At 44.3% G+C, this 70,259-nt stretch overlaps 4 protein-coding genes, 1 long non-coding RNA gene and 2 pseudogenes across 5 annotated transcripts; 4 read left to right on the plus strand and 3 right to left on the minus strand.

Annotated features, from left to right (window-relative positions):
- Positions 1-22,602: 22,602 nt before the first annotated feature.
- On the plus strand, positions 22,603-23,718 carry LOC125546483 (uncharacterized). Its single transcript, XM_048710735.2, has 3 exons — positions 22,603-22,785; positions 23,114-23,379; positions 23,517-23,718. Exons 1-3 carry the CDS (start codon positions 22,603-22,605, stop codon positions 23,716-23,718), a joined length of 651 nt encoding a protein of 216 aa, XP_048566692.2.
- An 860-nt stretch (positions 23,719-24,578) lies between these two features.
- LOC125546481 (protein FAR1-RELATED SEQUENCE 5-like) lies at positions 24,579-27,160 on the minus strand (annotated as a pseudogene).
- Positions 27,161-28,429: 1,269 nt separating this feature from the next.
- Positions 28,430-29,066, minus strand: LOC125542390 (uncharacterized). Its single transcript, XR_007297907.2, has 3 exons — positions 28,878-29,066; positions 28,667-28,779; positions 28,430-28,560 (listed from the first exon to the last, which is right to left on the minus strand). It is a non-coding gene; the product is annotated as an uncharacterized LOC125542390 (long non-coding RNA).
- A 1,017-nt stretch (positions 29,067-30,083) lies between these two features.
- LOC125547640 (putative cyclin-dependent kinase F-2) lies at positions 30,084-31,148 on the minus strand. The gene has a single exon (XM_048711453.2). The coding sequence runs from the start codon at positions 31,146-31,148 to the stop codon at positions 30,084-30,086; it is 1,065 nt and encodes a 354-aa protein (XP_048567410.1).
- A 6,497-nt stretch (positions 31,149-37,645) lies between these two features.
- On the plus strand, positions 37,646-38,110 carry LOC147977848 (uncharacterized). The gene has a single exon (XM_087514563.1). It carries the CDS (start codon positions 37,646-37,648, stop codon positions 38,108-38,110), a length of 465 nt encoding a protein of 154 aa, XP_087370689.1.
- A 1,551-nt stretch (positions 38,111-39,661) lies between these two features.
- LOC125546480 (putative E3 ubiquitin-protein ligase SINA-like 6) lies at positions 39,662-41,324 on the plus strand (annotated as a pseudogene).
- A 15,062-nt stretch (positions 41,325-56,386) lies between these two features.
- LOC125547638 (putative L-type lectin-domain containing receptor kinase S.5) lies at positions 56,387-58,938 on the plus strand. The gene is made up of 2 exons (XM_087545986.1): positions 56,387-57,822; positions 57,904-58,938. The coding sequence occupies exons 1-2, from the start codon at positions 56,472-56,474 to the stop codon at positions 58,722-58,724; spliced, it is 2,172 nt and encodes a 723-aa protein (XP_087402112.1). The 5' UTR covers positions 56,387-56,471; the 3' UTR covers positions 58,725-58,938.
- Positions 58,939-70,259: the final 11,321 nt, after the last annotated feature.

Raw genomic sequence — 70,259 nt, forward strand, 5'->3', positions numbered from 1 at the left:
AACTTAAATTTATCATGAACTTAGTCCTGGTAGTATTTTGCAAATCATGTTGTAGATCAATAGCTCGCGTTATTGCTTCCCTGTGTTTATTTTGATATGTTCCTAGAGAAAATTGTGTTGAAAGATGTTAGTAGCAATGATGCGGATTGGATCCGTGATCTAAGGTTTATCCTCATTGCCGCACATAAGAATTATGTCCTTGATGCACCGCTAGGTAACAGACCTATTGCAGGAGCAGATGCAGACGTTATGAACGTTTAGCTCAATATGATGACTACTTGATAGTTTAGTGCACCATGCTTAACGGCTTAGAATCGGGACTTCAAAGACGTTTTGAACGTCATAGAGCATGTGAGATGTTCCAGAAGTTGAAGTTAATATTTCAAGCAAATACCCGAGTTGAGAGATATGAAGTCTCCAACAAGTTCTATAGCTAAAAGATGGAGGAGAATCGCTCAACTAGTGAGCATGTGCTCAGATTGTCTGGGTACTACAATCGCTTGAATCAAGTGGGAGTTGATCTGCCAGATAAGATAGTGATTGACAGAATTCTCTAGTCACCATCACCAAGTTAGTAGAACTTCGTGATGAACTATAATATGCAAGGGATAACGGAAACGATTCCCAAGCTCTTCATGATGCTGAAATCAACGAAGGTAGAAATCAAGAAAAACATCAAGTGTTGATGGTTGACAAAACCACTAGTTTCAAGAAAAGGGCAAAGGGAAGAAGGGGAACTTCAAGAAGAACGGCAAGCGAGTTGCTGCTCAAGTGAAGAAGCCCAAGTCTGGACCTAAGCCTGAGACTAAGTGCTTCTGCTGCAAAGGGACTGGTCACTGGAAGCGGAACTACCCCAAGTATTTGGCGGATAAGAAGGATGGCAAAGTGAACAAAGGTATATTGGATATACATGTTATTGATGTGTACTTTCCTAGTGTTTATAGCAACCCCTCGGTATTTGATACTAGTTTAGTTGCTAAGAATAGTAACTCGAAACAGGAGTTGCAGAATAAACAGAGACTTGTTAAGGGTGAAGTGACAATGTGTGTTGGAAGTAGTTCCAAGATTGATATGATCATCATCGCACACTCCCCTATACTTTCGGGATTAGTGTTGAACCTAAATAAGTGTTATTTGGTTTTTGCATTGAGCATGAATATCATTTGATCATGTTTATTGCAACACAGTTATTCATTAAAGTCAGAGAATAATTGTTGTTCTGTTTACATGAATAAAACCTTCGATGGTCATACACCCAATGAAACAAGTTCATTGGATCTCGATCGTAGTGATACACATATTCATAATATTGAAACCAAAAGATGCAAAGTTAATAATGATAGCGCAAGTTATTTGTGGCACTACCGTTTAGGTCATATTGGTGTAAAGCGCATGAAGAAACTCCATGCTGATGGGCTTTTGGAATCACTTGATTATGACTCACTTGATGCTTGCGAACCATGCATTATGGACAAGATGACTAAAACGCCGTTCTCCGAAACAATGAAGCAAGCAACAGATTTGTTGGAAATCATATATACTGATGTATGTGGTCCGATGAATATTAAGGCTTGCAGCATGTATCATTATTTTCTGACCTTCACAAATGATTTGAGCAGATATGGGGATATCTACTTGATGAAACATAAGTCTGAAACATTTGAACAGTTCAAAGAATTTCAGAGTGAAGTGGAAAATCATCATGACAAGAAGATAAGGTTTCCACGATCTGATCGCGGAGACGAATATTGGAGTTACGAGTTTGGTCTTCAATTAAAACAATGTGGAATAGTTTCACAAATTCATGCCACCTGGAACACCACAGCTTAATGGTGTGTCCAAATGTCATAACCGTACTTTATTGGATATAGTACAATCTATGATGTTTCTTACCGATTTACCACTATCGTTTTGGGGTCATGCATTAGAGACAGCTGCATTCACGTTAAATAGGGCACCATCAAAATCCGTTGAGATGACGCCTTATGAACTGTGGTTTGGCAAGAAACCAAAGTTGCCGTTTCTTAAAGTTTGGGGTTGCGATGCTTATATGAAAAGTTTCATCCTCATAAGCTCAAACCCAAACCGGAGAAATATGTCTTCATAGGGTACCCAAAGGAGACAGTTGGGTACACCTTCTATCACAGATCCGAAGGCAAGACATTCGTTGCTAAGAATGGATCCTTTCTAGAGAAGGAGTTTCTCTCGAAAGAAGTGAGTGGGAGGAAAGTAGAACTTGATGAGGTAACTGTACCTGCTCCATAATTGGAAAGTAGTTCATCACATAAATCTATTCCTGTGACTCCTGCACCAATTAGTGAGGAAGATAATGATGATGATCATATAACTTCGGATCAAGTTACTACCAAACCTCGTAGGTCAACCAGAGTGAGATCCGCACCAGAGTGGTACGGTAATCCTATTCTGGAGGTCATGTTACTTGACCATGACGAACCTACAAACTATGAGGAAGCGATGATGAGCCCAGATTCCGATAAATGGCTTGAGGCCATGAAATCTGAGATAGGATCCATGTATGAGAACAAAGTGTGGACTTTGGTGGACTTGCCCGATGATCGGCAAGCCATTGATAATAAATAGATCTTCAAGAGGAAGACGGACACTGATAGTAGTGTTACTATCTACAAAGCTAGAATTGTCGCAAAAGTTTTTGACAAGTTCAAGGTGTTGACTATGATGAGAGTTTCTCACTCGTATCTATACTTAAGTCTGTCCAAATCATGTTAGCAATTGCCACATTTTATGAAATCTGGCAAATGGATAAACAAAATTGCATTCCATAATGGATTTCTTAAAAAAGAGTTGTATATGATGCAACCAGAAGGTTTTGTCAATCCTGAAGGTGCTAAATATGTAAGCTCCAGCGATCCATCTATGGACTGGTGCAAACATCTCGGAGTTGGAATACACGCTTTGATAAGTTGATCAAAACATATAGTTTTATACAGACTTGCGGTGAAGCCTGTATTTACTAGAAAGTGAGTGGGAGCACTACAGCATTTCTGATAAGTATATGTGAATGACATATTGTTGATCAGAGATAATGTAGAATTATTCTGCAAAGCATAAAGGAGTGTTTAAAAGGAGTTTTTCAAAGAAAGACCTCGGTAAAGCTGCTTACATATTGAGCATCAAGATCTATAGAGATAGATCAAGATGCTTGATAAGTTTTTTCAATAAGTAAAAACCTTGACAAGATTTTGAAGTAGTTCAGAATGGAGCAGTCAAAGAAAGAGTTCTTGCCTGTGTTACAAGGTGTGAAGTTGAGTAAGACTCAAAGCACGACCACGGCAGAAGATAGAAAGAGAATGAAAGTCATTCCCTATGCCTTGGCCATAGGTTCTATAAAGTATGTCATGCTGTGTACCAGATCTATTTGTATGCCCTACACTGATTTTGGCAAGGGAGTACAATAGTGATATAGGAGTAGATCACTGGACAGCGGTCAAAATTATCCTTAGTGGAATAAGGATATGTTTCTCGATTATGGAGGTGAAAAAAAAAAGGTTCGTCGTAAAGAGTTACGTCGATGCAAGTTTTGACACAGATCTGGATGACTCTAAGTCTCGATCTAGATACATATTGAAAGTGGGAGCAATTAGCTAGAGTAGCTCCATGCTCCGAGCAGAGCATTGTTGACATAGAAATTTGCAAAATACATGTGGATCTGAATGTGGCAGACCCTTTGACTAAACTTCTCTCACAAGCAAAACATGATCACACCTTAGTACTCTTTGGGTGTTAATCACATAGCGATGTGAACTAGATTACTGAATCTAGTAAACCCTTTGGGTGTTGGTCACATGGCAATGTGAACTATGGATGTTAATCACATGATGATGTGAACTATCGATGTTAATCACATGGTGATGTGATCTAGATTATTAACTCTAGTGCAAGTGGGAGACTGAAGGAAATATGCCCTAGAGGCAATAATAAAGTTATTATTTATTTCCTTATTTAATGATAAATGTTTATTATTCATGCTAGAATTGTATTAATCGGAAACATAATACATGTGTGAATACATAGACAAACAGAGTGTCACTAGTATGCCTCTACTTGACTAGCTCGTTAATCAAAGATGGTTATGTTTCCTAACCATGGACAAAGAGTTGTCATTTGATTAACGGGATCACATCATTAGTTGAATGATCTGATTGACATGACCCATTCCATTAGCTTAGCACCCGATCGTTTAGTATGTTGCTATTGCTTTCTTCATGACTTATACATGTTCCTATGACTATGAGATTATGCAACTCCCGTTTGCTGGAGGAACACTTTGTGTGCTACCAAACGTCACAACGTAACTGGGTGATTATAAAGGAGCTCTACAGGTGTCTCCAAAGGTACATGTTGGGTTGGCGTATTTCGAGATTAGGATTTGTCACTCCGATTGTCGGAGAGGTATCTCTGGGCCCTCTCGATAATGCACATCACTGAAGCCTTGCAACCATTGCAACTAATGAGTTAGTTGCGGGATGATGTATTACGGAACGAGTAAAGAGACTTGACGGTAACGAGATTGAACTAGGTATGGGATACCGACGATCGAATCTCGGGCAAGTAACATATTGATGACGAAGGGAACATCGTATGTTGTTATGCGGTCTGACCGATAAAAGATCTTCGTAGAATATGTAGGAGCCAATATGAGTATCCAGGTTCCGCTATTGGTTATTGACCGGAGACGTGTCTCGGTCATGTCTACATTGTTCTCGAACTCGTAGGGTCCGCACGCTTAAGGTTACTATGACAGTTATATTATGAGTTTATGCATTTTGATGTACCGAAGTTTGTTCGGAGTCCCGGGTGTGATCACGGACATGACGAGGAGTCTCGAAATGGTCGAGACATAAAGATTGATATATTGGAAGCCTATATTTGGATATCGGAAGCGTTCCGGGTGAAATCGGGATTTTACCGGATTACCGGGAGGTTACCGAAACCCCCCGGGAGGTATATGGGCCTTAGTGGGCCTTAGTGGAAGAGAGGAGAGGTGTCCAGAGATGGGCCGCGCGCCCCTCCCCCCCCTTGGTCCGAATAGGACAAGGAGAGAGGGTCGGCCCCCCTTCCTCCTCTCTCTCCTCTTTCCCCCCCTCCGCGAATCCTATTCCAACTAGGAAAGGGGGGGAGTCCTACTCCCGGAGGGAGTAGGACTCCTCCTGGCGCGCCTCTTCTTGGCCGGCCGGCCCCCCCTTTTGATCCTTTATATACGGAGGCAAGGGGCACCCCTAAGGACACAAGTTGATCCACGTGATCATATTCTTAGCCGTGTGCGGTGCCCCCTTCCACCATAGTCCTCGATAATATTATAGCGGTGCTTAGGCGAAGCCCTGCGACGGTAGTACATCAAGATCGTCACCACTCCGTCGTGCTGACGGAACTCTTCCCCGACACTTTGCTGGATCGGAGTCCGGGGATCGTCATCGAGCTGAACGTGTGCTAGAACTCGGAGGTGCCGTAGTTTCGGTGCTTGATCGGTCGGGCCGTGGAGACGTACGACTACATCAACCAAGTTAATGCTTCCGTTGTCGATCTACAAGGGTACGTAGATCACACTCTTCCCCTCTCGTTGCTATGCATCATCATGATCTTGCATGTGCGTAGGAATTTTTTTGAAATTACTACGAAACCCTACAGGGGGCACCTCTAGACACACAAGTTGATCTTCGTGATCATTCCTTAGGCGTGTGCGGTGCCCCCCTCCACCATATTCCACCTCGGTCATATTGTAGCGGTGCTTAGTCGAAGCCCTGCAACGGTAGAACATCAAGATCGTCACCACGCCGTCGCGCTGAAGGAACTCTTCCCCGACACTTTGCTGGATCGGAGTCCGGGGATCGTCATCGAGCTGAACGTGTGCTAAAACTCGGAGGTGCCGTAGTTTTGGTGCTTGGATCGGTCGGATCGGGAAGACATACGACTACTTCCTCTACGTTGCGTCAACGCTTCCGCTTCGGTCTACGAGGGTACGTAGACAACACTCTCCCCTCTCGTTGCTATGCATCACCATGATCTTGCGTGTGCGTAGGAATTTTTTTGAAATTACTACGTTCCTCAACAGTGGCATCCGAGCCAGGTTTTATGTGTTGATGTTATATGCACGACTAGAACACAAGTGAGTTGTGGGCGATATAAGTCATACTGCTTACCAGCATGTCATACTTTGGTTCGGCGGTATTGTTGGATGAAGCGGCCCGGACCGACATTACGCGTACGCTTACGCGAGACTGGTTCTACCGACGTGCTTTGCACACAGGTGGCTGGCGGGTGTCAGTTTCTCCAACTTTAGTTGAACCGAGTGTGGCTACGCCCGGTCCTTGCGAAGGTTAAAACAGCACCAACTTGACAAACTATCGTTGTGGTTTTGATGCATAGGTAAGATTGGTTCTTGCTTAAGCCTGTAGCAGCCACGTAAAACTTGCAACAAACAAAGTAGAGGACGTCTAACTTTTTTTTGCAGGGCATGTTGTGATGTGATATGGTCAAGGCATGATGCTAAATTTTATTGTATGAGATGATCATGTTTTGTAACCGAGTTATCGGCAACTGGCAGGAGCCATATGGTTGTCGCGTTATTGTATGCATTGCAATCGCCCTGTAATGCTTTACTTTATCACTAAGCGGTAGCAATAGTCGTAGAAGCATAAGATTGGCGAGACGACAACGATGCTACGATGGAGATCAAGGTGTCGCGCCGGTGACGATGGTGATCATGACGATGCTTCGGAGATGGAGATCACAAGCACAAGATGATGATGGCCATATCATATCACCTATATTGATTGCATGTGATGTTTATCTTTTATGCATCTTATCTTGCTTTGATTGATGGTAGCATTATAAGATGATCTCTCACTAAATTTCAAGATAAAAGTGTTCTCCCTGAGTATGCACCGTTGCCAAAGTTCGTCGTGCCCAGACACCACGTGATGATCGGGTGTGATAAGCTCTACGTCCATCTACAACGGGTGCAAGCCAGTTTTGCACACGCAGAATACTCAGGTTAAACTTGACGAGCCTGGCATATGCAGATATGGCCTCGGAACACTGAGACCGAAAGGTCGAGCGTGAATCATATAGTAGATATGATCAACATAGTGATGTTCACCATTGAAAACTACTCCATTTCACGTGATGATCGGTTATGGTTTAGTTGATTTGGATCACGTGATCACTTAGAGGATTAGAGGGATGTCTTTCTAAGTGGGAGTTCTTAAGTAATATGATTAATTGAACTTAAATTTATCATGAACTTAGTACCTGATAGTATCTTGCTTGTTTATGTTTGATTGTATATAGATGGCCCGTGCTGTTGTTCCGTTAAATTTTAATGCGTTCCTTGAGAAAGCAAAGTTGAAAGATGATGGTAGCAATTACACGAACTGGGTCCGTAACTTGAGGATTATCCTCATTGCTGCACAGAAGAATTACGTCCTGGAAGCACTGCTGGGTGCCAGGCCTGCTGCTGATGCAACTGACGACGTTAAGAACATCTGGCAGAGCAAAGCTGATGACTACTCGATAGTTCAATGTGCCATGCTTTACGGCTTAGAATCGTGTCTTCAACGACGTTTTGAATGTCATGGAGCATATGAGATGTTCCAGGAGTTGGAGTTAATATTTCAAGCAAATGCCCGAATTGAGAGATATGAAGTCTCCAATAAGTTCTACAGCTGCAAGATGGAGGAGAATAGTTCTGTCAGTGAGCATATACTCAGAATGTCTGGGTATAACAATCACTTGATTCAACTAGGAGTTAATCTCCCGGATGACTGCGTCATTGACAGAATTCTCCAATCACTTCCACCTAGCTACAAGAGCTTCGTGATGAACTATAATATGCAAGGGATGGATAAGACAATTCCCGAGCTCTTCGCAATGCTGAAAGCTGCGGAGGTAGAAATCAAGAAGGAGCATCAAGTGTTGATGGTCAACAAGACCACTAGTTTCAAGAAAAAGGGCAAAGGGAAGAAGAAGGGGAACTTCAAGAAGTACAGCAAGCAAGTTGCTGCTCAAGAGAAGAAACCCAAGTCTGGACCTAAGCCTGAAACTGAGTGCTTCTACTGCAAGCAGACTGGACACTGGAAGCGGAACTGCCCCAAGTATTTGGCGGATAAGAAGGATGGCAAGGTGAACAAAGGTATATGTGATATACATGTTATTGATGTGTACCTTACTAGAGCTCGCAGTAGCACCTGGGTATTTGATACTGGTTCTGTTGCTAATATTTGCAACTCGAAACAGTGACTATGGATTAAGCGAACACTGGCGAAGGACGAGGTGACGATGCGCGTGCGAAATGGTTCCAAAGTCGATGTGATCGCGGTCGGCACGGTACCTCTACATCTACCATCGGTATTAGTATTAGACCTAAATAATTGTTATTTGGTGCCAGCGTTGAGCATGAACATTATATCTGGATCTTGTTTGATGCGAGACGGTTATTCATTTAAATCAGAGAATAATGGTTGTTCTATTTATATGAGTAATATCTTTTATGGTCATGCACCCTTGAAGAGTGGTCTATTTTTGATGAATCTCGATAGTAGTGATACACATGTTCATAATGTTGAAACCAAAAGATGCAGAGTTGATAATGATAGCGCAACTTATTTGTGGCACTGCCGTTTAGGTCATATCGGTGTAAAGCGCATGAAGAAACTCCATACTGATCGACTTTTGGAACCACTTCATTATGAATCACTTGGTACTTGCGAACCGTGCCTCATGGGCAAGATGACTAAAACACCGTTCTCCGGTACTATGGAGAGAGCAACAGATTTGTTGGAAATCATACATACAGATGTATGTGGTCCGATGAATATTGAAGCTCGTGGCGGATATCGTTATTTTCTCACCTTCACAGATGATTTAAGCAGATATGGGTATATCTACTTAATGAAGCATAAGTCTGAAACATTTGAAAAGTTCAAAGAATTTCAGAGTGAAGTGGAAAATCATCGTAACACGAAAATAAAGTTTCTACGATCTGATCGTGGAGGAGAATATTTGAGTTACGAGTTTGGTCTACATTTGAAACAATGCGGAATAGTTTCGCAACTCACGCCACCCGGAACACCACAACGTAATGGTGTGTCCGAACGTCGTAATCGTACTTTACTTGATATGGTGCGATCTATGATTTCTCTTACAGTTACAGCTATCGTTTTGGGGTTATGCTTTGGAGACGGCCGCATTCACGTTAAATAGGGCACCATCAAGATCCGTTGAGACGACGCCTTATGAACTGTGGTTTGGCAAGAAACCAAAGTTGTCGTTTCTGAAAGTTTGGGGCTGCGATGCTTATGTGAAAAAACATCAACCTGATAAGCTCGAACCCAAATCGGAGAAATGTGTCTTCATAGGATACCCAAAGGAGACTGTTGGGTACACCTTCTATCACAGATCCGAAGGCAAGACATTTGTTGCTAAGAATGGATCCTTTCTAGAGAAGGAGTTTCTCTCGAAAGAAGTGAGTGGGAGGAAAGTAGAACTTGATGAGGTAACTGTACCTGCTCCCTTATTGGAAAGTAGTACATCGCAGAAACCGGTTTCTGTGACACCTACACCAATTAGTGAGGAAGCTAATGATAATGATCATGAAACTTCAGAACAAGTTGCTACTGAACCTCGTAGATCAACCAGAGTAAGATCAGCACCAGAGTGGTACGGTAATCCTATTCTGGAAGTCATGCTACTAGATCATGATGAACCTACGAACTATGAAGAAGCGATGGTGAGCCCAGATTCCGCAAAATGGCTTGAAGCCATGAAATCTGAGATGGGATCCATGTATGAAAACAAAGTATGGACTTTGGTTGACTTGCCTGATAATCGGCAAGCAATTGAGAATAAATGGATCTTCAAGAAGAAGACTGACGCTGACGGTAATGTTACTGTCTACAAAGCTCGACTTGTCGCAAAAGGTTTTCGACAAGTTCAAGGGATTGACTACGATGAGACCTTCTCACCCATAGCGATGCTTAAGTCTGTCCGAATCATGTTAGCAATTGCCGCATTTTATAATTATGAAATTTGGCAAATGGATGTTAAAACTGCATTCCTGAATGGATTTCTGGAACAAGAGTTGTATATGATGCAGCCGGAAGGTTTTGTCGATCCAAAAGGATCTAACAAAGTGTGCAAGCTCCAGCGTTCCATTTATGGACTGGTGCAAGCCTCTCGGAGTTGGAATAAACGCTTTGATAGTGTGATCAAAGCATTTAGGTTTGTACAGACTTTTGGAGAAGCCTGTATTTACAAGAAAGTGAGTGGGAGCTCTGTAGCATTTCTGATATTATATGTGGATGACATATTACTAATCGGAAATGATATAGAATTTCTGGATAGCATAAAAGGATACTTGAATAAGAGTTTTTCAATGAAAGACCTCGGTGAAGCTGCTTACATATTGGGCATTAAGATCTATAGAGATAGATCAAGACGCTTAATTGGACTTTCACAAAGCACACACCTTGACAAAGTTTGAAGAAGTTCAAAATGGATCAAGCAAAGAAAGGATTCTTGCCTGTGTTACAAGGTGTGAAATTGAGTAAGACTCAATGTCCGACCACTGCAGAAGATAGAGAGAAAATGAAAGATGTTCCCTATGCTTCAGCCATAGGCTCTATCATGTATGCAATGCTGTGTACCAGACCTGATGTGTGTCTTGCTATAAGTCTAGCAGGAAGGTACCAAAGTAATCCAGGAGTGGATCACTGGACAGCGGTCAAGAACATCCTAAAATACCTGATAAGGACTAAGGATATGTTTCTCGTATATGGAGGTGACAAAGGGCTCATCGTAAATGGTTACGTTGATGCAAGCTTTGACACTGATCCGGACGATTCTAAATCGCAAACCGGATACGTGTTTACATTAAATGGTGGAGATGTCAGTTGGTGCAGTTCTAAACAAAGCGTTGTGGCGGGATCTACATGTGAAGCGGAGTACATAGCTGCTTCGGAAGCAGCAAACGAAGGAGTCTGGATGAAGGAGTTCATATCCGATCTAGGTGTCATACCTAGTGCATCGGGTCTAATGAAAATCTTTTGTGACAATACTGGTGCAATTGCCTTGGCAAAGGAATCCAGATTTCACAAGAGAACCAGCCACATCAAGAGACGCTTCAATTCCATCCAGGATCTAGTCCAGGTGGGAGACATAGAGATTTGCAAGATACATACGGATCTGAATATAGCAGACCCGTTGACTAATCCCCTTCCACGAGCAAAACATGATCATCACCAAGGCTCCATGGGTGTTAGAACCATTACTGTGTAATCTAGATTATTGACTCTAGTGCAAGTGGGAGACTGAAGGAAATATGCCCTAGAGGCAATAATAAAGTTATTATTTATTTCCTTATATCATGATAGATTGTTTATTATTCATGCTAGAATTGTATTAACCGGAAACATAATACTTGTGTGAATACATAGAAAAACTAAACGTCACTAGTATGCCTCTACTTGACTAGCTCGTTAATCAAAGATGGTTATGTTTCCTAACCATAGATATGTGTTGTCATTTGATTAAAGGGATCACATCATTAGGAGAATGATGTGATTGACATGACCCATTCCATTAGCTTAGCACCCGATCGTTTAGTATGTTGCTATTGCTTTCTTCATGACTTATACATGTTCCTATGACTATGAGATTATGCAACTCCCGTTTATCGGAGGAACACTTTGTGTGCTACCAAACGTCACAACGTAACTAGGTGATTATAAAGGTACTCTACAGGTGTCTCCAAAGGTACATGTTGGGTTGGCGTATTTCAAGATTAGGATTTGTCACTCCGATTGTCGGAGAGGTATCTCTGGGCCCTCTCGGTAATGCACATCACTTAAGCCTTGCAAGCAATGCAACTAATAAGTTAGTTGCGGAATGATGTATTACGGAACGAGTAAAGAGACTTGATGGTAACGAGATTGAACTAGGTATTGAGATACCGACGATCGAATCTCAGGCAAGTAACATACCGATGACAAAGGGAACAACGTATGTTGTTATGCGGTCTGACCGATAAAGATCTTCGTAGAATATGTAGGAGCCAATATGAGCATCCAGGTTCCGCTATTGGTTATTGACCGGAGACGTGTCTCGGTCATGTCTACATTGTTCTCGAACCCGTAGGGTCCGCACGCTTAACGTTACAATGACAGTTATTATGAGTTTATATATTTTGATGTACCAAAGTTTGTTCGGAGTCCCGAATGTGATCACAGACATGACGAGGAGTCTCGAAATGGTCGAGACATAAAGATTGATATATTGGAAGCCTATATTTGGATATCGGAAGTGTTCCGGGTGAAATCAGGATTTTACCAGAGTACCGGGAGGTTACCAGAACCCCCCGGGAGGTAAATGGGCCTTAGTGGGATTTAGTGGAAGAGAGGAGAGGTGGCCAGGGCTGGGCCACGCGCCCCTCCCCCCATAGTCCAAATAGGACAAGGAGAGGGGGGCGGCGCCCCCCCCCCTTCCTTCTCTCTCTCCTCTTTCCCCCTCCTGAATCCTATTCCAACTAGGAAAGGGGGAATCCTACTCTCGGTGGGAGTAGGACTCCTCTTGGCGTGCCCTCCTCCTGGCCGGCCGCACCCCCCCTCGCTCCTTTATATACGGGGGCAGGGGGCACCTCTAGACACACAAGTTGATCTTCGTGATCGTTCCTTAGCCATGTGCAGTGCCCCCCTCCACCATATTCCACCTCGGTCATATTGTAGCGGTGCTTAGTCGAAGCCCTGCGATGGTAGAACATCAAGATCGTCACCACGCCGTCATGCTGACGAAACTCTTCCCCGATACTTTGCTGGATCAGAGTCCGGGGATCGTCATCGAGTTGAACGTGTGCTAAAACTCGGAGGTGCCGTAGTTTCGGTTCTTGGATCGGTCGGATCGGGAAGACGTACGACTACTTCCTCTACGTTGCGTCAACGCTTCCGCTTCGGCCTACGAGGGTACGTAGACAACACTCTCCTCTCTCGGTGCTATGCATCACCATGATCTTGCGTGTGCGTAGGAATTTTTTTGAAATTACTACGTTCCCCAACATTGTCCCCTAGCTTCGCCGCCAAGGTGGCGAGCGTGTCGTGCTCACTATCACCATGAGTATCGATGGGGACAAAGGGGATGCCGAAATTCACAGCAAGAAGGGCGATGAAAGCGAACCGATGACCTGGATACGGGTGAACGAAAAGGATGATGGGGTGGATGGTCATAATGGTGATTGAGCCAAGGTATACTATGGTTGTTTGGGTGCTAGCTTGACAGCAGTTTACTAGTTGAAGGGTGTGAGACTTCATACATAAAATCTTGGGGGTCAGCCTGCCCAGTGGCCTCAAAGAAGCAGAAGATCGTCTCGCTCAGGTCGAACTGGAGATAAACTGCAAGAGTTTGTAGAGTGGACCATATGCAGGTACGTACTTTAAGTGGTATAAGATGTTAGGAGGATTGTGCAGCCCAGTAGCATCTAGTAGAAACATGGTTGTCATTTATTATTCTAAAGAAATATCCATGTGTGCATCGCCGTAGTTTGAACATATTCTGGGTCATACTCGGTGCAAACCAAAATTCTAGTACTATCATGTGGGAGACGCCATGCTCATTTGCTAACTTTATTCATATATGATGCATACATTTCCATTTGTTGATGGTCAGTCGCCTAGAAACGTGATTCATGGCATTTGATTTCGTCGAAAAAGAAGGTCGGGTGTACAACTCCGAGGTGGAGGTTGATGGGTGCCAGTGGCTCGGCATAGGAGGGGCCCATCACACAAGCATTATTTGACAAGGCGACACACGACAATTTCATCGAGCATGAGCGACAGTACTGATGGTTAGGCTGACGCAGGAGGGACAGTAGCGGGCAAACAAAGACGTTGGTGGAAATCCACTCATGCTAATTATTTTTCCAAGAAACTGATATGTGGGTAGGCCCATACATTTCAAACTTACATATGAGGTGAATTACGACTATCTGGCTCCGCATACATTAACGGAAATGTTAACGCCCACACGTGTGGGCATTCACCACCCCGACCACACGCAAGCATCACCGTTGGCAGGTGTGTGCACGAATCTTGGAACAAACCAGGTGGTTTTTTGTGCCACGTAGGATGAGGCGCGTGTGCGGTGTGCGAGTAGGTTCGCCCGCACGTTGGTTGCCACCCCGCGGTCAGCGGTTGCCATCTGAGTCATGCGGTGGAACTGCAATGCGCCCGCACGCCACGCTTCGACTGCGGTTGACGTCGCACGCCTCTGCCCCCTCCCCCTCACGCTCCCATTTACTCTTCTGCACCGCAGTTACTGGCAGAACCCACTCGCATTTCCAACTATCGAAGGAGAAGGAGAGGGGAGAAGGCGACAGTGAAGGCGGAAGAATCGACGGTACTCGGGACCGTCGGTGGTGCTCGCCGGAACGGAGCGGCTCGCCGGAGCGCCTGCGGGTTGAAGGTACTGCTCGATGCACCCCTCGCAATCCCTTTCTGCATTTCCTCCCCTTCCCTCCCTGTTCGATTCCTCGATCGAGATTTGTAGAGATTCAGGCGATTCGTCGATGCGTCGGCATTCCCGCCGGCGCCGAAGTCGTCTGCTAGACGTTTTTGGTTGCATTGGCCAGTTTCGTCGCGGCCGCGGTGGCGGCATCGTCGGCGTGGTTCTGCTTGTTCGGAGGCACGCACTAGTTTTTGCATATGGATTGAGCAGGTGTCTTCCGGGTAGTTTTTTATGTGCGTTGGTTTGATTTTGTGTTTTGCAGTGAGTTCGTGGGAGAATTTCGAGGGTGAATTTGAAGTCGAAGTAGTTGCCATTGAACCCTAGATCTAGTTAGTTTGGTTTTTGAAAATGCAGAATGAGGCGAACTTGATAGTTACATTAACTATCATGATTGCGCGACCACTTACTCCCTGAACATATTTGATAGTTGCCACAAACGTGTTTCCCCTTGCGGCAACAAATTACTGAAAACGACTGTGTTAGTTGCCACATGTTAGCTTTCGCACATGGCAACTAATTTTGCTGAAGTAATGCGATACTTGCCACACACACGCTCTTCCATGTGGCAACTAATTCTGCTAAACTAATGTGATATTTACCAAACACACGCTCTTTTTCTGTTTGGCAACTAAGATTGCTGAATTCCTGTCTTAGGTGCCACAACCATTCTATTTTCATTGCGGTAGTGTGTTTTCTGAATGTTATGTGACAGCAACCACGGTGTGACAGTTGCCACAATTGGTAGTCAGTGGGCATTCAAGAGCCAAGTGCCATTGCGGCCAGTGTGTTTTCTGAATGTTATGTGACAGCAACCACGGTGTGACAGTTACCACAATCGGTAGTCAGTGGGCATTCAAGAGCCAAGTGCACTGGATGGCAACCACTGCGCACTTAAAGTGTGCTTGTTGCCATCTAGGTAGTATATTCATATGGCAAATAGAGTATGAACACACTGCCTGTTGCCATTCTGCATATAAGACAGTGTGGCAAATAGAGTGTGAACAGACTGCCTGCTGCCATTTCTGCATATAAGACAGTGTGGCAAACTGTCTGCACAATGTGGCAACCGAATTTGCATATCAAATGTTTCAGATGCCATACGTATGCGTTGCATGCGGCAAGTGTTTTTGCTGACCCCCTTGCATTTACATTTTCCACCATGACAATTTGGTATGTTCCCATCTCAGCAGAATGGCTCATGGCGATCGTCAAAACGATGATGATGATTTCATGGATCCACCACAGCGTAATCGGGCAACTGGGCGGAGAAAAGAGGGTGATGAGGTAAATGTTCACACACACACACCCCTTCTTCCTGATGTATGTTAATGGTTGACACCTTTGAGCCCGCAATCGTCTGGCACAAACTAAAATTTCATTACATTGCAAAATGCGGCAACAACTGATATCCTGTTTTTGTTTGTAAAAACATGGCAACAACTGATCACTTTATGTCTGTTTTTTTGCAGAAGAAGAAACGTATTCGCAACAGAGCCTCCCAAGAACGACTGACTGCGTTGACTAACAAATTTAGCGACAATCAAAAGGGGGCTGCTGCTGAGATGGGTATGCAGTCTATGATGGTTGTCTGGTGCACGAACCTTGTCAACCCTGTATGCGATTGGCTTGGTGAGATCTACGACCCCGCTTCCAGAGAATTCGTGATTCCGGGACACGGAAGACTACCGCTGAATGAGGAATCCGTGTTCTGCACGTTGGGTGTGCCCCGTGGACATATCAAAGTCCCGTACGAGGTCAACAACGAGATCGAGGAAGCGCTGTTCCCCCGTTTGTTTCCTGGGTTGGAATCCATGCCGAACACGACTGCAGTGGAAGATTCGTTGGAGGCCATGACGACGCACGGAGATGTTTTCAAGATGAAGCTACTCATGTACCTCATCTCAGCCGTTTTCGCGCCGACCACTTCTCTTCGCCCAAGCAACAAATGCTTCCCCATCCTGGTGAATGATCTATCTTTACTACATTATTTTTCCTTCAATTTTTTTGCTCCGATGTCATGTGCAAGCTAGTCACTGACAGTTTTTTTGTTGTTTTTTCCATTGGAATTCTGACGCGGCAACTCCTTGTCCTGAATTTTATGCGGTGCAGGCGAAACTGAAAGATGTGAAGAACATGAACTGGTGTAAGTTCATTGCCGACTTCCTGCATGATGCATTTGCAAGCAAGGTGTACCAGAAGGGTTGTCGACTGCATTTAATGGTATTTTTTTACCGGTCCTTTATGTGAACACTATTTTTTAACACATCTTTATTCATGCATGTCAACATGATCATAACAAGATGGCAACTGCCATGTTGATTATGTGGCAACTGCCATCATGACTATATGGCAACTGCCATCATACTGTGATGGCAACTGCCAACATGACAACATGGCAACTGCCATCATACTATGATGGCAACTAGCACATGCAGATGGCATATTCTTCGTAAAATACCATATATTTTATCCTGTTATTTGTCGCAAAATACCATGACCGCAACTGATTTTTCTTTCTTTTTAAAATTGTTGTACATCAGCTCATGTACGTCGACTGCCACTGGTAGAAAAAGGGCCTATAGTCCCGGTTTGTAAGGGCCTTTAGTCTTGGTTCCTGAACCGGGACTAAAGTGTCGGTACTAATGCCCTGACCCTTTAGTCCCGGTTCAATCCAGAATCGGGACTAAAGGGCGCGGCCACGTGGAGCTCCACCTTTAGTCCCGGTTGGTAACACCAACCGAGACTAAAGGAAATTTTATGTTTTTTTTTTGAAAATTTTTTTTGAAATTTTTTTTTTCAAACTTCTGAATTATTTTAACCTCTAGTCTGTAATCACCACCCCTCATCACTTCTCAATTTATCCTCTAACCACCCCTCATCATTCCAAATCATCTAACTTCCCGAACGGTCACCCATCCTCCCACTCCCCCAGCCTAAGCACGCTTAACTTCCGGGTTCTATTCTCCCTCGCTCCAAGTCTGCACTTGTTGTTTACCTGACAATAGTAAGATGTCAATCCTATTAACCTTCAGGAATTTTGCTTGAGCATGAAGTGACACATTTCACTGTTTGAGTTTGAAACTATTGTTTTAAAAAACAATAATTATTTAGTAACACTAATATTTCTTGAATAATTAGTTTGACCACAGTTTGACCACAGTTTGACCAGATTTGACCCAAATTGAAATAACTAAAATAATTATTTAGTAACACTAATATTCTAGAATAATTAGTTTGACCATTGTTTGACCATAGTTTGCCCACTGTTTGAATATTTTTCAATTTTTTCCACTCTAGATCTTAAAAGCCCCGTAACTTTTTTTCTATTAGGTTTTTGAGGATTTTGAAAATGTTTAGCGGGGTTCCCCCCGGTTAAATTTGGATGTAACTTTTCGAGTAGATGATTTTTCATATAAAAAACTTTTTCATCCGAGTTAGTATGCAAAAGTTATGCCCATTTTTACAAATTTTAGAGAGATTTTGCAAATAAAGTCAAAATTCACATTTGCAAATTTTCCCAACGACTAGACCACATATCACATGAGAAACTTATTTTCTTTTATTTTTTTGACATTTCCATTATTTTCTTTTTTTTAAAACTAAAAAGGCGATCCAGGGGGGAGTAGAGTTTGAAAATGGGACCTTTAGTACCGGTTCGTGGCACGAACCGGGACTAAAGGTCTCAACCCCATTAGTCCCGGTTCGTGCCTCAAACCGGGACTAAAGGTCTAATCTTTAGTCCCGGTTTGAGGCACGAACCGGGACTAAAGGTCATCGCACCCTTTAGTCCCGGTTCATGTCTTAAACCGGGACTAAAGGGCCCGAGTGAACCGGGACTAATGCCTTAGCCGCACGAACCGGGACCAATGCTCACATTAGTCCCGGTTCTAGACTGAACCGGGACTAATGGGCTGAGCCGGCCTGGACCATAGCCCTGTTTTCTACTAGTGTGCCTTGATCTGTCCACCATGGACTTCACTGGGACAGGAGGCCCGCCGCCTGCGCACAAGTTTGCTGTTTCTGTGTGGACTATCGATGCTGTCAAGGCGGTGCTTGCTGCAGACAGGGTAACTGATAGCAAATATGGTAAACTGTAGGTTAGTTTTGCTTTTTTTTGTAACACATGAACTGCTAGTCAGTGTTCATCATTCTCTCTCTTATATCGTTGCTACTTTTTTTCTTTCTCCCCAGCTGATGGCCAAGCATTCTATAGACTACAGCGTGTTTGGGGGCCTCAAAACTTTGAAAAGTGGATGGACGTTCACTCAGCTCCGTCTTGTCCTTCAGAGGTAATCAAAAGATCTACATATATGGTTTGCCGTGGAGTATTTTTCGATATCGTGCAAGTGATTGCAATACGGGGTTGTCATTGATGCCTCTTTGTTTTGTGTACAGGCGAGGGCACCTGTTGAGCAGCTAATAGGGCAGTTTGCATCTGGAATGACTGGCTTGCTCGGGAAGTTGGTTGAGGGGTGGACGTCCCTCAGTGGCTCTGATGGCGACGCGGTTGCGAGGCAATTCACTTCATTCGTCCCAGAACGTACACACCGGCCAACCGGTTGCCGTGGCCGGTATGACTACAACAGTTCCTAGGAGCCCGCTGACACACAAGATGAACTAGGTGGAGACGCTGGTCTCAGCAAGGATGACGATGATGTCATGGATAATGTGCAAGAGGACACCGATGATGATGAACACGCTGAAGTTCGCGCAGTTGGTAACAAGGGCAAGGATGCAACAGATGTCCCCCAACCGGATAAAGTCAAACAACACACGGCTGTGAGAGGCGAAGGGGTTTTGCCATCAAAGAGGGGGATGGCTCCAGAGGGTGCTGGGCAAGTTTCTGCTGGCAAGAGGTCTAGGACCGACCCTGTAGCTGCCAGGAAGAGGTTCGACTTTCATCTTAGCTTTTTGCTTTGTCTATTTTCTTCGAACAGACTCATCCTCTTTTTCGCACTTGTGTTCTGTCAAACGCGGCAACGAGATTGCTGACTGACAATTGCCACCTCTTTTTTTGACCTCCATCTCATACGTGCAGCGAGCCGACAGCTGGTAGACGAGCAATTACGAAGAAACAGGTGCCAACGCCAACCCGTGTTTCTGCTCGGTTGAACAAAGGTGCCCCCATTGCCGGTGATACCACTTCCACCAGGACATCTCCTCGCACGACGACAACCAACACCGGGGATCCTGTCGTGTTGCCAGACCTGAGGAAGACAGTCAGGAAGTAGGTTTCTTCATCCGCTTTCATTGACATAGCGCTATATTTTTTGATTTTCCAATGCATTCATTTAGCTTGTCACATTGTCTTCTGTCATCGCCCCCCCCCCCCCCCACGTGGCAACCGCTGTTTTACCAAATGATATTTTATTTACTTTCTAAACGTGTGGCAACTTCTATTTTTGTTTTTCACATGGCAAGTGGAATGTAGGCCAAATGGTAACTTTAATGTACCTTATGGCAACTGCCATCTTTTTACCGTTGTCTTGTGAGCTCATCCCACGACTAGGTTTGAAATTGCATTCATGGCAGATCAGACATTTTTATCATTCTTTCAAGGTTGCTAACATGGCAACTGCTAGTTATGACACATGGCAACTGACGTTCCCCTTACATGGCAACTGCCAGCTTTTCCACCTGTTTTTCCATTTTCTTAAGATTTCTACCAAGGCAAACATAATTTTGTTTCATTTTTAAATACCTTTTTCATGCGCTTCATTTTTTTTGCAGGGTGAAGAAGACTACTACGCGTGGGTCCAAGCATATCAGTAAGGACCCGCTCGAACGCATGCATTCAAAGTTGTCAACAGGGGGCAACTCAGATGTACAGGAGGCACCAGTCGACAATACTGCTGCTGCACCGTTGACCGCTCCCACCAACTCTGATGCAAGTGGCAGACCATCTCCGCCGGCTGCAGATGTGCAGCCTACAACAACAGGCATCCGTACATTGGGGAGTGACGAGTCGGTATCTGCCAGGACAGTTGAAATACTGCCAACCCTTCTGGCAATGAAGGATGCTGCTGTGAGTCATGCCACCCCATCAGCAAGCGTTGAAGTGGACACTCCCAAGACGAACCTAGGCAAGGAAGATTCCTGCTCATCTCACACTGACTCCAAGCGCGTGCACGGTGGCACTCCTGTGTCCACGACAGAAGCGGTCGAGGCGGCAGTTCACAAGGACATGCCATCTACAGGTGAGAGTCCTGGCACAACAGCTCCAGCTCCTGGCGGTGCAGATACTGCTAAGGCGACTGTTTCGCGTGTTGGTCTACCACCTAGGCGTCGTAGCCCCCGCAAGCAACCAACAGACATACCGAATGCACCAACAGTAGGCAGGAGCAGGAGAGACGAGTCTTGTTTTGTTCCTGCGTCCACACTATTCCCGCCACCTGCCAAAAGCAATGTGACGGAGAAACCTGAAGACCGGAGCACAACTGATGCAGGTGTCAAGCCGGGCACGAGCGACGCAGGTGAACACCCGGAGCAGACTGCGCCTTTTCCTGTAGTGGAAATCCCCAGCATAAATCTGCGCACTTCCAGGCTCCCAGTCAACGTCGGTGTCCCCTATAGCCCAAACAAGAAGATTGTCATGAAAGCTACGGTTGATACCACTGACAACACGCCCCGCCCTGCAAATAAGGACGATCATTCTGCAGCGGCCGATTCAGATAAGTTTGTTGATCTTTCACCCTTGGATTCTGCCCCGCAAGTCGTTCGTGGTCCGGCCAGCAGGAATGAGAGGCACCCAATGGCCTTTACCCCACCGAGTTTCAACCTTGGCATCAGTCAAGATCAACCGGTTGTGCAAGATCCTATGCCAGTTGCCTTTGCATTCCCAGGAGGCATGCCTGCAATGATGGCGCAGCCAATGGTCGAGGGCAGGAAGGCTGTCAAGTTCGCAGAGCCGATTGTGGCAGGTACACTTGCCATGTCCATATGATTTTTCTTGCACACGTCTGTGTAGTTTCACTGTTGTCCCAATCATATTTTTTGTTTTGGGGGGTTCTCACTTGTGATGGCAACTGACATGCGATGACATGGCAACTGGATTTGATGCACCGTGTCACCTACTTTTTTTCTACCATGCTGCATTTTACATTTGCGCAACCATGTGGCAACTGAAGTTGATTCAATATGGCAACCGTAGTCTCCGTAACATGGCAAACACAGTGCATCACACATGGCAACTGGAATTGATTCAACACCATGTCACCTGCATTTTTTTTGTTTCCATGCTGCATTTTTTCATAAAGCAATCACATGGCAAGTGCAGTTGACACAACATGGCAACTGTAGTTGCTGTGACATGGCAACTACATTCCAACTAGATGGCAACTACATTCCAACTACATGGCAACTGTAGTTGCTATGACATGGTCACTACAGCTAGACCACACATGGCAACTGCCCCACTTTTTCCTACCTACAACTCACATCATGCACCCCATCTTTTCTCACAATCCATCTGCTTTTGATTTCCTAGGTATCCTAACCCACTTTTTTTATCACTGCAGCCACCATCGAGGAGATTTCACCGTCTCTTGAAGAAACTTATCGCATGCTTGAGGAGGCAGCATTGCAGAGGAAGTCCTCACGAGGGCAAGGGCAATCAAGTTCCAACGTGCCTGCAGACACGGTATCTGAGGATACCATTAGGAGTGCCACTCCTGGTTCTGTGAGGCAGCAGAGCGTAGTGCACCCACCTCCCGCGGAAGACTACGAGCCCGAATTCAGGGCCACTAAAGAACAGACCCAGCTGTACGATATCATCAAGCGGTTTGGAAATGCGAGGTCCAGCGGCAAGCACATGAAGGAGCTGGAAGCATAAACGACCACAGCCCATAACATCTCATTTTGCTTTGCTCCTTTTTTACCATTCACATCCTTCGTACTTTCTATGTTATATTGTTTTAGTTCTTTCATAAATTTTTTTTTACTTAGTACGCATGATCCTTCCATGTTATATTGTTTTCATACAGCTCATGTTTGGACAGAACCAAAGTCATTCAATGCGGAGCGACGTACGTCGACCTTGGTGATCTTGCTGAGTCCGTGAGGCCAAACGGCAAAATGTCGACGAATGTAGTTGCATGCGGGATTGACTACATCAACAACCACACCGATGTGTGCGCCGACAAGACAATCATGCATTACAGTGTGACCTGCAAAATATGGGACGGTGACTTCCACCACAAAATCCTGAGGAAGAACTTTGCCCAACACGGTGATTTCAAGCTCACAATGAAGAAATATGTGAGTACTCCTTTAATGTCTGCACTTTTTTTTCACAAGGTGTGCTTTTTGTTGCCATCATCTGCAGTTGTGTTTTACGTGGCAGTTGTTTTCATGTGGCAACAGCTGCCGTGCACACTGACTTATTTGATTTTTGCATGCCGCGCAAACTATGTGGCAACTTGACAGTAAAATACATGGCATAGTTTTGTTCACACATGGACGGCAACTTTATTTCAACTACCCCCACCCATAACCAGAGTTTTTCTACGTGATTCTAATTCCTTTGTCCCTCTGTTGTTCTTTATGCGAACGCTGATTCTCATTTTTCTCACTTTTTTAAATGCAGGTCATGTTCCCCATGTTCCAGGAGCTTTCACCACATGACCCACACGACAAGTGTGGTCACCACTACGTGATCTGTCTTGACCTGAAGAACCAACGTGTTGAGGTGCTTGATTCAATCCGTTCGGAAGATGATGCAGACCTCACCACGCATGCTGAATTCTTCATTAAGAACCTCAAAGAGACATGGCACCGTCACTATGAACACTCAAAGGTCCAGATCAGTCATTTCCCGACTGAGTATGTGGCGACTACAAAGCAAGGGAACACGTAATTCCTTCCTCCCTTTTCGTCTGCCATTTTACATCAATCCAATTCCTGTTTTGTTTGTTAGATCTGAAATTGAAGTCTGTCTTTTGTTACGTCTGAGCTCTTTGCGTGGTCACGTTACTCTTTTCCTCGTGCAGGACGGACTGTGGCTTTCACGCGCTGGAGTACCTTGCGAAGTGGGAAGGCAGAATTGTACCCGCTATCACAGCTGCAACGGTCGTTGAGCTCCGGAAAATCCACACATGGAACTGGTTGACGAATGAAGATTTCAACAAGCGGTCGGGAGCACGCGAGTTTGTGCAGGAAGTTGTCAAGAAAGTCACCAAGAAGTACAAGTGATCACGTGGCGTTACAGACCGGACGCACACCTTACATTCTGTTGCCGAGGAATGTAAGGTATTATCTCGTTGTTTATCGTTGAAAACTATGTTTGTGTGCTATGTTGTGGCTACAACCCCGCGTAGGCTACTATGTAGTGGTGGTGTGCGAGTGACATTTGAATAGTTTCATGTAATATATGTGTGGACGTGAACCTACTTTTAGGCGTAATTATTACAATGGTTTCATCGTTTCTAGCACCGATTTGATGCTTTGAACGCGTCTACGATGTTTTAAAAACGATGGCAAAATGTAGTTCATCAGACATGGGTAGTGGAAGTCATTGTCGTTTTACATTTTTGGCTGTTTTGCTTCTTCATTTTCATCGGTAACTGCACGGGGGTAGGTTGATCATGCATCCACAACGTTTTTGCTTGGGTTTATGCACGTTACGCTGTTTTCCAACTTGTTTCCCATACACTTGCACACAACACACTACGTGCCCGTAAACCGCGTCGTTTTTGTCATGTGAATACATGCCATGCAGAGTCATCAGGAATACCATGGCATATGTCCAGTACATCTAACATGGCAGATACAGTACAAACAACATGGCAGCTCCAGCATAATTAACATGGCAACTACAGCACAACTAAGATGGCAGATCCAGTACAATTAACATGGCAGATCCACTACAACTAGCATGGCATATTCAGTACAAAACAGCATGGCATATTTAGCATAAATTAGCATGGCATGTTTAGTATCAAAAATCATGGCAGACTAACTACACATAACATGGCAAATTAAATGCATACATCATGGCAGATTAAGTATCCATAACATGGCAACTGCATTTAACCATTCAATGAATTTTCCCTTGCACTTCTGATGCCCCTGAAGAGTTATTCCCCCAATTGTTTTAAAAAAGAATTCTCAACATCTAGGGTACAAAACAAAATGTCCACAACGCCACAATTTTTGCTCATGGATTGGCCGCCCCTTTCTTCGTTTTCTTGTGTTTTGCTTGGATCTCCAATCCCGACTTGTACCTTATCTCTCTTGGACGACCCTTTGTGATGGAACGGGGTGGGTTCCTGACCTGGGTCTGTGTGCTTGCTGTTCCAGATCCTATCTCCGAGTTTTCAGACGACGGCCCCGTGGATGAAGGCACGCTTGATGTGCGGGGGAACCGGTGTAAGGCTTCCTCGGCTTTCCTCTTCTTGATCTCATCAAGCTCTCTTTTTAGTGCTTTCCTGTGTTTTTCTGCGACTCTCACTGTGTCATCACTCTTGCATGCTTCATTAATTAGCTCAGCATAGTTCTTTGTCAGCACAACGTGACTCACGGCTTCCATGGTTGACTCTGGTCTCTCGTCATGCACAGCCAGAACTGCGTGTGTTGTTTGCGGCGCCAACGCATCGTCAGCGTCCCAAGTCCATCACCGCCTTATGAAATGTCGGGGCATCCGTGTCACAGCGTTCACTTCCATTACTTTTAGTATGTGACAGCACACAATGTCGTCCCGTTCGAACTTGCAGCATTGGCAGTAGAACTCGCCTTCGCCTATCGAGGCTGTGACGAAGTAGTTCCTTCCTTTGTCCGGGTCTTCAGGTTCTGAATCTGACATGCCCAAAATAGAACACACCTTGAACGTACGTTCGTCCACCTGGAAAGCCGTGAACATGCTGGCACGCTTTATTTCTTCCTGGAATCTGCATTTTTTGTGTGTTTTCTGTTAAACTATTATGGGCTTTTTTCTTGTAGCACCTTATGTTGTCATGGAAAATAGATATACATTTTGTTTGAACATGGCAAACGTAATTCATTGAACATGGCAAATATAGTATGTTGAACATGGCAAATGCAGTACGCTATACATGGCAAATGCAGTACAATAGACATGGCAACTGCATTTTCAACAAACATGGCAGATGCATCTTATTTAAACATGGCAACTGCATTTTGTTAAACATGGCAACTAGAGTTTATTAAACATGGCAATTGCATTTCAGCAAACATGGCAGTTGCATTTTAGTAAACATGGCAATTGCATTTCAATAGACATGGCAACAACATAACATTTTCCATTTGACACTAGCATTTGCACACCAACATGTCCAGTGGAAGTACATTGCATTAAACATGGCAACTGCATTTCATTGAACATTGAAACTGCATCCGGGTAAGCATGACAAACAGAATTTCTATTGAATATGACAACTGCATCTGAGTAAGCATGGCAAACAGTACTTTATTAAACATGGCAACCGCAAAATCATGGCAACTGCATCGCACTCTATAAGGCACATACTGACTTGATGCTTTTTCTACAAATAAGACTGTAACGCAACTGACTTACTTGTTAAAGATCTTGTTGGTGTATATCTTGCTCATTTGCCTCTCCATCGGTAAGTACGTTAGCAATTTTGGCTGCTTTAGCGCGGTGTTCGCTTCTTGCTGCAGCTCAGATCCTAGAATTTTTTGTTGCAAAGCTGTGTACTGCTTGGCAAACTGTAGCAATGAGTTGCCAGGACTGACGTACCGCTTCAAAACAACATTGAATCCCTCGCTGCGCTGCGTAGTCTGCAGAAAGGGGAAGAAGCACTGCATGAAGTAGGCCGGCACCCAGTACATTTGCTTCTCCCATAGGCTTACAAGAGTCTCGTTGTCTTGGACTTGACGTGTTTCAGTCATGGCCATCCAGCTCCTTTCAAACTCCTCCACCGTCAAGCTGTGGTCCACGCACAGTTCGAATGCCTTGTGCAGCTCTGGACGGTCAGCAAAGAACGGTCCTAGCGTCTCCTCAGCCTTCTTTATAATGTGCCACCTACAGTGCCTGTGCACTGCCAACGGAAAGACCTCCTCTATGCCTGCACGCATGCTGAAATCTTGGTCCGTTATTATGTTCATCGGAGCAAGTCCATCCATGCACTCCAAGAAGCTCTTGAACAGCCAAACGTACCCATCCGTGTCTTCGTTCCGGACGAGCCCGCAGCCGAACTGCAACGACTGATTGTGGTTATTTATCCCTATGAATGGAGCGCACGGCATCTTATACATGTTGGTGAGGTACGTCGCGTCGAATGAAATGCAATTTCGGAAATGTTTGTAGGCTCTCCTTGCAGCACCATCCACCCAATACATGTTCCTGACACGGTCCTCATCGTCCAACCTTATCCTGTAGAAGAAATCTGCATCTTCTTTGGCTTTCTCATCGAAGTAGGCAATTGTGGCCTCTATGTCTGCCAACTTGCTCTCTCTACGGTACCTTGCCCGTAGGTTTGTGACGTCAGCTGGTATGTACGGCATGCTACTCAGAGTCCCCTTTTTGCTGTGGATGAGAGATAGTATCTGCACCATTCTCGATGGACCGACGTTACAATCATGTAGCAGCTTTACGAATTGCCTTTCGACGGGGGTGAACCCTCTGTGGGCGGTCAGAAATTTCACCAGGTCGAACTTCTTTATCAGTTGGTGGTTGTGCTCGTCAAAATACTCATTGACCACCCACTGTGCTCCATCTACGTTTAGCTTACACCGGACAGGGCACTCAGTCTTCTGAATGATACCTCTCTTTCGTTCCGGAACGACAGGCGCATCGCCTTTTCCCTTCTTGTTCCTGCGTGCCTTGTGGCACCTCATCTCACCTCTGCTGTACTCGTTAGTTTTCTTAATTTTCCTACGGTACTCGGTGTTGACCGCAAACCCATGGAACTTTGCATATGTCTGGTAGTATTCCTTTGCTGCTTCGAATGACTCAAATCTCTGCCCAATGTACGGTGGCTGAGGCACCACGATCTCTGATTGCCCACCATCTTCATCCCCTTGCGCGTCGTCGTCAGTTTCATCGTTCACTTCAGTATGGGCGGCAGTCCCATCTACCTGAGAGTTGCCAGTGCTTGTGTTCAAAGGGGTGCTTGCTGGCATTGCTGGAATGATTGCCATTCCCGACTCTAACTCGAAATTGTTTGCGGCATGTTTGTCTGCTGTCTGGTGGAACGCGTCTTCCATGCGCTCAGAGCTCCCCGCAGTAGATGTGCCGGCGCCGCTGTGCATTGTAGTTGTAGGTTCTGTAACAGGGAAAAACAGGTACGAGATTAAGAATTTTGTGTTGGATAACATGTGGATCGCAACGGATCACACCATCTTCGAGTGATTTTCCATGACATCTTTTACAAACAGCAAGCCGTCAGTCTGTGGGTGGTCATTTTTATGGCAGCTGTAGGTGTGCAGACATGGCACCTACTGTTCAGCAAACATGGCAACCATTGTTTTGCCTACAAATAACTACAAATAGCAAATGTAGCGCTGTTTTTTGTGGTTTAGATATTTTCCCTCTACCTTGTTGTGCTGTATTTGACCATCGTGTGTGGTCTGTTACACCATAATGACGTGATCCACCAGGAATTTGCTAAGCTTGCCAGGAGACGTTTGCCGGGTCACCGCCAGCGTAATAACCTACAATCATAGTAGTGGTTGGTCAAATCGCAGCAAACGCATTTCGTGCTAGCACGGCAACTGCAATTGCCCTTATGTGGCAAATGCATTTTTGCTTGCATGGCAACTGAAGTTGCATCGGTAGGGCAATCGCAGTTTGTTATTAGATGGCAATTGCAGTTGTCATGAAATGGCAACTACAGCTTTTCCTACATGGCAACTGCAGGTGTGCAGAGATGGCAAATGTTGTTTTTAATACATGGCAACCGTAGAAGACCAGTCATGGCAATTTTTGTAGTTGTCAACTATGCTCCTTGTGCTGACTGAGCATCCGCATCTTCACTATGTTTATGGACTCACCTGTGTACGACGTCGATGGCAGGTACATGGGTGCTGCCCGATTCCACGTGCTGCACGAAGGCTCTGCATTTTACACCCGTGATAACTCGTGAGTCCTTTTGCCATCTTTTTTTCATGTTCATTTTTCATGTCCACAGCATTATGTGCTCTTTTTTCGTTTTTGCATTACCTTGATTAGCCATACTAGCTAGTTGGAGTTGGCTGCCCGTACATTTGTCAGCGTTAGCGCCTTGTGACTGCACTTGCCACGGGCCCCCCTAAGAGTGTTCTGGTCATAAGAACCTGCAAGACAAATGACAGTGCACGACATAAGTAGAATGTCATGTCCATCGTCGCGAAGATGGCAAATGTTTCTCTTCATTTTTTAGCACGCATCGTACCTACGCCTGCATACTGTTCTAGCAGCGGCAGCAACGGCCCTGCAGAGATGAGCTGACTGTACTCTGATGCATCGAAAGGTGGCGGCGTTTCTGGCCTTTGAGAACCCCAATCATCTGCACCATCTTCGTGATTCATTCTTTTCCGTGTCTCGCTTCTGTTCTGATGTGCTCTCAATCACTGGATGAACAAGAAGGCATCAACAATCCAATTTTTTTTATCATTGTGCTGCTTGCATGTAGAAGTTAACACGTCAGTGCTATCACATTTTCATGCGTTGGCAACCAACATATCATGGCTAGTAGGACATGCACATCCACTATCCTTTTCTAAAATCTGGTGCTAGCTATCCGTTTGATTCGATGGCATCAGGCTCTACAATAGGATGGCAAGCAATAAGTTGACATGGTGGCAGTTGACGACAATGACAGGTGGCAACTGACGTTATACACCAATGGCAATTAATTTTCACACCCCCCATTATTCCAAATTTATCAATTCTCTCTCCCTTTTTATGGATTCCTGCACATCCATTCATTCACCAACTAGGAGCATCAATCTACTGAGAACTCACGGTTATCTCTAGCGTACTACATGGCAGATCTAGTGTATTCTGCTTGGCAACTGCGAAGTCACACAACGTATGTAGTGTTTTAACCCTGTAGGATGGATCTAGTTGCCAACTTCGTCGGTAATTTTGCAATTTTCTGCCCAGAAGGAGGATGAGAAACAGTAGGGAGATCGGGAGATTCACCTGCTTTTAGCTGGTCGTCTCTGAAGGGCGTTGTTGGAGTGGGGATTGGGGGGGTGGGATGGGGTGGGGGGAGATAAGGGGTGTGGTTTGCGGTGGGAGCGCCCTACAGATCCTCCCTGGTTGCCATGGCAACCAGAGATGGCCGGCGACGGAGGTCGGGGTTCGACAGGCGGGGGGCGAGGGCGCAGACGAGACGGATCGAAGGCCGGGAACGGCTGGGTCGTGCGGGCAGCGGCTCGTCTGGCCCGGACGAGGCAGTGCGGGCGGGGTTGCCACGCACCGGACGTGCGGGCGCGCTTTTGTGCGCGCGGACGGGGTCGTGCGGGGCGGTTCCCGTCCATGCCACACGATGCGTGTGGGCGGGTTGCCCTCCACGCCACACGTGTGGCAGTTATCGGCTTCCTACATTAATTCCACACAGGCAGCTACATTATGGATTGTGCAAGTTAACCAATCAGCTCTTTGCAGCCCTGAAGTTGGTCTCTTTAAACCACCTATGCCGCAGCGCGCCCCTCGCCATGAGTCTCTTTTCAGGGTTGCATCGCAGAAGGCCGCTCAAGACCTCAAAACCAGCTTCTGAAAGTTGGGGGCGGCATCTTCTCCTAGCATCGGCAGGAGATGGGAACATGGAGCGCAAACTGCTATGCAATGCCCATCCGCCGGGCAGCTGCCGACCATCATAGCCCGGCCACTCTTTGATGTCTGCTGTACCAAGAAGGTCCAAAATCGCACTGAGGTGGTCCATGTCGGTCTTCCCATAGAAAGGGTGGTGACCAGCAAGTAGTTCAGCCATCATGACGACAAGAGCCCAAGAGTCGATGCGCTCGTCGTAATTCGTGGACCCTAGGAGGAGCTCTGGTGCGCGGTAACCCCGTGTTCCAATGTGGTTTGAATAGGGCGGCCCATCGGTCATGTTGCATGATAGCCCAAGGTCACAGATCTTGAGGTTCCTGCGGTCGTCGACGAGCACGTTCCCCGGCTTAAGGTCACGATGCTTGAGACCTAGACGGTTCATCCTCCCCACGCCGGTGAGGAGCTGCCTCATCATCAGGCAGACCTCCATCTCGGTGTGTCTCCTCCCGAAACGGACGTGCTTCATAACATACCTGAGGGTTTGTCCGACGAACTCCATGGCGATGAAGGCCTCGCCGTTGTGTTGGCCCGAGGCGCGCAGCTGCACAATGGACGGGTGGCCGCTGCACTTCTCCAAGGCGCTGACCTCGCCCGCAAAGACGGAGAGGTAGCGGTCGCCGCGGTCATCGTTGCCGTACTTGTTTGTGCGGAGGCACTTGATAGCGACTATCTCGCCGGTGCGGCGGTCTCTCGCCCGGTAAACGACACCGAAGCCCCCTTCACCGATCTTGCCGAGTCGCTCGAAGCGGCTCCCTATTGCAGACTTTGAGGAGTCGCCACCGGTGGCCGTGGCTCTTTGGCCCCATTCATCCCGTCTATCAACACGGTTGCGCACTGCCGGTGTGGCGGTGGCGACGTCGTTGCCTATGACTTCCGACCATCCCATATTTTGCAACTAGGCAGCAACTGAACTCCAACTACTCTGACGATCTGAGGCAGGTTAGGCTCGCTTTTATAGCCAGCGGGCGGCTCTCGTTTATAGTATCCTGTTACTAATACGCGTGGCGCCGTTAATTAGTTTCCGCCTCGTACTCCTATTCCTATTCCGGAAGAGGTAAATACACCCATGGTGTCTGAACTTGCCATGGATGTTCACTTTAGTGCCTAAAGTTGAAAAATACGCCGAACTGGTTTTAAAACTTGGCTGACTCGTGCAAATACGGTGCCAATCTCATATATAGACATATAGTGTGCTGATGTGGTCCCGTATTTGCTGACATGTCATGGGGCCACGTGTAGTGGCGAAGCAAGATTACTTTAATAATATTTATGTCTCTATGACTAGTGGTCCCGTATGTCAGAACAAAAAGAAAATTGAAATTAAAAATAGTGCCGGATCAGAGACGAACATACGACCTGCAGTTTGAAAAGAGCACATGCTGACCACTGCACCAAACAGTTAATGAATGATAAACAAAAAGGCTTGTGGTGCTTAAATGGGCTGCATCCAGTGACCCATTTAGTGCATGTTATTTTTTAAAAAGAAATGTAAAAGGTCTGTAAATGATATTCATAATAATAAACTTTACATTCAAATATTTGTGTGTTATTAAAAATTACCTCGTGTATTGTATTCACTAAACATTTAAAAATGTATTTAAAGAACATTCGTAAATATAATCTATGATAGTATATTTTAAAAGTTTGTAGTTACTAAACATTTTTAAACACTCATGGCTTATATTTAAACTACTATTTTCTAAATAATAAGTGAATATTTCTAAAAATTATAGGAACATTTTTAGTAAGTTATTTTATTGCATACCTCTATATATTTACTCTGTGTCCACGTAAATATTTGTGTGCATTGAGGTTATTATTTATGCACCAAAAATATTTATAACCCACAGCATGATATGGGGCCTGTTTCTTTTTTTTAATACATGCACATGAATATTTGTATACCATAAGGTAATTATTAATGACACACAAATATTTCTATATCAGGAGGTAATTATTAACAACACACAAATATTTGAATCTAGTTCTATTTTATGAATTATAATTTACAGACTTTTAACATTTTTTAAAGTTAACCTGTACTAAATAGGCACCGAATGCAGCCTATTTAAGCACCAAAAGCTATTATAGTACATAAGGGAAGAGAGGCCAAAGTTTGCAGTGATGCCTCTTCGGTGTATTGGTTGGCGGGTGAATAATCAAAGAGCAAGATCGTAGTTTCGATTCCAAACGAGCATAATTTTAGTTTCCATTTTTTTTATAGACTGACAGGCGGGACCCATTAGTCATATATACATATATAGCATTCAAATAATCATATTTCATCGTTACACATGGACCCCAAGCCACATCAGTCAAATACGGTGCCATGTCAACACATTATATGTCTACATAGGTGTTTAGCATCATATTTGCACGCGCTAGCCAAGTTTTAGAACCAGTTCAATGTATTTTTCAAGTTCAGGCACTAAAGTGAACATTCATGACAAGTTCAAGTACCACCGGTGTAATTACCTCATTCCGGAAAGAAACGCATCAGTGTTATGCTATTTTTTCTTTCGAGTCGCATGTTGACCATTTTATATTGGGAAAGGAACACTTGTAGTTATGAAATTAAAAACTGCTAAGAACACGCAATATATGTTTCCGCTTTTCTCTACTCCTAATGGAGCAGTTGGTAGTCTCGCTTTCAGGTTTTTTTCGTCCCACCTCTCATGGTTTTTTTTGGTACCTCCTCCCACCTTCATTGGTTTTTTCGTAGATTTTTTTGTCCCCTCCCCCCACTTCATCGGTTTATTTTCGCGTCACCCTCTCACATAACAAAAGAAATCTAAACAAATCAGAACTTTCCATACTGGTGCAAGTTATTTAGTAAAATGTAGAATCAATCACGAACAATCTTTAAAGATCAGATCTAAATTAATTAACCTTACCTTAAATCACTCAATCACATTAAGTAGAAAACAAATATTTGATTTTCATAAAAATCCCTCAAACACATTAACCTTACCTTAACTCACGGATGGTAATCAATCTCCAAACAAAGGAAACAATACATCGAGAGAGCAGTAAATAAACTCCCTTTCTTATGATATGTATATGATTTTCCCTTCCCTCTCCTTTGTCGAGAGTTCTTGATTTTCGAGGCCGATGCTTGGGCTTCGTCACTGGGTCGCGACGGTGCCGGAGGACGAGGACGGCGAGGCCGGGTGCCGCGGCACCGCGTTGGCAGCGGCCGGTGAAGGGGGCGAAGAAGGGTGGCTTCCCTGGCCCTGGCCATGGCCGTGGTCCTGGCAGTTGGTGCGATGGAAGCGGCACTTTAAGGACCCGGCGTGGGTAGCCTGCGCGCAAACGCACTTGGAAGCGGGCCCGTGGCCCGCGCCGGACGGCGCCGACGCCGACCCGGGCCACCTCCTCCGCGTATTCTTGGAGCTGTGGCAGGCCGATTTACATGAAATTAATTCTCTCAGTTGTGGTGGCAAATATAATACACATAATCCATATTGTTATGCACTAGCGTGTGTGTGTGTGAAATAGATGGATTATCGTCATGTACCCAATAAGATGGATATGTGTGTGTGTGTTAGAGAGAGAGGGAGAGGGGGGGAGAGAGTGAGGAAGAGGGAGGGAGAGTGTGTGTGTGGGGATTTGATGGTAAAAAACATCGTCAATTTCACTTGATATGTATGAAAATATTAATATTAAACTCTTAAAGTTAATGTGGCCCCATTGCAACGCACGGGCGTTCTTCTAGTACATCCTTTATGTATGTGTTATGGGAAAGGGACACGTAACTCCATATTCTGAAAATCATAGCTTCGAAGATCGAACGCTGCCATGGCCTTCACTTGGTGAAATGCCTCTGTAGCACATCAATAAGTAATTGTATTGTTATTTTATTAATAAAAAACCAGGAGAAATGTAATTATATATGTTTTTGCGAGGAGGCCAAAGGCCATATATTAAGTAGCATTTTTAACCTTTAAATTTACGAGAACAGACGTATGGCTCTCGGCCTCCATGGAGGCCTTTTTTTTTTGAAAAAATTAAAATTCAAAGTTTTTGGTTTCAAAATTTTAAAAAAAATATTGTGGTAGTAAACAAGGATGTTATGTATATGTAAGTAAAATTTCAGGATGAAATACGTTGAAATGCGACCTGTACAAAAAGGACAAATTCATGGCCTTGGAGGATGAATAGTATCATGTGTTAAAAAGCCCGAAATTTGTCTTTTTTGAACACCCTCGTTTCAACATATATTGCCCTGAAATTTTACACACATGTGTGTAATGCCTCCATGTATATCTGTATTTGTTTTCAGAATTTTTTAAAATGTAGAAAATATATAATTTGACGAATTTTGAATTTTAAAACCGAGCTCCATGGAGCTCGGCCTCCAAAGGCAGTATCCGTTAAAAATACTCTTATACAAACTGAAAATTACTATCCTTCAAAATATATTTTACACAAACTATTTGTCAATGTTATATAATATTGGGTGCACCCTTTCTAAACATTGTTGATTTTCAATAGAGAAGTAGTCTCGAACACATGCATTCATTAGGCGAGCTTCACACTAGTCGTGGCAGATAAGAAAATTTTGACGTACACACATGTAAAGGGATGGGAATACAGGTAAAAATCATACAAATAAATTTGGACTACACTCATGAAATTCTTTTCTCCAAGATATTGTTTTTGTTCTTCTTTTTTTAGTATGAACCAACACCCTTATGTCTTTATATTTTACATTAATCTAAAAAATACGAACGTGTGAAATGTATCTTGTAACAATAATGATACCTTTCTCTTATTTATTGATAAGCAAGATATATATCTCTCAATAAACATATTTTATTTTATTTCATTTAGAATTTCACATGCCATATACTTCTCTCCAATCTCGGTGTAGCTTAATCAAACATGCATGCAAATGAGGATAGTGCAAAAGCCAGACAATCTTGGGGCTCATCCTCGCAAAAATTCACTGGAGTGGCCATGAAGGGATTGACAACCCCTTTATCGCGTTGATTGCAAGGTTCTTGATTGTTTGTGCATGTACTAGCTGACTTGCGTGTTGTCTCCTACTGGATTGATACCTTGGTTCTCAAAAACTGAGGGAAATACTTACGCTACTTTGCTGCATCACCCTTTCCTCTTCAAGGGAAAACCAAGGCATGCTCAAGAGGTAGCAAGAAGGATTTCTGGCACCGTTGTCGGGGAAATCTACGCTCAAGTCAAGACATACCAAGTACCCATCATAAACTCTTCTCCCTCGCATTACATTATTTGCCATTCGCCTCTTGTTTTCCTCTCCCCCAGTTCTAAAACGATTTTCGAAAACCTTTGCCTTTTCTTCGTCCTTCTTCCCGTATGTCTTTTTGTTTGTGTTTCCATGTGCCTTCTATTTGCTTGCATCTTTGCTTGCTAAAAATCTATTGATATGGATCCACTTAAAGTGTTCACTTGGATCATCTTCGATCTATATGTGCTCGTGCTAAAACACCAACTAGTTTAGTTGAGTGAAAATCTTTAGATGAGCATGCTCATTTTGTGCTTCATCGTTTGTTTGACAAGGGGAAGCTCTTATGGTATCAAATAAATAGTTTGCTATGCTATGCTTGGAATCTTTGTGAAATTTGTGATTTTACTTGTTGCTCTAAGAACCCTAAAAACACCTTCCCTACCTATGTGAGTTTAATGATAATGAAATCTTATCTTCTTATGGAAAGGGTGTTTATAGTTACTATGATATCGAACAAATTGAAGAATTTGTCATTTTTAAGGGTGCTCATGAAGTTGCTTCTTTGATTGAAAAGTATGATATTACTCTCTACAAATCTGAAAATTCCGACATACTTAAATATTGCTATGAAAACTATGCTCATAATGCCTATGTTAAAGAATTTATTGAGAGAATGACCGTTCCCTTGGAAGAAACTAATGATATGCACGAATCTATAGATAATTATGATTCCTATTATTTGATTGAAATATCCCTTGATGAACATGATGCTTGCTATTCTTATGGACATGATGCCAATATTTATGGAGATGAATTTGCTATAGTTCCTTACGTTAAACATGAGATTATTGCTATTGCACCCATACTTGATAGTTCCTTGAATTAAAAGCATGATTGCAATGATTCTACCATAAATTCTATTAATGTCAATTGTGGTAATAATATGCAAAACCCTAAGCTTGGGGATCGATACTAATTTTTCTATGTCTACTACTTGTTGCAATGATCATGATTGAGGTGATTCTTCTTATGATCTTACAAATTTATTTAAGCCCCATGATGAATATGAGATTGATAATAGTGTTTGCAATAATATTGAAATGGGTTTCGAAGAGTGTCAACTTTATGAATTATTTAATAAAAGTGGGTTTGGAGAGGTCATGACTTTAGTTAATGATAATCCCACTATTTTGGAAGAGTGTCAACTTCGCATGCATGTGGATCGTGAGAATATGTTATGTGATAGCTATTTTGTTGAATTTGCCTATGATCCTACATGTAATTATTATGAGAGAGGAAAATATGGTTGTAGAAATTTCCATGTTACTAAATTGCCTCTCGCTATGATGAGATTGCTTTTGTTTCTTTCTTCTTTCTAGCATATGCTAGATCTTGCTTGGCTTGCTAAATTTTTTTCCTATAAAATGCCTATGCATAGGAAGTATGTTAGACTTAGATGTGATTTTCATATACTACATGATGCTCTCTTCGTGTTTCAATTGCTATCTTTCATGTGAGCATCATTAAAATTATCAATACCTAGCTAAAAAGGCATTAAAGAAAAGCGCTTGTTGGGAGGCAACCCAATTTTATTTTTGTTCTTTGCTTTTTGCAACTGTTTAGTAATAAATAATTCATCATGATACTGTTATGATTGTGTTTTTTGTGTTTTAATTAGTGTTTGTGTCAAGTAAAGCCTTTAGGATTTTCTTGGATGATAGTTGTTTAATCTTGCTGAAAAAGACAAAAACTTTGCGCTCATGAAAATAATTTTCATAAATCACAGAAAAGAGACTAATAGAACTTGTAGTGGCCTAGCGGCAAAGGCATCCTTTCCCTAGCAGCTAGTCGCGGGTTCGAGTCTGGCCTCGCGCAGGTTTATTTTTTTTTCGAAAAAAAGCAAAAAAGCAAAAGTTTAAAAAATGCTGTAATGACAAGGGGTCGAGAACTCGCGACGTACGAGTAAGTTGTTGCTGCGGTCCACACACCATTACGCCAGGAATTGGTTCGTGATACTTATTAGTAAAATACTTAGTATATCGATGTAAAAATTATTTGAATTCAAATTTTGATTTTAAATTCTGCCCGAGTTTTTTTTGGAATTTCGCGGTTACCGGGGTAACCGCAAATTCCGGTGACCCTTGAGAAAAAAGGACCGCTTGGGATCCAAAACCTTGATGGGGCCAACGGCCGCCCTTCTTGACCATTTCACCTCCGTGCACAAGCGGCCGCCTACGACCATCAGATACTCCAGGAAGCTTGAGTTCCACGTACAACCAGGCTTGCACGTTCTCTGTACGAAAGACAAGCAGATTTTGTTGCTCAATGTTGTGGTAGAGCCATTTGGGCATGGCATCTCCGTCGTCTGCTTCCAACCTGGCGGCGTCCGACCGAAAGCTACAGACTCCAAGTTCAAATGTCAAATGTCCTACCATTGCTCAATGACCGAGCATTATCAGAGTTCAGTTTACAAGATAGCAAGCTCGTCACTTTCTGGTGGGTTACCAAAGAGGTACAACTTAATCCTGCCCAAGGACGATGTATCTGATGATGGAAAGGGTATCTTGCTTACAATCTCCATTGAAGATCCGAAAGAAAAGCTGCGTCTGCCCATATGTCTGAAGCCAGTACACGGTGCATGAAGGCGCAAGGTTCAGTGCGGACTTCTCATTCTTCACGGCTTTCACTGCTTTGGTTTCAGGACATATATATGTTCTGAGGCTTTATGACCTCGGACTCTTCTATTATCGTAGTAGTTCTGATGATATGCATCCTGCTGTAGTACGTCAGTTCATGCTTCAATACGTGAGTTTGTAGGGGAGAAGTAACGTTTTCCTGGTTCGGGAGTTGCCGGACCAGATGTTTGACGTCGTGGAAATTGTGAAATCATGTTGAAAATGCACGTGGAATTGAGCATTTTGTTTTGCTGGATGATGAAACCTCTGGTATTTGATGCTCGAAAGTTTTTTTGTCATTAGCCAAACTGCTCATGGGAGCATAAATTAAAAAGTTTAGTGCATTTGTACACGCAAAGACCAAGCTGACATAAGTGTATTGCAAGGTAAAGCATAATAGTGTGTCGCTGTTTTATCGTCACATGTTACCTTTTAAAATTTGAAACGAATAAAATATGTTACAATGTTCATAAGCTATATATTTTACTTACTTATTTTTTCAAATTTTGTTAGTTGGATACAGTGTCATATTTTGTGTTTGTTAGTGTTTAAATATGAAAATTGTAACCAGCCGTTTAAGGTTTCCCCGCCTCCTGCCGATCTGCCTCGTCTCCTCTGGCCTTAGGGCCATGGAGGCGTGGTGGATCTTTGCCCTTGCTGGCTGGAGGGCTCATGCTTCGATTTTAGGTGTTTTTTTAGTTTTGCTTAGGGATTGTGTCCTGTTCAACGAGGTGAGACAATGGTGACTCTTTGAAGGTGGAATAAGGTTCTTCTCGCCTAGCCATGTCTCAGCAGTACGTCTCACGTCGTAGGGGGGCGTGTGGAGGTGTGTCTCCAGTGAATCTTGTGTGACTCATTCGGTGTTTGTCTTCGGTGAATCTGAATGTATCTGGTATTTGTTTGTTTTTGTTTCATGTCTTACATGTTGGATCCTTCTGATCTATGCTTCTCATCATAGATGGTGGCGTATGTAATTCTGGCCAGCTGATCATTTGGGGCGACTTGCCAATTGTGTAGTATAATAAGTTTTGCCCCGTTCTGATGAGGGAGGGGTGATGATGGCGTTACCCCTTCTATTTGCTCTAGTGCATGTAGTCGTCGCTCGATGGCCTACGGATCTAAATGTAATTTTTGTTACTTTTGATGTTCTTTGTGCTATCTTAATGTGTTACTCCCTCCGTCCCACAAAAACGCTCTTAATTGAAAGTTTTGTTTTAGAAAAAGAGTATGGATTGCAGTATTGCACGCCGTCGGAGCAACGAGCGGCCAAGGGCACAGTCAACAAGGAGGACCTCAACCGGGTTTTCTCTCCAACCGTATGTGAAAGCGAACCAGTTTCCTCCTCGGTACCATTGCCCACTTATCATCTCGGAATACGGACGGGCTCTCGTCTCTCCAGCTTCCACGCCCACAGGCCACATCTGATCTGCCTATATATGTCGGGCACTGGAGCTTCGCCTGCTACTACTACTTTCCGAACCAGAAGCTTAGTGAGAGGAAAAGCTAGTTTTGGTGGCGATGGACGGTGGCACCTCTAGCAAGAGACGAGTAGAAGGCCGGGGAGAGGGAGAGAGCAGCGGCAAGAGGCAGAATGTCCGCATGGGGATGGACGCCCTCGACTGCCCCGTTTGATTTCATCCCCTCAGGCCTCCCATATACCAGGTACATGCGCATACATGTTTACCTGTCTCTCAAAGTTCAGATAATTTTTTAGAAAGAAAAACTATGATTGATGAACCGTTGGATATAATGCTACTTGCTAAAATCAGTTCCTTCTGAAAGCACGGAATGGAGTAGCTATAGTCGCTGAAATTTGGTTTCTGTAGAGAATTAATTAGGACACTAATATTTTGATCGAGACTGAAACTGTTAGCAACTATGGACACCGTGTCCTAGTCCACATCTGTTCCCTAGTAGGCTATATATGGATCAGGGCAGTGGGCGGATGCTATATATTCCTCTACAAACAAATTTAAGATATTTTAGATCACTAAAGTAGTGATCTTAAACGTCTTATATTTATTTTCAGAGTGAGTATATATATCTCTAATAGGAGTTGTATACAGATCACAGCTTCAAACTTACAGACTAGCATGTTGCATGTACCAACACTAACCCCTACATGAATACTTGCATAATTTTGTGCGGTACTGACTTATCATGTTGCTCTGTAGTACTTTAACTTCAGTTTCCGCTAAAAAAAGTTTCTCTCACATGAGACCCGGCTAATCCTTCCTGTTTCTTCCAGTGTTCTGTGGGGCATTTCATATGCTCATCTTGCCGTCCCAAGCTCGTGCGCAACAAGTGTCACTTATGCTCTGCTGAAACTACCTTCAAGCGCTGTTTAGGGATGGAACGTCTCATGGAATCAGTCAAGGTCCCTTGCTCCAATGCCAAATATGGATGCGCTGAGAAGCTCACTTACTACCAGAAAGATGAACACGAAAAGGCATGCCCTAACACTCCATGTTTCTGCCCAGAGTCCAGCTGCACCTTTGCAGGGGCAACAAATGACCTCCTTGACCATTTCACCTCCGGGCACAACTGGCCCTCTACAACCATCAAATACTCCAGAGATGTCAAGTTCCGCCTAGAACCAGGCATACATTTTCTGCATACCAAAGACAGGAAACTTTTCCTTCTCAACGTAGTACTAGAGCCAGTCAGGCTTGCCATCTCTGTCTTGTGCATCCAACCTAAAGCTACAGACTCCAAGTTCGTGTGTAATATGCACTATGATTGTTCTGTGACCGGCTATTTTCAGTATTCATCTTGGGAGATACGAAGCTCATTGTTGTCCGATGGGCTACCCAAGGGATACAACTTAATTCTGCCCAAAGATGAGATATCTAATGATGGAAAGGGTATCTTGCTTAGCTTCGCATTGATGATCCTAAAGTAAAGGTGCATGAGCCCATGTCTGAAACCAGTATGTACCGGGTGTATGAAGGTGCAAGGTTAGTGTGGACTGTTCGTTGTTCGCGGCTTTCACTGTTTTGGGTTAAGGGCTTGTTTATGTTTAGAGGCTTTATAATATCAGACTCCCCTTCCTGGTTGTTTTGATGAAAGTGCATTCTGTTTCGATGTTCCATTTCATGTAAGGAGTGCTTTCCTGATTTGGGAGGTGCCAGATCAAATGTTTGATGCTGTGAAAATTGTGAAACTGTGTCTGAAGTACTAAATGACCAGTTGGCTCTGCTGACTGATGCAATCTTTGTTGTTTGCTGCTCTAAAGTCGTGTCGTAGACAAATTGCTCAGGGAACATGAACAGAAAATATTAATGCAATTTTACGATGTTACAACATGATGGCAAATACTGAAATTGTAACAGTTGTCTACACTTTTGACAAGCTGGTCGTTCGTGTGTTGCCGTTTTGAGTTGAAAAAAGTGAAATGGTTGCATTGATCATATAAGTGTACCTAGCCATAGATTTCAAATGCTCTTTGTTGGATACGCTATCATTTTTGTTGGTATTGAAAGATAAAACTAGTCACTTTTTTGAACCAAATTTTAGGTTATGTTCATCATATAAAAGAAGAGTAATGAACAATGAGTTTTTTTTCTGAAATACACAATCAATTTCAGTGTATTCTGTGGTAAAATCTTAGAAACATAAAACACAAATACAATTTGATTGGAAAGTCTTGAACTAACTTCCAAACAGATTCTTTGGCTGAAATAGCACCTGCTGGGCCACACGCCTGGCTGCTACCGCCGCTTCTTTCCGTGTCCGAGGACGAGTTGTTGTTTTTTTCTTGAAAATATCAGATCTATTATAATGATTGACCGGAAGTACAAAACACATCAAACATAATAAAAGTTACATCAAGGGCCATGGACCACCGAACGACCATTGTCGCCGCCAGAACGAGCCGTCGACGCGCCGCTGTCCCAGCTCCCATAACGGAGCCGGCCTGACTTTGTCGATCACAGCCGGGAAGTCTTCGTGCATGTGCTCCTAAGGACCAGTGTTCTGGAGCCGCAGTCATCACCCTTGAATCCTTGAATCGATCTGAAGAATTTGAAACCAAATATCGCCGTCGCATATGCACGACGAGAAACTCTAACCTCGTCGCCCTGAAGAACTGGCAAGAATCTACGTCAGAGCTCGAACTATTATCAAGCATCAAACTTTTCTTAGTATTCAACGCACTAAAAAGAAAGTTTTACAAATCTTGAATACCAAGCATATTAAGATCATTAAGCAAATTACCATGCTATTTAAGACTATCAAAATAATCTAAGTGAAGCATGAGAGATCAATAGTTTCTATAAAATGAATCCACCACCGTGCTCTAAAATATATAAGTGAAGCACTAAAGCAAAAACTACAACGCTCAAAAGATATAAGTGAAGCACATAGAGCAAAACTATAGAGCTAAAAAGATATAAGTGAAGCACATAGAGTATTCTAACAAATTCCAAACCATGTATGGCTCTCTCAAAAGGTGTGTACAGCAAGGATGATTGTGGTAAACTAAAAAGCAAAGACTCAAATCATACAAGACGCTCCAAGCAAAACACATATCATGTGGTGAATAAAAAATTTACTATTCTTGAATACCTAGCATATTAGGATTATTTAATAAAATTACCATGCTATTTAAGACACTCAAAATAATCTAAGTGAAGCATGAGATATCAATAGTTTCTATAAAACAAATCCACCACCGTGCTCTAAAAGATATAAGTGAAGTACTAGAGCAAAAACTATATAACTCAAAAGATATAAGTGAAGCACATAGAGTATTCTAATAAGTTCCGAATCATGTGTGTCTCTCTCAAAAGGTGTGTACAGCAAGGATGATTGTGGTAAACTAAAAAGAAAAGACTCAAATCATACAAGACGCTCCAAGCAAAACACATATCATGTGATGAATAAAAATATAGCTCTAAGTAAAGTTACCGATGGAAGTAGACGAAAGAGGGGATGCCTTCTGGGGCATCCCGAAGCTTTGGCTTTTTGGTGTCCTTAGATTATCTTGGGGGTTCCATGGGCATCCCCAAGCTTAGGCTCTTGCCACTCCTTGTTTCATAATCCATCAAATCTTTCACCCAAAACTTGAAAACTTCACAACACAAAACTCAGCAGAAAATCTCGTGAGCTCCGTTAGCGAAAGAAAACAAAATACCACTTCAAGGTACTGCAATGAACTCATTATTTATTTATATTGGTGTTAAACCTTCTGTATTCCAACTTCTCTATGGTTTATAGGCTCTTTTACTAGCCATAGATTCATCAAAATAAGCAAACAACACACGAAAAACAGAATCTGTCAAAAACAGAACAGTGTAGTAATCTGTAACTAACGCAAACTTCTGGAACTCCAAAAAATCAGACAAAATAGGACGACCTAGACAATTTGTTTATTGATCAGAAGCAATTGGAATCAATATTTTATAACGTTTTGGTGATTTTTAAAAATTGTTTTCGTGAACAGAAAGTTTCTGGAAATTACAGCAAGATCAAATAACTATCATCCAAGAAGATCTTATAGGTTTAACTTGGCACAAACACTAATTAAAACATAAAAACACATCTAACCAGACGCTAGAACAAATATTTATTCCTAAACAGAAGCAAAAAGCAAAAAACTAAAAATAAAATTGGGTTGCCTCCCAACAAGCGCTATCGTTTAACGCCCCTAGCTAGGCATAAAAGCAAGGATAGATTTAGGTATTGCCCTCTTTGGTGGGAAATTATTCACTAAGACATCTATCATCCTTTAGAGTTTTTTATTTCTATTAATTATAAACTTTTAGGAATAGGATTGAAAAATTCATTTGTAGCAAATGGTTCCTTAATGATAGCAAAAAGATTGGGATGAATACTTATAGATTTAAGATCCGCAGTTTCCTTACTAGAGGATTCACCCTTATTTTTAGGAACATACATAAGCTTGGAAATTTTAGTTGGAGGACTTGGGGTATTCTTTACAGAAGAAAAAGCGGTCCCCAAGTTGGTAATGATACCCTCAAGTTTGTCGATTCTAGTGGAATCTTGATTTATTCTTTCATTAACTATGTGTTCCTTTTCCTTAATATTTTTCAAAGTGACTCCTACCTTAGATCCATATTGGGTAATTTGGTTGTGGATCTTTTTATCAAGATTTTCAATTAACTCTACCGTAGCAACTTTATTTTCAATAATTTCAAGTCTTTGCATAACATGCTCCAAAGTTAACATAGTTCCATTAACCAAGAGAGGTGGTGAGCCAAATAAATCTATCATAACATTATAAGAGTCAAAAGTATGGCTACTCAAGAAATTCCCTCCGGTAATGGTATCAAGAATATATCTATAGCAAGGATTAGCGCCTACATAAAAATTGCGAAGAAGAACGGAAGTAGATTGCTTCCTGGCAGATCTATTTTGAGCATTGCAAATTCTATACCAAGCGTCTTTTAGATTTTCTCCCTCCCTTTGTTTAAAATTTAGAACTTCATTCTCGGGAGACAACGGAGAAGATAGAGGACTAGCCATAACAACAAGCAAACGGAAAAGAGGCAAACGAAAAAGAGAGGGCGAATAAAACGGCAAGGGTGAAGTGGGGGAGAGAAAAACGAGAGGCAGATCGCAAATAATGTAATGCGGGAGATAAGGGTTTGTGATGGGTACTTGGTATGTTGACTTTTGCGTAGAACTCCCCAGCAACGGCGCCAGAAATCCTTCTTGCTACCTCTTGAGCACTCGTTGGTTTTCCCTTGAAGAGGAAAGGGTGATGCAGCAAAGTAACGTAAGTATTTCCCTCAGTTTTTGAGAACCAAAGTATCAATCCAGTAGGAGGGTATGCGCGAGTCCCTCGCACCTACACAAAACAAATAAATCCTCGCAACCAACGCGATAAGACGTTGTCAATCCCTACACGGTCACTTACGAGAGTGAGATCTGATAGATATGATAGGATAATATTTTTGGTATTTTTATGATAAAGATGCAAAGTAAAATAAAAGCAAAGTAGAAAGCAACAGAAATAACTAAGTGTTGGAAGATTAATATGATGAAGATAGACCCGGGGGGCCATAGGTTTCACTAGTGGCTCCTCTCAAGAGCATAAGTATTTTACGGTGGGTGAACAAATTACTGTTGAGCAATTGACAGAATTAAGCATAGTTATGAGAGTATCTAGGTATGATCATGTATATAGGCATCACGTCCGAGACAAGTAGACCGACTCCTGCCTCCATCTACTACTATTACTCCACACATCGACCGCTATCCAGCATGCATCTAGAGTATTAAGTTCATAAGAGCAGAGTAACACCTTAAGCAAGATGAAATGATGTAGAGGGATAAATTCATTCAATATGGTAAAAAAACCCATCTTGTTATCCTCGATGGCAACAATACAATACGTGCCTTGCTTCCCCTACTGTCACTGGGAAAGGACACCGCAAGATTGAACCCAAAGCTAAGCACTTCTCCCATTGCAAGAAAGATCAATCTAGTAGGCCAAACCAAACTGATAATTCGACGAGACTTGCAAAGATAACCAATCATACATGAAAGAATTCAGAGAAGATTCAAATATTGTTCATAGATAAACTTAATCATAAACCCACAATTCATCGGTCTCAACAAACACACCGCAAAAGAATATTACATCGAATAGATCTCCACGAGAGAGGGGGAGAACATTGTATTGAGATCCAAAAAGAGAGAGGAAGCCATCTAGCTACTAACTATGGACCCGAAGGTCTGAGGTAAACTACTCACACTTTATCGAAGAGGCTATGGTGTTGATGTAGAAGCCCTCCGTGATCGATGACCTCTCCGGCGGAGCTCCGGAATAGGCCCCAAGATGGGATCTCGTGGGTACAGAAGGTTGCGGCGGTGGAATTAGGTTTTTGGCTCCGTATCTGATTGTTTGGGGGTACGTAGGTATATATAGGAGGAAGAAGTACGTCGGTGGAGCAACAGGGGGCCCACGATGGTGGAAAGCCCGCCCTAGGGGGGGGGGGGGGGGTAGGCGCGCCCCCCTACCTCGTGGCTTCCCTGTTGGTTGCTTGACGTGGCGTTCCGAAAATCACGTTCACGAAGGTTTCATTCCGTTTGGACTCCGTTTGATATTCTTTTTCTGCGAAACTCTGAAATAGGCAAAAAACAGCAATTCTGGGCTGGGCCTCCGGTTAATAGGTTCCAAAAATAATATAAAAGTGAATAATAAAGCCCAATAATGTCCAAAACAGAAGATAATGTAGTATGGAGCAATCAAAAATTATAGATACGTTGGAGACGTATCACCTGCCAAAAGAACCTTGCAAGATCCCGATCGAATGCACTATGCACACCCTCCGGTAGGATATACATCCCCATCATGAACATGGGGAGGCACGCTAGGTTGGAACTAATAAGGATCGATTTGCTCCCTTTGGAGGTAAACCGTCCTCGCCAGGGTTCAGCCCGGCCAGCCACTCGATCCACGAGAGGATCGAATGCACTAGAAAGGATTTTGGAGTCCGCCAACGGCATCCCCAAATATGTTGTGGGAAAGGAGGTTAGTCTACAATTCAGGTTATCTACGATCCTCTGTTGCTCCTCAGCGGAGTATCCCAACACAACGACCTTGCTCTTGTCAAAGTTAATCTTGAGTCCCGACATAGCCTCAAAGCATAGGAGTAGGAAGTTAAGATTAACTATGTCGAGGGCGGATCCCTCAACCATAATCATGGTGGCATTAGCGTATTGGAGATGGGTGACCCCTCCTCCCGGAATGAGGTGTAATCATGGTGTCATCGGCGTATTGGAGATGGGTGACCCCTCCTCCCGGAATGAGGTGACCAACCTCATTCCGGGAGGAGGGGTCACCCATCTCCAATACGCTGATCACACCATGATTATGGTCGAGGGATCCGCCCTCGACATAGTTAATCTTAAATTCCTACTCCTATGCTTTGAGGTTATGTCGAGACTCAAGATTAACTTTGACAAGAGTGGGGTCGTTGTGTTGGGATACTCCGCTGAGGAGCAACAGAGGATCGCAGATAACCTGAATTGTAGACTAACCTTCAGGGCAGTTTAACCTTAGCTATAACCTTAGCTATAGATGACATGTCAACATCATATAGCCATCAGCTGGCTGTACTATTAACCATGCTTTTAGTGGCAGCAATTAAATTAAAGGGTGATGCGTTAACGCTGCCGCCTGGTTCCGAGGAGTATGGATACGTACAACAGGATTAATGTAGGTAGCTGTCTGTACGAGGCAATCCCTTATTTTTATATGCATAATATGAATGGAGGATCACGTCACTCACATCTCTGCGTTAATCCCTAATAATCCTCTCCCCCACCTCTGCTAGCAAACTTGATGCGTCTACCTCTCACCCCAAATTAGTTGGCTTAGATTTGACAACTAATTTAGGACAAAAGGTAATATGACCCAACTAATTTAGGACAAAGGAAATATGACTCAACTAATTCAAGACTGAGGTTGTAGATTTTATATATCTTGAGTAGTAGGTATGGATTAGAGGAGAGAACAAAGTCAAGAGAAAATGGATGCTTTTTTTTCCTTGTATTTCTCTGTCTCCTAATAAACCTCTCCCTTGTCTCTCCTATCCTAATAAACTAGAAGCTTACAGAGAGAGTACACTTTTTATATTAGGATTAGGAGTATAGTGTGTAGATCATAGAAGAGAACAAAGGCAAGAGAAAATGGATCGCTTCTTTTATTCCTTCTATTTCTCTGTTTCAAACTATAAGATGTTTTAGGTAGGCTATAAGATAGCCGAACAAAACATCTTATAATTTGGGGCCAAGGTGGCACTATATAACCCTACACACATTCGATTCAACACTGTTTGTGCTCCAAATGAGAATGATCAGAACAACATACCTAGCTAATTACTTACCATCATCAAGATTCAAAACTATAAATTCTCAAATAATTAAGATCGGTTATCTTCAACTTCCTTGTCACATAACATTCATGCAGGTAGTAAATAAATACTAAAAGAGAGGAAAGAATTCTGATCCAAACCTCCATTTTGACACTGAAACTAGCATCCATCCATGTTTGATTGTCAAGGAGGACAATCTTCTGAATGCTCACATGCTGATCTTTTCTAACGGTAAATTTTAAAGCAAGTACCACATCAACATACTAGATATATTTTCGCGTACCAGTTACTATCATATATATAAATGCTGAGTAAATCATTTGTGGAGAATTACTACCATTTGAGCCAACAAACAAAAGCAGACATTCATTCAATCAGCTGCCAAAAGAATCTCTCGACATTGACCGAAAATACAATACTAACTCCCTCCCTGCACAATATATATACCATCCAAATTTTACAAACTGCTGAGACACCTGACCCGACGGGACAGAAAAGTAAAAATAAACACAAAAATTGCCAATCTGCAATCTTCAAGATACGTCGAGCGGATTCTCCCATGTCTTCAACCAATAGGGCCACCGTCCACTTCCAAGGACTATCTAGACCGGCAAGCCATATTCGACCAGATGCATTAGTGGTCGCTCACCATCATCCGTCCATTCCATAGCATGTAACCTGATGGCCATAGGAACAAAACTTCCAAGTCAAGCTTCAAATACACATGCAACAAGTTCAATAATCAGCGACCAAGCGACCAGACAAACTTCACAAACTAAATGTTCTATAGCCACTAATAAAAAGAGACACTGGAAAGTCAATTTTCACACAAAGTTTTGCTGATTCTATCATAAGGAGACGACAAAAACAAAATATGCTATGCTCAAAACCAAAACGGGAGGAACCCATCAATTGTACATAAGCTAGCAAAACTAACGACGGACCGTCACATAATCCAAGTTTTGGCAGCATCAACTTCAGAAACTAAATGTTTATAGTGACTGGTCCAAAAAGGCACTAGACAATCTCACAGCCAAGTGTTGGCTTATACTACCAGGGGACTGACAAAAACGTCATGCTTTGCTCAAAACCAAAAAGGAGAGCGGGGATCCAAGACACCCGGCCGTTGAGCTAGCGAAAATAAGAACGTACGGTCACAAACAGCCAAGTGTTGGCGCTTGGCAGTGCCACTACATCATCATCTTTCACAAAACTGGTGGCATAGCTTTGTAAGGAAACAAAAAAAATTAGAAGGGTGCACGACTAGTTCCAAATAGCAATGTATCAGGGGGTGCAGGAAACATCATAGGAGCTCTTATATCACTTTTTTATCCAGAAAAATACACCCCACATAGTTAGAGCAAATATTTGAGCAATTTAATTAGAAGAGAGCAATTTAATTGACAGGAAAGTTCATCGCAGTCACATGATTGTGGTGGCCGGAAGACCACCACCACAGAACCAAACACTACATCAACGAGGACTACAGAGAGAGAGAGAGAGACAGAGAGAGAGAGCCAGAGAGAGGAGGTCAAGGACTCACCTGAACCAAGAAGATGTGTAGCCTCTGACTTCCAGGGTGCTTTTCCCCCCTTTAGCAGCTCCTGTCATATTCAAAGAAACCGCCATGTCAGAGTATATAAACACTATGCAACACCCATACACTTGGTAATACAATAGCAGCTACTCCACAACAGTTTAGGCAACCATAATATTGATCAAACAAAAATTCAAAAACAAAAGCAATGTTCTAGAGAAGGCAAAGGAACGAGAGCCCAGGGACTCACCTAAGTACTACTCCCTCCGTTCCTAATTATTTGTCTTTCTAGAGATTTCAACAAGTGACTACATACGAAGCAAAGTGAGTGAATCTACACTCAAAAATACGTCTACATACATTCGTATGTTGTAGTCCAATTGAAATGTCTAGAAAGACAAATATTTGGGAACGTAGGGAGTATTAGCCAGGGAGGCAGTCATGGCGCTGAAGCCAATGTTACGGGGCGACAACCCCGCCATCTCGCCGGCGCCGGCAACAAGGCGGCGCACCACCATCATTGATAACCAGCAGGTTGGGCCAACGAGAGCTGTGAGTCAAACATAGCACGATTAATTAGGCCTGGCAAGTTAACCATGATAACACCAGTACTTAAGAGTTGAATAAATGACCATGACTAGACTATAGCATAAATTCAAGATAACATCTCAGTAGACCAACCATGATTGCCAGTACTGCCTTGCTCCACATTATATATTTGGGCTACGAAATTAACATATCAATCTCCAACAGGAGACCAAGCTAAGCATGCTAGCATACATACATGATAAGGAAGAAGCCAACACACATCTCACTCCCATGTTCTACTTCATCAGAAACTAAAAGAATAACATAGGATATGTGATGCTACCATCTTACAACATGAAAAACAACAACACAGCTCTAGCTCGCCATCCAGCTAACTCTGAAACTCATGACCGTGAAATCCTACTACGCATTTGTCAAATAACATGAGTATGGGTAACGTGGGAGAAAACCTGCACTTTACTAGCCCAAGAAAGGTGAGGGAGCCATTTCATCCAAACCCTGTAACGGTAGAAACACACAACCTGCCAAGTCCAAACAAATTAACACTAACTATTTGGACTCGATCGTACAAGCAAGCTGCATCAAACCGACCTTGTTGTCGAGCTAGGATTAGTAGCCTAGATCATTTGGTTGGATCACAAATTAACTAGACAATGGACGTCACATCCATCACAAATTAGAGTTAGATTCTTGTACAACATCGCTCATTATTGTTCTGTTGTTTGCATGTTTCGCCGCTAGGAACGCTTCCTTCCGCCGCCATCCTCCAGTGGCTCCCCTCCATGGATGATCCCGGCCGTCGGTGGTGAGGGTGGTCGCCGGATCCATGCATGTGGATTGTTTTAGGCATTAGTAGCTTAAGTATTGGGTTGCTTCGGTGGAGGCGATGGCGGCACTGAATAAAGACTCTTCAGATCCTACCCCGACGACGCGATCGGTCCTATGGTTGGGGATGGATCGTCAATTGTATCTGAGAAACCAACAGAGCTCATGGTTCTGTGGTGATGCCCCTCATAAAAATCTTCTTAGTTTCGTACTTGGAGGAATGCAAGGAGGTGAAGTTGAGAAACTGTAAGGGGGAAAGGGAGAGGGGAGGTACGCGGTGAGGCAGCAACGACTCGAGAAAAAACAGATATTCGTCACGGTGCTCTCATATCCAAACTTATATAGAGTTTGTTTTTGTAAGGCCTGAATAGAGTCCTTATAGTTGTTGTGTTTTAGTAGTTGAGTACATGTTGTAATCTCTTGTATAGTAAACAGTACACCACAACAGTTTTTTCATAACAATTATTTTTGGATGAGTTGTTAAACTACGATTCAAGGGCATTCACTTTGACACATGTATTGATGTCCCTTAGTCTACTATTGATATATTTGTAATGTATTTTCATTGTGCTTATATCAACTGAAATGCGCATTGCGCTTGTATGATTACAGTATATCCCCGTTGCAACACACGGGCAATTTCCTAGTCAAAGCATAATGTTCAGACGTACATAGCAAACACAAACTCACACAATCGATAATAAAATAAAACATTGTCAATAGCAAAGTCATAGCACACGGAAACTAAGCATATGACATGGAGGATGGACGGCCTATTCGTAGACTAGACTATGTCATCATCCATGTGTTGTAAAAACATCACCGGCCACCTACTCCAATCATATATAGACCGTCGGCAACGATGGTAGGTGCTCCTGCCATTGTAGTGTAGACCACAAACTGATCTAACGTGTACACTTGAAGATAACCTGCATGGAAGATGATTTTTTATCGCTAAACACCAAATCATTTCTACACAGGCCCGTCCATGAGGGTGGCCAAACTGGGCAACCGCACAGGCCCTCCAAAATTTCGGTGCCCCAAAATGTGCAGGTAGTAGTCAGCCCACGAGGGAAGCAGAAGGCCCGTCAACATCAAAACCTGCCGATCGCCAGAACCCTAACGGCCACGTCGATCCTGTTTGCTCTTTCCTCCATACCCAATCAATCGCCGTCTGGTGCGTGCGTATTGCCGTATTCCGCTGTTTGGCTGTTCCAATTCCTTGATCGTCGCTGGGCAACATTCACGCATGATCTGCTAGACGCCTGCTACTGTCATAGTGTTCTGCCCCCGTAAAGCTACGAGTGACCGGCGACCGATCATCAGATCGTCTGCCTCTGCGGCTCTGCCTGCTGCCGCCTACCAATTCCTTTCTATCTGTCGCCTGCTCCTTTCGCTAGTAAGTTGACTTGTCCAAATTTAGATTTCTTGTAGTCTGGTTATGTTCCCGTTCTCAATTAAATTCAGGCACCTACCCAAACTAGATTTGTTCATCCGTACGTGACTTGTTCAGCAGATTTTTTTCTCCACCTGACCTGTTGATATGTTGTCGAGTTTACGTTTTTACGTTATAGCAAGGTTTTTTTTTTAATTGCCTCTGTAGCTTGTGATAGATTGGTTCATTAATAAATTTCTTTGTCCCCCAAGTTACATAGATTGATACATCTATTTTTGGAGGTAGTTGATCGGGCATTAAAGATTTTTCAAGACAGATACTCGTTCAAATTTTAAGGGCCGATCATTTTGCATCAGTAGCACCTTTGCCTTTTTAAATACTAATCCCTCCGTCCCAAAATGCAAGATCATTTGTTTCGCCTGACACTATGATAGTGTCAAACATAGTCTTATTACTTTTGGGGTGGAGGGAGTATTTCACATATTTCAATTTTTATAATTGAGTGAGAGCATGATCTAGATTATATTAATCCATCAATTGTATTGATCTTCAAAATTAAGGGGGTCATTTTACATTTCACCCCGGGCCCCCAAAACCCTGGAGACGGCCCTGTTTCTACATAGCCATAATGAACATGACAAGGTTTATGGTCCCACCCATATGAGCGAACCGAACTTGCATGGTATACAATAGTGAGCATACATGATGGCAACCCTGCCGTTGGATACAAGTTAGACAAAGTTGAATTACTGGCCTTGTAGTGCATGCAAAAGTGCAATGAAAGAAGAGATGCTTGATTGTTTCATCATGGTGAAAAAAGAATATCACTCCTTGCTTCCCCTGCCAATTGTGGTAAGTCATGTTGTCCTAAATGAGGGCAACACCTCGGCAAATATATCACTTGAACATGTTGACTTTCAGTGGCACCTTGATTCACATTATTATTATTATTATTATTATTATTATTATTATTATTATTATTATTATTATTATTCACTGAAACCTAATCGTGTGTGAGTGCCTAGTAGATAGAGGTTACGTAAACACCCTACTCTGTGTCGGATTCCATCAAAATTCGTCCCGGCCTCGCATTAGGTGGACCGAATCCAAGTGATCCAAAAGATGTTGCAAGGACGCAAGGCGAGGGCCAACCAAATCACACCTAAAAGAACCTTAGACAGAGAGTTACTCAGAACCTGCGAAAAGGTGCAAGTGAATCAATCATATTGCGAACCATGCGATATTTTTCCCAAAGAGTAATGTTTCCCAGCCACTTATATCCTTCCGGAATTGGATTTCAGAGCCATCCATGATCACAAACGAGCCAAATTGGTAGAGATGTTTCTTTCCCGCCACTAGGCCTTCCTAAAATATGACTCACCAGGTTTCAAATTTGCATGGGACAAAAATTTTGGGCCCAGATACTTTTTATGCAATAGGGTTCGTCAAACCCATTCCTCATTTAGAAGCTTATAATCATTTACTAAGTAAGGCATCAACCATGACCTGGAGGTCATGTATACCACAGCCCCCGATTTTTTGATCGGCAAACTAAATTTCATTTGGCCAATCTATATACTTTTTCCTTTCTATCACTTTGAGAAAAATATGGACCGAAAGTAATCGAGCCTTTGTAGAAGACACTTTGGCAATTGAAAAAAATGAGAGCATATGAAGAATCATGTTTGTCACAAATCGTCACTAAACAGAGACCAACTTGCCTTTCCAACTACTCTATTGTCTCTTTAACCGCTCCCGACATAGTTCCAGTTTGCATTGCAAAGGCATCAATAGTGGGTCGGGGTTCTAAAGTAGTACCGGAAACAAAATTGGCCTTGCAATTGTTTGCTTCTCCAAAACAAAAGGTGCACATAACTAATGGTTAGCTATCACAAAACCTACGATCAACAAAAAATCACAAAACCAACGATCAATAAAAACAGAAGGTACACATCTATTGACTTAATTGACTATAGAACAAGGACCTGCGGAAAAGTTCCACGAACATGCATGGACAACACCAGCGTTAGGTGTGACCGTGTCACCCTCGGTCCTCTTCATGTCTCCTAAATCGTACTGTACATGGACAACACTAGCGTTAGGAGCCGAGACGCATGCATGCTAAAGACAAGGAAGATAATATACTCTGACTGAGAATATTTGACTGACCATGCCGCAGGCCTGCACTTGTTTATCGATTCAGAGTAGCTTCCTGCTTCAGCTGTGTCCTGATTGTTGGCGAAGATGCGCTTCTCTGGATCGTAGTCACCTACCTCTTCCACCGCTGATAACCTCGACTGCACTTCAATCTCGCCGTCGACCTCAACCCCCTCCTCAGTCGTCCAAGGTCTATCGGCTCTGCCGTTCACCGATTCCTACATGCAAGAACCAGGCGATCACGAACATGTGCATAAATCTCAGATCTATAGAACGCAGAACAAATACCAAATTATACGGAGCTTACCTCGAGCATCAGTTTCTCTGCGCGGCCTAGAACAGCGCCCTCCGCGGCATGATCTTCAGATCGTACGATCATAGGAAGGTTGCCTTTGCTGAAATTTGGGGTGGGCTTTAGGCCCATATAGCAATTTCTGAAAATCTCCAAGGGCCCATGTGGATTTATTGGCCCTAGATGTAGTGGAAAGTTTAGTCCCACCGCAAAAGTTGGAGAGGAGTTGGACCTTCTTATAAGGGTTTTCTTCTACATGCTATTGGAGATTGAGAAGAGAAGAGGCCCTCGCGCACTCCTCCTCCGCCGCCCGCCCCGCCGCGGGAATTAGCCGAGCCGAGCTCACACCTACGCTATCACATCTGCTCCACGCACACGTCGGCCACCGTTCCTTTTCTGCCGCTGCCGCCGGTGACTATCCCGTCCGCTGCGTACACGGTCGACGAGAGAGCAGGTCTCCGAAACCCCGTCTCTGATTTATCTATGGATTAAATTAGTCAAAAAATTATCTATTTACTCAGCAATTCAAAAACCTATTATGTGTAGGAATTTTTCGGCAACTGGCTTTGCCGCTGCACTGAAACCGGATAAGTTTACCGGTGCATACTTTATTGTCTCTTTCTAACTACTCTATTGTCTCTTTAAGCGCTCTCGACATATTTGCCGCTGCACAAATCGTCACTAAACCGAGACCAACTTGCCTTTCCAACTACACTATTGTCTCTTTAAGCGCTCTCGACATATTTCCAGTTTGCATTATTGCAAAGGCATCAATAGTGGGTCGGGGTTCTAAAGTAGTACCGGAAACAAAATTGGCCATGCAATTGTTTGCTTCTCCAAACCAAAGGTGCAGAAAACCTACGATCAACAAAAAATCACAAAACCAATGATCAATAGAAACAGAAGGTACACATATATTAACATAATTGACTATAGAACAAGGACCTGCGGAAAAGTTCCATGAACATGCATGGACAACACCAGCGTTAGGTGTGGCCGTCTCACCCTTGGCTCTCTTCATTTCTTCTAAATCGTACATGGACAACACTAGCGTTAGGAGCCGAGACGCATGCATGCTGAAGACAACGAAGATAATGTACTCTGACTCACAATCATTGACTGACCCGCAAACAAGACTCTACTATAGACTCACCGGCCGCAACCGTCAACTTTGAGCTGGCGTGACGCCTGCATAGCTCGCTTTATATTCGTAGAACTGGAGAAGAGATCATGGACCTGCTGCGGTTAAGTTCCACGAACTCGGACAACACTAGCGTTAGCCGTGGGCGTATCTAAAATAATCTCCCTCCGTTGTAGTTATTTTCTAAACACTGATGGGACAGGGCATCTGCCGGTTCACACCAAGACGCGTGCATGCTCAGAGTAAAAGCCAAGGGAAGATAATATAGTACTCCTTGACAACGTTATACTAAATCAGGGTCACTTATTTTGGGATAGAGGAAGTCCTTCTAAGGGGTTTCTGACTGACTGACCGACCGTGCGCCCAACCAATAATCTAATAGTATCAATCAACTTGCTATATTCTGATACCAATCAACTTGCTAATATTCTGTTATCAATCAACTTGCTTATGAAATCGTTGAGGCATCGCGATGCAAACAGAGCTTATATATGAGGAGAACTTGAGAAGAGACATGCCGGCCAGAAAGGGAGATTTCAAATAGTAGCTTACTTCTGCTCCACATCCAGCAAAATATACAGGCAACATGCCTGCAACTAGTGCAACACCAGTACGAGAGCAGCCATGGCTTGCGTGTTTCTGTATGGCGTTGGCGTTGTTTTGCTCTACTGCATCCGAGGCGGCGGTGCGTTCGTGTAGCTGCTGCGAGGAGGAGATAAAGAAGAGGGACGACATCGTCTACTACAGCTTCCCAACTTTCAACAATAGTATGAGGATGGGAGGCGCTGGCTTGGCGTTTCAAAAGGATGCAATCACAAGTGGGGGAAACCTCCAGCTGACTCCAAACAGCAGAAGCATCACCGAGGACCTCCTGAACAACAGGACCGGATCTGTTCTCCTCATGTCTCCGGTCACGCTGTGGCGCGTCGACTCCCAGGGCGTGAGGCACGACGCCTCCTTCAACACCTCCTTCCACATGAACATGTACAGGGTAAACACAAGTATAAGTGGCGAGGGCTTTGCTTTTGTCATCGCCTCCTCCCTCGATGGCCCTCCGCCAGGAAGCCATGGTGGCTTCCTCGACCTCACAAACACCACCTTCAAGTCTACCTCCAGCAGCTTCGTCGCCATCGAGTTCGACACAACCAAGCAGTCGTACGACCCCGACGACAACCACGTCGGCCTCAACATCGGCAGCATGGTCTCCGACCCCGCCGTGCCGCTCTCCTCGGTCCCGCCTGGCAACCTTACGCTCGCGCCAGTCAATACGAAAGTAGATAATTCACACACAGTGTGGATCGTCTACAACGGCGTGGGACACCACATATGGGTATACATAGCTCCATGGGACCAGGAGCAACCAGAGCGCGCCGTCCTTGACGCGCCGCTCAACATCAGCAGCCATCTCCCACAGAGAGCCTACATTGGTTTCTCGGCATCGACGGGACAGGACACCTACGAGCTGCATGCTATCCACAGCTGGAACTTGACGCTTGACAAGCTCCCCGGTGACGACCGTCACGGCGGCCAATGGAAGGTGATACTCCCCGCAGTCCTTGGTACGGTGTCTGTAACTGCCGCCATGATCGCCGCCGCGGCCTTCTACTTCCAGTCGAGGTATAAGGCCCTCAAGATGGAGCTGAAGCTGTCCGAGGCTCTCCGGCGGCTTCCTGGGACGCCCAGGGAGTTCAAGTACGCCACCGTGAGGAAGGCCACCAACAACTTCGACCAGGCAAGGAAGCTAGGCGCAGGAGGCTTTGGTGCCGTGTACAGGGGAACACTACGCTCTACGGTGCCAGGGACGACCAAGTCACGCGTCGACATCGATGTGGCAGTGAAGAAGTTCACGCGTAATGATGACCGCTGCTACGACGACTTCCTGGCTGAGGTTCATGTCATCAACCGTCTGCGTCACCGAAACATCGTGCCGCTAGTAGGTACCGAAGTTCCTCGCCAACCACTCAATCATTATTTGCCATGTATATTTTTGTGTTTTTTTCTTACCACGATTATTTCAGGTTGGTGTTATCAGAAAGGTGAACTCCTGCTCATCTACGAGTACATGCCAAATGGAAGCCTGGACCAGCACTTGTTTCGCGCACGCGAAACCCCGCAGCAGCCCGACACCCTCCTAGGATGGAACACCCGCTACGACATCATCATGGATGTCGCCGCAGGGCTCCACTACGTCCACCACGAGCATGAGCACATGGTGCTCCACCGTGACATCAAGGCGAACAATATCATGCTCGACTCTTCCTTCCGTGGCCGCCTCGGTGACTTCGGCCTAGCCCGCATCATCACTTGCTTGAACAAGAACTCCTACACGGATATCGGTGTTGCAGGGACTTGGGGCTTCATAGCGCCGGAGTACTCGATGAGCCGCAAGGCCACACGCAAGACCGACATTTACGCGCTTGGGGTGCTGATCCTTGAGGTTGTCACCGGAAAGCGGGCACTCAATGGCTACCATGAGTCCTTCCAACTGCTGACCGACTGGGTCTGGACAGCTCACCGGGAGGGGAGACTGCTCGAAGCTGTGGACGACGAGGTGGTTGGAGAGTTTGACGATGATGATGCTAGTCGCTTGCTGCTTCTTGGATTGGCGTGCACCAATCCCAACCCATCGGACCGCCCAAGCATGGCAGAGGTGGTGCAAATCATTGCTAAATCCACGTCCTTGCCGGACGTGCCACTGGAGAAACCAACCTTCGTGTGGCCGCCAGAAGGCGGCTGGATCCCCTTGGAATTTGATGAACCAACGATGATCACAAGCACACAATGGGAGGATGGCTCGTCGGTGAGCAGCGGTGATGCCCTGGGGGCGACAACAACCTAGCGACCCATTGCCATCGCCTTCATTTCGTATGTGTTAAAGATTATGTTGCTATTTCCTTAAAGAAAAGAGTGTGTATATGAGAGCGGCGTTTCGGTGCCCGGGTGCATCTGCACCCGGTCAAAAAATTCATAAAAAATTTAGAAAAATTCAAAAAATTCCAAAAAAAAAATTAGGGTGGTAGACAATTTGATGCGTGAGGTACGCTTTAATTTTCAAAATATTTGAACTTCTGTGCAGCTCTTAGCAAAAAAGACAAATCGAGATAGTTCCTAAAAGATCTTAATACCTGCAACAGAGAGTGATTCGTATAGATGCTTTTTTTTTAGAAAAGGAGGATGACCCCCGGCCTCTGCATCTGGGCGATGCATACGGCCACTTTATTAATTATACTCACAAGACCTTACAAAGTAATACAATAGCAAGACTAAAGCCACCGTCTAAGCAACAACTGTCGCTACACCTATTCAAATGATGTAGGGGCGCTGATAGCCTGGGCCTAATACCAAACAGACATCGCAGCCAAACCTAAACATCTAAGACCTGAGGTCCCAACCAGGACGCCTGCCTGGTATGGGGCACCTACCAGTCCGGCGCGCTTCTCAACCAGGACGCCTGCCGGGTATGAGGCCGCCGCAGCCACCTGCCACGAGTCCATCTTTAGAGCTGTACTGTTGCATCTACCATGCCAGATTTCTCTGCCATCGACATCACCACGACGCCAGACAGTGTCGTCCTCCTGCGCGAGTCCATCCTCCCACATCGAACTCCGAATCTGCACTGCGCCACGCCGTCAAGATCCGTCGCCATCAATGTATGGATGAAGCACCGCTCCACCAAAGAAACCGTCCGCTGGTCCCGCGAAGCAAGGCGCGGCACCAAGTAGAAGGCCGAAGCGCACCGCCACCACGCCACCAGCAGCCCCGCCACCAAGAGCTGTTCCCAGCCGCCGCCTTCAAGAAGGAGCACGACACCAGGGTGCCGTCGACGCCCAGACCAGGGGAACAAAAGCTTTCGCCATAGCTCGAGGAGGAGGCGGAAGGGAGAGGATCCACCCCAAAGCCTTCAGGAAGGGAATCGGCGCCAAAGGCGTCGACTTTGGGGAGGTTGCCGCGCCAGCCAGGGGTTTCCCCCGGAACCTCACCCGCACGCCAGATCCGCCAGGCCGGCCATAGGGGACGGCGAATCCGCCGCCAAGGACCGGCGCCAGCACGGATCGGGACAGATCGAAGCAGGGGCGGATCTTCTACATGGAGCCATGACAGATTGCGAGGAGCCGCCACTGCGCCAGCGTCCGCAGCCCCCACGCCGCCCGCGTGGCCGTGGAAGGCTGCCCACCAGAGCCCGCCGGCACAGCCCGCCGGCTGCACCGCGCCCATCGGCCGGGGCCGCCGCCCCGGGGAGCAGGAGGCGCCAGATCACCCCTGCAAAACGGATCTGGACAGGAACCCCAGATCCGCCGCCACCGGAAGCCACGGCCGGCCACCCACGCTGCCCACGCAGCCGTGGTTGCCCAGCCCCGCCAAGAACCCCTGGGGCCGCCGCCCCAGCATCCGGACTCCGCCGCCCCGCATGGCGCCCAGGGGCACCGCTGCGCGCCAGCCAGAGGCCCCCTTGAGGAGAAAAGGAGGCGAGCCCGTCACCGCCGTCCGCCGGACGAGCTTCGCTCGCCGGCTTCCTCCAGCGGCGGCAGGGGAAGCAAGTGGATGGGGGTCGGGGGCAGCGGCGGCTAGGTTCGCCCGAGCCGCCCCCCTAGAGGCAGCGCGAGCGAAACGTCTGAAGATCGGGAGGCCCGGTTGGCAGCGAAGCAAAAGTTAGCACATGCTGCCCTTCTTAAGCACCCCGCCAAGCGACGGGCTAAATAAGACCCAGGATTTTTATGAAGCACCGATGTATACACATATGCACCTTCTTTGTAAGGTCCTAATCGTTTGTACTTCCTCCGGTTCTTTTTAGTCTGCATATAAGTTTTGTTCAAAGTCAAAGTATCTCTACTGACCAACCTTATGAAAAAAAAGTATTAACATTCACAATGCCAAATAATTATGGTTAGATTCATCATGAAATATAGTTTCATAGTACATATATTTTGTGTTGTAAATCTCGATATTTTTTAATATAAATTTGGTCAAACTTTGCTAAGTTTGACTTGACACAAATCTAATATGTGGAGTAAAAAGGACCAGAGGGAGTATGACATCTTCTTAACTTGTAAATTATAATTAAAAGATGTGTCACTTTCAAAGTTGTGGGATTGTTATCAAACGCGTTTATAACTTGTCATTGGGTTAACTTAATAATTGCTACTCCCCCGTCCCATAATGTAAGACGTTTTTTCATACTAGTGTAGTGTCAAAAAACGTATTATATTATGAGACGGAGGGAGTAGTTTCCTAGAAACGATTTAAGGGATAGTTAAACCAACACAACGCAATCAAAGCTTAATGGCTGGAGCTGAAGAAATAGATTGTATTTTCTTTAGAAACCGGAGAAGAGACCGGCCGGCCGGAGTGGAGACTTCATTACTCATCAGCAAGATATTAAGACGACCAAAGGTCACGTCCTAATTAGGTCAGCTGATGTGCTCGGATTGGCTGAGGTACTACGATGAAAAATGGGTGCAAGGAAGTTTCCTCGAAGTTGCTCTAGGTGGAGCAGAGTTCTCGAAACAGGCTGACGCTCTGCTTTATAGATAAACCAACAAACAAAGTACACAACGTTTGGATATTGCATGACAAAGAAACTTTGCAGCCTCAGATATCTGCATTCGGAATTTAACATCAACAGTATATACGCGTCGAGTTTGTGTGCTTCTCCCTACCTTCTGCGGAGGCTTCATATGTTGTGCCTGTTTTCGAGAGTTCCTAAGTGGATTGCAGAGCTCCGTAACCTCTTTGACCTTGATCTTACAGTTGAGGTGTCGGAGGATGATATTGTAATTCTTGCACAGTTGCAGTCTCTTAACTACCTCAAATTGCACATCGAAGGAACTCTTGAAACGGAAGAGAAGGTGGTCATCTACGGAATAGAATTCTGCGCTCTCAAGAATTTCAAGCTGTCCTGCATCAGGATATCACAACTGACTTTTGAGGCAGGGGCTATGCCCAGTCTCGAAAAGCACCTATGGGCATCGAGCACCTATTAGGCCTCAAGGAGATCCTTGTAACTATTGGGGAATATGGTGCCGATAAATCCAGTACAAGGGCTGCAGTGTCAGCGTTATGGAAGGCCATTGATATGTGCTCAAATCGTCCTACAGCTTTCGTGTGTTGACGATTCGCTGCTCCTTGGGCGCCTCCCTGATGGCTTCAGGTGGAGGAAGTTGGGCCAGAGACATATCCTTGACGCCAAGTACCCAAGGTTAGCAAAGGCTTCATCTAAACTCACATTTTCTTTCCTTGCTTCCTTCACTACGATGTGTAAAACTCGCATAGTTCTGTATCTCGGTTTGTTAGTGTTGCTTCCTTCCATTTTTAGTTATTTCACTACGATGTATTCCCTCCGTCCCAAAATAAGTGACTCAACTTTGTACTAAGGAGTAGTATATAATTGTTTCGAAGTTCACCACCTGTACCTGTAAGCTTACTTCGGGGCTGAACATATTCAGTTAATTTCCAGTACAGCAATGTGACGGAGTCACTACAGGAAAAAACTTTAAAGCCGTGTGCCCAAAGAACTCGGCTTATGTCGATATAAACTCGGTTTATATATAAGCCGAGTCAAACTCCCGGCTTATATGACACGGTTTACACTTGATCGGCTTATACGCTATAAGCCAAGTGCCAGTGGGAAAACACTCGGTTTACGTATAAGCCGTGTGTTTATACGAGGCTCTCGGCTTACTAAAGTAACATGACGGCAGCCGGGAGATAACGGCCACGTGTCACCGTCAGTATAAACCGAGTGCCCTCGAGCGCTACACGGTTTAAATATAAACCGAGTGCCTAACTGAACCGCACGGTTTAAATATAAACCGAGTGCCTGCATGAGCCACACAGTTTATATATAAACCAAATGCCCACGAGCGCTACACGGTTTAAATATAAACCGAGTGCCTAAGCGAGCCACACGGTTTAAATATAAATCTAGTGTCTGCACGAGCTGCACGGTTTAAATATAAGTCGGGTGCCTTTATACATGGCTTATAGGACATCCGCTGTTAAACATATCCTATAAGCCGGGTGCCTGCATCTGGAACGTTCGGCTTATACAGCTCCCCGTGGCATAATATGCCTATAAGCCGGGTGCCATGTCCCTGGGACACTCGGTTTATATGCCAAATAGCAATTTTTTTTTCCTGCATGCTTCAGCGAGCAGCAGCAAGATGGCTTATATATCCAGCAATATATTGATTGATCCAGCAAGCAAAATGACCAACAATATATATCCAGAATATATTGATCCAGTAAGCAAAATGACCAACAATATATATCCAACAATATATTGATCCAGCAAGCAAAATGACCAACAATATATATCCAGCAATATATAGATCCAGCAAGCAATATATATCCAACGAAAGTCCACACATGCGTACATATGCAATAATAGTTCGCAAACAAAAGGACCATAAGTTCCAAGTCCACACATGCGTACATATCCAACAAGGTTCACAAACAAAAGCACGAGTTCCAAGTTCACACAAAGCTTGAAGCTCAAAGACGCAATGAGCTCCATTGTAGCATGTATGCCCACCGTCAACGGCATTCACGATGCAAACCTATAAGTCCAAAAGTAGGGCAAGAAATCCCAAATTAGATCACCAGGAAGCGAACCTTTAAAATGAATATTTATATTAGAACAAAGAAAATAACATAAAACAGACCTAATAAATAAGCCACTCGATGCAAGGGTGAAAAATAAAAAGGAAAAATATGCAACAAACATGTCTCAATAATGATCCGCGATCAAGTAATTTTAGAGATGTCATTTTGAAGAGAATATCTTAAGTAGAGCACTGCATGTATTTCTCATACTACGTGAAAAGAAAAGGCCATACTATGCAAACTACATATGGGCATATTTTTAGAAGGAAACTTTCTCAGGTTCGAGCAGACATAATTTCATTTTGTTCTTAAGACGACATATGGATATATTTTAGAAGTAAACTTTCTCAGGTTCGACCAGTCATAATTTCATTTTGTTCTTAAGACGACTTCCATTCCAACAAAAAAATTGGCGACAAAAGAGACCTTGTTTTGGTTCTAAAATACACACAGAAATATCAAGTATATAGCAGCTGAAGTGCTCCTTACCTCCTCCCAGTAGCTATTCAGAAATACATCGGCAGCGATTGCAGCTTCCAGTATCACAAGCAAGAGTACAAAGATCACGTGCTACATACATGGCAGGTTAAGGCAAAATAGTCCATATCACCAAGACACAGTACATCTAAGGTCACAGAGCTCCAAGAACATAACTGGGACTTAAGGTTTCAGCAAACTATTATTAGGAGTCAACAGTTCCAGTTCAAAACTTAACTGCTAGAGACATGACCCTCTTTTTGAAATATCATTTATATTTTTGAAATGGATATATCTGGAAAGGCTTTGGTCTTTATGTGACAACACAAAAGGCTTTGAGGAATTTTGTTAAACCAGTAGCAGCTGCCATGTAAGCACACTTAAATAGGCTAACGCAACTCCTAGTATCAGACGCTTCCAAGGATACACAAGACAGGCAGGGGCTGTTTGCAGTTTCAGCGGCGATGTGGCCCAAGCAGGTCAGCAAGCACATGATGATTCCCAGGCTGAGAAGAGTGTAGATAAACCTGCATAAAATTGATCTCTTAATCAAAATAGCCATCCCATATTACATACAGTATATTCATAAGAAATTCCTAGAATACTCTTGGCATAGCAGAGGCATGAATTCTCTAGTTTCTCAGACCCAACATAAAAAACATGGTAGTAGTATAAATCATCCGGTGCGTAGCGCCGCGTCGACATCTTAACAGCGAAGCGAGAGGAAGATGCTGATCACCACAAATATTTTTACCCCAGCCATAAGTTTTGTTCGACCTACACCATTTGGATTGGATAAACTTATTAAGTATATATATTGTGTTTGTCTTGTACAGGCCCAAGCCCATAGTCTAGAGTGAGGCCCAGGTCCATGTAACCTTGTATATATCTCTCTCCTCCTCAATACAGAAAACTGTTCGGTCATTCTCTCTTCCTCACGTTTTCTAACATGGTATCAGACCAGGACCAAATCCTAGTCCCTCTTCCAGCCGCCACCCATGAAATCGCTGTTGGTGAGGTGATTCAGGCGGATCTGTCTGGTGAGGAGACATCCACATCGCTGCCCCATCCCATCTTCGTCATCAACCTGTAGGAGCTGCTCTCCAGCAGCTCCTCTGTGTGTCCTCACAGCTACTCTGTGAGAATACTTCCCCTGCTCTCCAGCAGCCATCTCCAGCAAGCTCTTGGTGCCTTCCCTGCTGTACAGCAAGCTCCAGGTGTTCCCCTTCTATCCAGCAAGATCCAACAAGCTCCACCTTCTATCCAGTGAGATCCAGATCCAGCTTCTGTTTGTGGCTGTCTGCTGCTCTTCTCTTGTTGCTGCCTGCGGCTGCTATCAGATTGGGTGTTTCCAGCTGCTGACCGCTCACCACTATGGCAAGAAATGATTTCGGATTTGGTTCTTTGATCATAGATATCAAGCTTGATGGTTCAAACTACAGGGAATGGGCATTTTCTGCCCGGACTGTCTTGGGGACAGCTGGTTTTGTTTCTCATCTGACAGATGATCCACCTAGTCCAAATGATGATGCAGCAAGGAAGTCTTGGCAAAAGATCGATGATCGTGTGATGGGAGTTTTAATTCTGGGTGTTGAACCCTCACTCCGAATGAGTCTTGAGCATCACACTTCAGCTAAAGAGATATGGAAGTACTTTGAGCAGCGCTACCTTCAGCCCAGCAGTGCACTTCATTTCTCCTTGTTGCAGAATTTACACAACACTCGGCAGCCAGAAGACATGTCCATAGAAGAGTACTATGGAGTTTTCACTCGCATCACTGGGCAGTTAGGTTCCATGGTTCCAAAGGATAATTCTGGTTGTGAGTCATGTGCAGCAAAGGAAAAGTATGACCATCAGACTCTCATGTTTCAGTTTGTAATGGGTCTCAAGCCAGACTTTGAGAACATTCACACTCAATTGCTTGGTCGTACGACTCCTCCCACCTTGACAGAGGCACTTGCTAGCTTGATCGCTGAGGAGATTCGTCTCCGTTCTCTTGGGGCTACTTCTGCGCAGACTCTACACACTAGTGTTCTGGCTTTTCCTCAGCGGCCAGGTGCCTCCAAGGCCACACCTTCAACTGTCGTCTGCTCGTTCTGCAAGAAGGCAGGACACCACAGAGATGGTTGTTTCAAGCTTCATCCAGAGCTGTTAGCTGAGTTTCAGGCTAGACGGGCCCTCAATCAGCAGCGTCGTGCACCCCAGGCTCCTTATCAGCAGCAAGCGAGGGGTGCTTCTACATCTGTTCTCTCTCAGCCCGCTGTTGCTACATGTCGACGCAGCACGACTCGCAGAGGAAGTGCGGGTGCCCCATGTTGCACTGGGGGAAAACCAAACAATGTATAACAAGGATTACGGAGGATTCGGTTGTTCGATCTGACAATGTAACCAAACAAAGTAAAACGAAGGGCATTTACCTGGAAAATCGGAGGCCTCAGGGGCTGAGAGCAACCACGGCAGTCTAAGAACTCCATGAAACCCTGCTTCTCTACCTAGCTTCACTCTCTCTTGGTGTACTGTAGTTGGAGCAGGACATAGCTGCAATGCCCGGTATATATACACAAAAATATATGGCCCGCGTGCAAGATAATAATGGGGGGAATGGTACCGAGGAGCCGAGGCGGAGGAAGCTGTTTCGCTTTCACACCGGAGAAAACACTGGGTACACTGTGCCCCGCCATTGACTGCATGAATGTACGTGTTTTTCTTTTCCGAGAGCATACCATTTATGTATTCGGTGACATGCAATTTACTCTTTTTTCTTTTCTTCAGTTTGTGCCAGCGTATAGAGTTGCTGAATGGAGGACACTTTTATTGCTTTGACCCATTTTTTTTTGCGGGGGTGAAAGGGATCTGTATTACTCAAGAGCCAAGAAGGTCCTCCCTACAGAAGCTAGGGATATTGTTCGGGCCGGAGCGGAGCCAGACCACAGTACGGTCTTCCGTTCTCCCAAAGTTAGCCAACACATGGCTTACATTATTCTGCTCTCGAGAAACATGAACAAAACAACACTCCCTTTCACTCATAAGACGCTTCACCTCTGAAACCACCATGGCGTACTGAGAGCGGTCTTGGCTTGTGGCATTGATCAGCTGCACTGCCTGCAGACTATCGCTCTCGATGATGAATGGCAGCTTGGTCCATTGGAGGGATAATGCTACGCCCTCCATGCACCCAGCCAGCTCAGCATGCAGTGGGTCCGGGCATGACCATAGTGAGCGACACGCAGAGAAGACGATGGCCCCTTCCTAGTCGCGGAGCACCATTCCCGTCCCGGCCCTTCCGTCCTCATGGGAGAAGGAACCGTCCACGTCCAGCTTCGTCCAGTTGGCGGGCGGGGGACTCCATTTGCGAGTTGTTCGTGTCACCTCTCTCACATGCGATATAGGTTGTTCTGCACCTTCCTGCTGGATGGTCATCTTCCCTTTGTCCCAGTCACGCTGCGAATACTGCTGGATCCCGAGCAGTGAGGTCAAATAGCTCTGCAAAAAGCGACGAGATACCTCCACAGGCGGTGCCGGTTTGTCATAAGTGATCTCATTATGCACATGCCAACATCTCCACAACAGCATAATCAGGCGCATCCGGTCCCCTTCATTGCATTCTGCAATAAGGTTCGGGAGCCACTCCGGACCGGTGTTACGGGCTGACTCGATGTCCGGTATACTCCACACCTCCGCCATAGTTCTCCACAAATGCACAGCCCGTGGGCACCTACAAAACACATGAAAAATGTCCTCACGCTCGAGACCACATAAAGGGCATATAAATTTGACCTGAGTTTAACACTATTTGACCTGAGTTTATTTTTTTTCTGTATCTAACCTTTTTCAAGATGCAGGTAACCACGGCATCTTGCTTGCGCGGGTGTCGCCACAATCTCCGGCGTCTGACTCTGACCCATCTCAGCTTGCGTTTTGGCACGGTATGCATGCAGGCTTGTTCCAATTATACTAGCGAATGCATGCATGCAACCCTGCCCGGCGAGCACCAGAGGTTGCTGCTAGCCAGGTAGAGTTGCATGAAGTCGATAATATAATCGGAACAATCCTACATGCATACCAAGGTGCTAAGGCGCCAAGCTTCATGGCGTCCAACACTAATTTCCGTTTGAAATGGGCCAGGGCCAGGCGTCTCCCATGCAAGCAAGACGCCGTGGTTAGTGGCATCTTGAAAAAGGTCAGATACAGAAAGAAATTCAAACTCGGGTTAAATCAGAATATACATCTCATTTAATGGGTCAAAACATTAAAAAAATCTAGGCTGGATGTGTCGAATAATTGCATACTTCACTATATTCCAAATTATAATTTTTGAATATTTTGATATGGATTACATACATACTAAAATGAGTAAAACAGGTCTATATACATCTCATTTAAAAAAAGTTGGAACATTTTATAATTATAAATGGTGGGAGTAAATGTCTGTACTAGACGTGCAAGCGTGCAACGTACACCATCTTGGTCCACAGGCAGCAAAGAAAATACTATAGCTTTGTAAGAAGTGAAAAGAATATTGGAGAGCCTATTATAGAAGTTGTTTGACTCAATTAACCCTATATCACTTCTTTAGGCATATATGTCTTTTTTGGTTGTTATCGGGCATGTGAAAACTTATGAATACTTGCTTCTTTTTGGTTGTGATCGGGCGGTGTGATTTGGCAGACACTATAGATCGGACTTTATTTGAATTTGAACCCTACTGACGGACATATACATAGCATTGAATGGCCACTTCTCGCATCGTGTCCACGGACGGATGCCAGAGCAAACTTGCGGGTCAACGTTGGAGATGCCCTAACATGACTTTTATACAGTGGCCCTCAGCTCTCGATAAGAGTCTAAAGAAGGATTAAGTTAGATTAGGCCAGGTAAAATAATTTTGTGTTAGTTTTGAATTTGCACGTGTTGCTTGTGATTTTTAATCTGATATGGATGGAAAATGTTCACGCATTTCATATAAAATCTTGACATGGTTAGTAATGTAGATAAGCAATGTTGGATCGCTCAGGGTCAAACGCCAATAGGGTTGTCTAAATAATTTAGTCTGTCAAAATAGTCACAAGCTTGAAGGAAGATTTTACACTTACTACTACAGACCTAAACGCCAGAAAATTGTGTTTGTATGCGTTAAACAGCTGTCCTAAAAGAGATCCAGAACCCCTGAAGCCTACAACTAGTGCGGAGATCAAAGACAAATTTAAGATCTTACTAAAAAGAACCGGAGATCCTATGACAATGATAGCTTGGTGATCAAGGAGAATTCTAAGAGCATCTACAATCGGACCCCTCAAATGTCCAATCGAACAGCCTGACCACTGTCCAGACAGAAGAAAGAAGAAAAAAAGCCACCCAACCGGACCCCACTTTGTCCCCATATACCTGGGCTGTCTGCAAATCCAAATCCCCATATCCTAGGTATATATGGGGAGGATATGAGGATGTCCGGGCATGTTAAGGTAGTCCTCCACGTAGAATTTGGCCCACCCCGGATCATCTTTTCTCTTTCTTAATTCTTTCCTTTCCCTCCCTCTCTCTCCATGGCATCAACCACATGCATTTGACCAAACAATTCAGGAACAAAATGTGCCTGCGGGTGTTTGAGGACTCAATTTTGGTGTTTGTGACTGTAGATGCTTTTATTTGGATGGCATGAACGGTAGGAGTATCTAGCGCACATTTTTTTCCATGAAAAATTCAAATATTTTATGAAAAATAAATAATGGATGTGCATTTCTCCTTTGTGCCAGCTGATTTACAAATTTGGAGCATAAGTTAATTTGGTTTGGAGGTGGATGGCAGTTGACTAGAAGAGCGGTAAACTGCTAACCGGTAAACAACTGACTGCCAATTTCATACATCCCTAGGGTTACTTTGCAAAAAATAAATTAGATGATAAAACACCAGAACCACATGCAAGATGGGGATATATAGCTAGGTTGTCCAAATTTTAACAATAGCGCATACATTGTCAACAACAAAAAAACAATAGCCCATACAATAATTGATCATATGTTATGCCTGATTTTTTTTTTTTTTGCGCAGTAGGATCAGTGGCCCGGAGGAAGGGTTAGTCGTCCATTTTGACATAGGTGCCAGAGCATCAAGGAGGCCACCGGAGTACCCATGGAAGCGGACAATTAATCTCTTTTTTTACTTGTGCATATCAAAAGGAAATTAAAAAGCGTGTGTCAAGATTCGAACCCGCGACGCGCTATTGAGGAAAGGCTGGCGTTGCCACTAGACCACGACCACTAACATTGAAATAGAAGTGATGGCCTGTATTTAACTA

Source organism: Triticum urartu, chromosome 3A, assembly GCF_056163025.1.
Source record: "Triticum urartu cultivar PI428250 chromosome 3A, HENAU_Tu73, whole genome shotgun sequence".
Classification (NCBI taxonomy): Eukaryota; Viridiplantae; Streptophyta; class Magnoliopsida; order Poales; family Poaceae; genus Triticum; species Triticum urartu.

What these genes read in the sequence shown, in the direction of transcription:
- LOC147977848 (XM_087514563.1), top strand. Translation starts at nt 37,646, where the DNA reads ATGGGGCCAACGGCCGCCCTTCTTGACCATTTCACCTCCGTGCACAAG.
- LOC125547638 (XM_087545986.1), top strand. Translation starts at nt 56,472, where the DNA reads ATGCCTGCAACTAGTGCAACACCAGTACGAGAGCAGCCATGGCTTGCG. An exon ending in AAACATCGTGCCGCTAGTAG is followed by an intron (nt 57,823 to 57,903) that starts GTACCGAAGTTC and finishes CGATTATTTCAG; the next exon opens with GTTGGTGTTATCAGAAAGGT.
- LOC125547640 (XM_048711453.2), bottom strand. Translation starts at nt 31,148, where the DNA reads ATGGGATGGTCGGAAGTCATAGGCAACGACGTCGCCACCGCCACACCG.
- LOC125546483 (XM_048710735.2), top strand. Translation starts at nt 22,603, where the DNA reads ATGTCGACGAATGTAGTTGCATGCGGGATTGACTACATCAACAACCAC. An exon ending in AGCTCACAATGAAGAAATAT is followed by an intron (nt 22,786 to 23,113) that starts GTGAGTACTCCT and finishes TTTTAAATGCAG; the next exon opens with GTCATGTTCCCCATGTTCCA. An exon ending in ACTACAAAGCAAGGGAACAC is followed by an intron (nt 23,380 to 23,516) that starts GTAATTCCTTCC and finishes TTCCTCGTGCAG; the next exon opens with GACGGACTGTGGCTTTCACG.